At 32.0% G+C, this 72,089-nt stretch overlaps 2 protein-coding genes across 2 annotated transcripts; both read right to left on the bottom strand.

Moving 5' to 3' along the window:
• Positions 1–2,647: 2,647 nt before the first annotated feature.
• Positions 2,648–18,680, bottom strand: LOC132742735 (golgin subfamily A member 6-like protein 7). The gene is made up of 14 exons (XM_060731199.1): positions 17,687–18,680; positions 17,054–17,193; positions 14,667–14,731; positions 13,286–13,306; positions 11,506–11,526; positions 10,479–10,496; positions 9,960–9,983; positions 8,200–8,220; positions 6,917–6,934; positions 6,513–6,536; positions 5,213–5,233; positions 4,496–4,516; positions 3,689–3,709; positions 2,648–2,672 (listed from the first exon to the last, which is right to left on the bottom strand). Exons 1-14 carry the CDS (start codon positions 18,594–18,596, stop codon positions 2,648–2,650), a joined length of 1,350 nt encoding a protein of 449 aa, XP_060587182.1. The 5' UTR covers positions 18,597–18,680.
• A 27,674-nt stretch (positions 18,681–46,354) lies between these two features.
• On the bottom strand, positions 46,355–64,381 carry LOC132742736 (heat shock 70 kDa protein 12A-like). The gene is made up of 5 exons (XM_060731201.1): positions 64,165–64,381; positions 50,569–50,877; positions 49,799–50,017; positions 48,797–48,953; positions 46,355–48,489 (listed from the first exon to the last, which is right to left on the bottom strand). The coding sequence occupies exons 1-5, from the start codon at positions 64,201–64,203 to the stop codon at positions 47,402–47,404; spliced, it is 1,812 nt and encodes a 603-aa protein (XP_060587184.1). The 5' UTR covers positions 64,204–64,381; the 3' UTR covers positions 46,355–47,401.
• Between the last annotated feature and the right edge of the window lie 7,708 nt (positions 64,382–72,089).

The following is a 72,089-nucleotide window of genomic DNA, read 5'->3' as shown; positions in this document are numbered from 1 at the left end:
TAAAGAAATTTGGGGATTGAAAACATTCCCCAACCCTTTTCCCAAAAAGGCATAAAAACCAGCCTTAAAATGCCCTTGGACGAATTGTTTAATTTTGTTTGGGGTTTTTTTACCCTCCTTTTTTGGGTTTTTTTTCCAGTTGCTTGGAGTATTCTTTTTTTTTTAGTTTTTGTCCATGTCTTCTTCCCCAAATTTCCCCCTGTAACGATTTTTTTTTGTAAAAAACCCCTAATCAAAAAAATGTTAAAAAAACTAAAAGTATTAACGAAAGGGTTTTTTTTTTTTTGGGTTCCCTTTTTTTTAAATTTTTTAAGGGGAAACGAGGGTTAAAAATTTTTTTGGGGAAAAATATTTTTTTAAAAACGTTTTTTTGGATCATTTTTTGGTGTTTTTGGGTAAAAAGTTTTAAAATTTGCCCCCGTTTTTTTCTTCCTTGACTTTGGGCCATTTTATAAAAAAACTTTTTTTTAAAAGGGGAAGATAAAAGTTTAATTTTTTCCCCAATTTTTGCAAGTTCTGCTGCCCGAATTTTCTTATAAATTTTCCCTGGCTTTTTTTAAACCTTCTGTAAAAAAGTTTTCCCAGTTTTTTAACGGGGTTTCCCTTTAAACTCCCTTTCCTTTTTTCCAAAATTAAAGGGGGGTTTTGGGCTTTTTTTTAATTTTGGGGAGGGCATGTCTAATTTTAAAAAATTTTGCTTTCGGGGGAAAATTTTTTCTTTAGCAAAAAAGTTTTCCCAAAAAAACTTTCTTTTAGGACCCGGGGGGGGTACCCCATTTTTTTCCCCAAAAGACAAACAACCTTTTTTGCCCCATTTTACCCCATTAAATTTAATTTAGCTTTTTTTTGTCTATCTCTAAAATTTAAAATTTCCTATAAAAACCCCAGTTTTTGATTTTTTTTTTGGTTTGAAAAAATCTATTTTCGATTTGCCCCTCAAAAAGTTCCTCAAAAAATTTTTTGGTGTCTTTTTTTAAAATTTTCCAACACTCCAAAAGCTTGTTCCCTAAAGTTTTAAAAGTTAAAGTTAAACCCTTTCTCTTTTTTCCTTTCCCCAACCTTTCCCCAAAATTTGCAAAAAAACTTTTCCAAAAGTTTTTTGTTTTTAATATTTTGGGTCCTTTCCAAAAATTTGGGGTCAAAACTTTTTGCGGTTTCAAAAAAATTTAGCCCTTTGGGGAATCTTTTACTTTGTAATAAAAATTTTGTTGAAGTTTGATTGTTTTTCCCAAATTTCGGGTTGTTTTTTTGGGGATTTTTTCCAAAGGGGGTAGCAATTTAAAACAACCCTTTTCCGTCTTTGGGGGGGTTTCATTCTGTCTTTCAAAATCCCTCTTTTTTAATTTTTCCCCATTTTAAAACGGAAATAAAAGGCAAAGACGTTTAGGTTTTGGGGTAGTTTTTCTACTTGGTGAAAAAACCTTCAAAGTTTTTTTCTCTTTTTTTTAACCATAGCAGGGGGATGTAGCCATTTTTAAATTTTAACTTGTCGGGGTAAAATTTGGGTTTTAAAAGACAATAAAATCCTCTCTGGAGTTTAAAGCCTAGGGATTTTAAATTTCCAAAAGATTTTCCTTTTTTCATCGTAAATTTTTAAAAAAAGTTTTTCAGGGGACCTTTTATTTCCCTTTCTAAACCCCATTTTTCCCTTAAAAAAAGTCGGGGGGGTTAATTTAAGCCTTTTCAAAAAAGCTAGTTTGGGGCCCCCCCTTTTTTTTTTTTAAATTTTAGGGTAATTTGGGCCTATTTAAACTAATAGGGGTTCCCCCTTTTGGGGGCCCCCAATTTTTGGAAAACCGGGGCACGGGCTAGCGTTATATTTTAAAAAATTTTTTTTTAGGGCTATTTTTCCCAGTTAAATTGGGTTTTTAAAAAATGTTTTAAAAACCAATTTAAATTTTGTTCAAATTTTTGGGAATCAATTTTAATTAAAACAAAATTTTTTGAAACGAAAACTTTGTTTTAAAAGGGTAAAAAAGGGGGTCCTTAAAATTTGATTTTAGATTTGGGGTTTGGCCCCTTTTTTAGGCTTTTTTTAAAAATATATAAAAAATTTTCCCCTTGGAAATGGGGATTTTTTTAAAATATTTATTTAATAAAAAAATTACCCCCAACGTTACAATTTAAAAAACTTCGTAAAAAAAGGGGCATTTAGTTTTTAAAAATGTTACATTTAAATTTACTTATTTTTGGGGGAATACCGGCAATATACATTAAACACAGGTAATATTTTGTTTACAAACCATTTAGTTTACAATAACCTAAATATCATTATAGAATTTAGGCAGAAGAGAACAATCGTCACAGAATCATGAGCGTGCGCCGGGTCGCGTACCCCTTATTATTTTCATAGAATTGTGATTCGTTAACATATTGTATTGATTTTTTCACGAGATATTAAGGACATGTTACAGTAGTTTTCTCTTCAAAATTAATGTACACAAGTAAATAAAAAATATAAACAGTAGAACTGTAGTCCACGAACTTTTTGTACATCCCACGTAAAATAAAACCTGAAATTTGTTTTTTTCTAACAAACTTGTTATAAACCGTACATTTATATGATAAAACTTTTGATGATGGATGTCCTATTTGTTTATGAAATGGTTCTTATTTGTGATTGTCATTAAAGAGGAAAATAATATACTTACTCTTCTTCTTCCTCATTCAGTCTGAAAAAAATATAATCACAGATTGATTTATTAATCAAAATGAGAGGACAATTATATGCTGATATATACATACCGGTGACAATTTAAAATTTAAATTTAAATGTCGACATTTTGTTGAATCATGAGCGTGCGCCGGGTCGCGTACCCCTTGTTATTTGTAATTTTCATAGAATTGTGATAAGAATATTGATAATAAAGGCATAAAAGCATTTAGCAAAACACAATTTTCATATGTGTATCGAATATGTTATGCATTAAAGATCCTGTGGTTGTAACCACACTGAGTGAAACTTTATATATGTATATAATTATGCTTCTTAAACAATTTTCAAACATCGAAGAATATGTAAAGTATGTACTGCAAATATTTATTCATATTATATGTAATCATTAAAATATGTGCATTCATTTCTTTTTGAACAATTTGACTGAGACTTTATAGAAAATAAATTTCTAAATACTACCTTTTATTAAAATGAAATGTAAATTCGGTAATATCTTTACAAATAATGCCTTTTTGCAACTTACAATATTGATAATCATTTGAGCATTTTATAATTATTTATGATATAAAGCCATAAAAAATTGAGTTACAGGATCTTTAATTATTTTGAAATTATTTGAGTTAAAAACCTCCATTCAAACATATTCGTCAATGGTTAGCAAAATCATGAGATACTCATTGCTGAAAAATGCCACACACTGTTTTCCTGTTAGTTTCTTTACTGTAGATGTTAGCAATGATTGAAATCTTCATAAAGTAAACATCATTTCATTTAAGAAAAGAGTGCATAAATCTTGATAGAGTTACCTTTTCCCGAATAATAACTTAAATCAACCTTTATAAAACACCTTAGAACAATACTTAAGATACACAATAAATGCAATATAAATTAATTTACTCACAGATGCAATGAGACACGAAGTCATTATTTCTTTGATAATTGTAAGAGGAATGCTTAACTGTTCATTGTAACACGTGTTTGATATTTTAAATAATAAACTAATAAACTTACTCTTTGTTCAGTTGATCTATTCTGAAACAAAATATTAATTATAATCATTTCTTACTTGTTCAACAAAGCAATATAATAAGATATTAATGGTAATAAGTGTAAAGACAACTATTGATTCGGCAATGTAGGGTACTACTTTATATAGTACATGATAATTTTATTTTAGATATCACACGTTATCGAAAGTTTCATTTCATTAGCTTTTCGACAAAACATTGATAAAATATCTAAGAAATACGGACAGCTAAGAGAAAAACAATTAACTGTCTAACCAATAATCAAATGGGTATAAATATAGACGGTATACACAAATACTAAAGTTGGTACAGATGATATTTGTTATTATTGCGAGGGAAACACTTGTTTAATATACATATAGTATAGGATCAACTTATTCACTTAGTTTATAAATTCTGAAACCAAAACAAGGTTTAATTATTATCAAATGTAATGTATGTTAAACGCAACAGTCTATCCCAGTAATCTGCGATAGTTTGTTCATTTTGTTGTGTGAAAATCTTTCAATGTAGGCCGTATTACAAATAATATGACAAATATATGAATTTTCAGTTATATTTACAAAGAACAGCGTAATAAAGAAATGAATCCTATGTCAGGGCTTATATTGACTTTTATAATTTTAGAAAATCGAACCAGAATAATTTACAATTTTGCCGGTTTCGCCATTATATAGGATTCCGTTTGTGTCTTTTTTGAGAATATAAGATTTAATTGATACGTTGCTTATCGTTTCTGTTTTGGTTGCACATAATTATCGTTTGCAAATCCAGTATCTTATTTACTTACTTTTGTTGCTTGTTTCGTATTCTGAAAATAATCAAACAAATTATTCATAAGATAAGATTATAAGTTACGAGGATAAACTAAAAAAAGCGTTTTAGTGCACTTTCTTAAAGTAACATTATGTCAATTAATAAGTAGACAATGTCTGTTCAGGTCATTCATTTAACTTTAAATTTTGTCATGTTTGTTTCCAATTCTTTTAATATATGTTACTTGAATCATCAATAACCCCCATTATCTATATAAATAAGTACAATTGTACTGCTTCTCGTAGTGGTGAACATTTCCATGCAGTTTTATTAGAATCACTCCATATGTGTAGGAGATATGCTCTGGATAAAATCTCTATATTTTATCATCTTTATTGACATTGATCTTGCATATATTTACCTAAATTACATGTTTCAAAACCGTAGGGGGAAACTATAATATAATCTGTTATTCAAACGGACGTGTGATAAAGCATAAAAATAACAATAATAATAATAATAATAATAATAATAATAAAATTTAACTATCGTTATAATGAGATTATTTTTTTATTTTGAAAATATGCAGTTTATCAAAATTGTGTAATATATAACAAATATGGCCTAGACCTTCAATCAATCAATATCATAGTATTTTTGTAATGCCATACATCTGATAAGCAATTTAACACATTTCTATCGTAAAACACAACATTTATTTCAATCTGAAAGTTATTTCTACTATACTTACTCTTCTTTCACTTTATTTAGTCTGAAACAAAAATATATTATAATGATTATTTGACATATTGATAACATAACTATATCATTATTAAATTTGAGAACTATTAATAACAGTCCTGTTTTTTCTTTAGTTTATTTTTTACTATATTTATGTTAGAAATATGTATAAACTCTAATATAATGCTATGTAATATATATTGTATATCTGAATATATTGAATATCTTAACAATAACAAAGAGACTATGACAATATGAGGTAAACTAATAAAACAGGCCATAAATGTTTAATTCAAAAGTTGGCACTCACTTCGGTATTTATCGGGATGGGTTAAATAGCGACTCTATTACATATCTGTTAACGACACGCTGAATATCTACGCTCTTATCCATTTATTTTCAAAAAGAAGAAACCGAATGACCCAAAGGCGAGAACCTTTAATGTACGTTGCATACAAGCTCTTGACATTGTAGTTTTAAGCAGAAGATTTTTAAACAGATGTGTGCTATATAAATATATGGAAACTAGGTTACCAATTATTACCTGGGTCTATTTTCGGGACCAGTTACAAGACTTATACACTTTGTGTAAGAGGGTTCATATAGCAATGTTGCATGTAAAATATCTTAGCCCTTTCTCATTGTTATCTCGCACAAGAGAATTTCTATAACATTTCTAACTTAAGTCTACATACATTTAGTGACCCTGGGGCGGTCAATTTAAACCATCAGCTAATGATTTATGATACAATCATACAGGACCACAACTTTATGTTATATTCCAAATATTTAAACTCTGAATGCGGAACTTTTTAAGACATTTACAAGTTAAGTGTAATTATACAACAACCAGTGGAAACATTTAATGTATAAATTCATGTATCGGAGAGCATATTTTGATATATTTCCTAACTCTTAATTATCATTAAAAACACAATAATTCACTATCTTGCTCTTTTAAGGTGGAGACACTTCCATAAAGTGGATGGTATTTTGCGACTTGTCAGTCTTAATGTTGACGGAATGGCTCAAGCGTTCTCCGTGCTTTATTTCAGACACGAACAAGCACTTAAGTAGAACTACCGACAACGTGCAAGAAAGTGCCGGATGATGATAAATTTGATGAAGATTTGAACGTGCAGAATTTTTACTCATCTAACAAAAAACAAATTATATCATATATGAATATGAAAAATATTATTTTATTTTATTTACAAATTAAAAAATCATTATACACCCTCGATAATCTATAATATTTTTTGTGATGTGTATAATTGAATGTCATAATGATTATTATCTTATGTACTTACTCTTTTTGATCTTTTTTGCGGAGTCTAAAATAAATTAATCATGATAATTATAATACATTATATCATAAGCAAAATAACAATATAGAACTAAGTATTATTTTTTGATAGTAAAACGCCTCCAAACACGTTTATTTCAAAGCAATAGTATTTATTTATAAATAATTAATCATAAAAAACAAGCACGTGAACTTACAAGTTCATCAAAATAGTAAATGGTGATAGGTTTTAACTTAGCCATTCACCCACGGACAACCTAAGTGTTTATTGTGGCTAAAAAATAAAGTTAGTTTTGTCTCTTTACGAGCTAAAACAATAAATCAATTAGTATATCCTTTAAAGGCAGTGCAATTGCACCTTTTTGTAGCAAGCGTGTCTTTATAAGCAGTATCTGATATAATACTTACTCTTCTTTTGAACGTAGTCTGAAACAAAAACAATTATATTAAAAATCATTTATCATAAGAAAAGGAAAATAAAACTTTCGGTTTAATAATATTTTTTTCACAATTTCCAGTTAAGTTTATTAACAAGAACACCAAATAGGCATGATAATATATGCCGAATGCACGTTGTTTTAAGTAATCGAAATATAGTAATCAAAACGTACAGAGGAAACCGATTTATTACCTTTGTTCGAAACATGTTTTATTTCAATTATAAATATAAAAATCTATATTGATATATGCGAAAGAATTATGCTCTTGTCGCATGAATACTTAGGGATACATGCAACTATGCTACAGTTTTCGGTCATGCCCTTGACTGACAAGAACAATAATGTTGGTTTGTAAATGACAAAAATTCAAAGAAACATAAAAATAAAATTATACCTGAAATTCAAAAGCACAAGATGGTATGCCTCAAAATACAAATAATTTTATTTTCTTTATTACCAAAAACCTGCACATTTGTGAATGTAAGTCAATAAATAAAGGCAGTGAGAGCAAAGGTGTAAAAACCGGTGACCTTTACCAAAGTAAACCCAATTTAAAGGAAATCCTACAGTATCTACTTACCAACTATGAAAGACATGAGTCCGAAAATAAAGGCTTCATGAGAAAAAAAAATATATCTTGTCATGGGTCACCTTGTATTTCTCGACAGAGACCAATTTCCAATTTAAAGTTATAGGACTACCTAAAATATTTACTTTTAAAATACACAAAAAACATCTGTTAATAAATAAAGGCTGTATAAGCAAAAGTAAAACAAAAATATTAAAAGGCCGGTTACCTTCAACTAAGTATTCCCTAGCCCTACCCGAAGTTATTGACACAAGGTATTTTCTCCCAAATTCGAAAGACATGAGTCAGTAATTAAAGATTCAAACGATGTTTCAAATATTGGTATTATATGTTCTGTCCAGGTTATGATCAAATAAGAACAAAGGAGAAACGTTTATCTTACAGTTTAATAAACGGAACATGACTTTTTTACCTTTGTGAACATGACTTTAAGGTCAACTGAAACCTATTAAGAGACCGAATGTTCACCAATTGTTTTATGTTGAACGAACAATGGGTCGCCAATGAATTGTTTGGTATAGATGAGAACAAAATACATTTGTATTTGAATTTTGAAGAATTGTTGCTTTGCTCTTAATCATTGGACACACAACCGATTTAAATCTTGTTTAATCTTATTTTATAACTATATTTATTAATCGTTTACTAAATAATATACTTACATCTCTTGTATTCTACGTAGTCTGAAACAAATTAAATGTAAATATTAGTTTTCATCATATGAAAAAGCAAACAGTAGTACATGAAACTTCTTTTTGATAATTAAATGTAGTCGATAGACAGGATTTCATTTGTGTATGCGATATCAAATTCAAGTGTTGGGTTTAATGTCACATCAACACAATAGAGGACATATGTACGTGTTGAGGGAAACTTTGTGCATTATTTCAGGCTTGAACGTTCACCCGGGTAGAACCACCGACGTTCTTTAAGCTAGCTGGATAGCTTTCTCACATGCTCAACAGGCCAAAACTATTTTGTACATCTTCACTTTTAAAGAAAAGGGCCAATCCATAAATAAATTCTTTAAAGGATGTTGAGAAAAGAAGTTAATTTATTTTTTCCGGATTTTATTTATATATGCTAAAGACTGGATTCATGTAGGTAATTTTGTATAAAACAGAAACCGTCAAGTTGTTTGCTATGTACAGTTTAATCACTTAACCTTATGTAGAAAAAAGATGTTATCAAAGTAAAGTTAAAAGGTAAATGACAGGCGACGAACGACTGAAGACGAATATGGGGAGATCATTTTTCTTGCGCAATATGTGCTCTGTTATGCTCATGAGTCAAAAACTAAACTATCTTGCTACAATAACAACGTGCATGATCATGTCTGGTGATGAAAGAACACGTAAAGTTGTGAACGCGTGAATGCAAATTCATGAATTTTTGCTTTGACTTATCTCATTGCAAAACAAATTTATAAATAATTCATGTTCTATCAAAATATCAAATACATGCAAATAATTTTTTCTTAAGACATTTTTGAAAAATGTTAAAGTTCACTCCTTTAAATAAAGTTCAATAATTTTTAAACTTTCAAATTTAAATTCAAAATCAATTAAGACTTTGAAAATATCAGGTACCATATTTGATAATTAATTAATCATAATTAAGCCAAACAAATACTGAAAATTATTTTTTAATTAAAATGAAATACCCTTTTTTACCAAGAACGACCCGAGAAACACATATATAATGTTTAAAAAAAACAGAAAGAAAAAAAGTGCCTCTTCTAGGGCTTGAACCCATGCCCCTTAATTTCAATACAGTGGACAGTAGTTCTAGCCTATTTGAATACTCTTCAAAGTAAAGGTAATGCATTAGCTGGGACAAACCTTAAATAGTTTATCCAACCGTCAATACTTCACATGTTTTGCGGTGTACAGATTTTATAACACAATTATTTACTTGTGAGCCATTGAATATGATGTGATTTTCAACAGTAAATGTCATATTGGCCAGGTGATAATTACATGTATATGATCAGCTTAAGATAAAAATAAAACCCAAAATTCACCCTTTATTATAAACAAGTTATCAATGTAATTGTCATTGCGGTGTTACTTTTACCTATTCAAGAAATATGCAATAAAGATCTAAATGCAACATTTTCAAAAAGGCTATGTTGTATGGTCATTTGGTATGAGTATGAATCCATTTTAGATGCTTCGCCTATTCATAACTCATATTCACTCGGTGATTTACGCACGCACAGTTAATTGTCTTAGCTGTATGATTATTGAATATGAGGCTCATTCAATTTTTAGCTTTGGAAAATCCAGTTCAGCTACTGATTATGACACTACACCCTGTGAATATGATTTTATAAATTGTTCTGTTGACTAATTTTGAACCAACGAGAGTGTGGCTATTATCAAATGACAATGTATTTTAAAGCCGTATCAAATATACTTACTCTTCTTGTTCATGTTTGAGTTGGCTGAAGAAAAAAAAGGAATTTAATAATCAGTTTTTATCTTATGAAAACGAAAACAACAAATTAAGTATTATGTCTTTTTAGTGATGAGAAGTAGTCAATAAACACAATGAGCCGAAGTGTATCTCAGATCACAATACTTTTATAAATTATTTCACCTTCATATTGTACTGAACTTTTAGAAAATTCTATCAGTACAGAACGCAGCCTTTTTAAAGGGTTATAATTTAAATTAAACAAGCAAATATGCTAAGAATATTAACTGAAACGTCGCCACCATTTTCGGCATTTTTGAGCCATTTATTACGATTAAAAGAATAGAATGCATATTGCCAATATGTAAGAACGAAATTCTAGCTTTTGGGCAAAAATATTTATTATTCCTCCATAACATTAAACAATAAACCAATCAATAAATTAATCCAATAAACTGATTGAGCATTGGTTTTTGTGCTACGCTTATCATATTATCTCAAAATCAGTATTTAGTATACTTACGTCTCTTTTGTACGTAATCTGAAACAAGCAGATTATATTAAACATAATAATAATAATAATAATAATAATAATAATAATAATAATAATAATAATAATAATAAAAAAATAATAATAATAAATAAGAAATTTAACTATCGTTATAATGAGGTTCTTTTTATTTTGAAAATATTCATCAAAATGTTGTATATATTAAACAAATAAAGCATGAGAACTTGCTTCGGCAAAGAATGTTATAATCAATCAATCAATTAATCAATCAAACAATATTCGACATTTTAATGTCATACAGCTGATGTCTGAAACAAAAATATATAATAATTAGCATTACGCATTATTTGGTAAACAGAACCTTTCCATCAGTAAATTTGAGATCTATTATTAATAGTCCTGTTTTTTTTCTATTGTTTATTATTGCTATAGTCTTGTTAAAAATAGGCATTAACGTTAAAATGATGTCGTACATCTAAACCATAACCATGAGACTATGACGGTGCCAGATAGCTCATCAAAAATACTAATAGGAAATACCATATTTATTTTATTCAGAAGTGAGTATTCAGTTTGGTATTCATTTGGTTGGTTTCAATAGGGACAGCATCCATAAAACTCTATTACATATTAATTTGGTAATGATTCTTGCTTTAACTCATCCCTTTCAAAACAATATTTAAATGCGCTGTCCTTAATAAGTCTATGTAACTCTAAGGCGGGACCAGTTGATGAAAGATGCATGAAAATGAATAAAAAAAGTCAATGTAAAAAACTAAAGAAACTTTCAATGTGTTTTCCTGAAAATGTGTAATGTAAATTAAGGAATACCGGGATTTTGGCATTCCTAAGCCTTAATTTAAATTACATATTAGAATACCACAAGATAATAATTTATATCAAATAAGTACTTGACATTTTAGTTTTAAAGCAGAAGATTTTTTAACGTATGTGTGCTATATTTGCCTATTCGTTTAACCTATTTTTGCATTTTTTTCAAATTGTCTTTAAATTGTTTTTGTAATTTATGTATACTTACTCTCTTTCCATTTGACGTAGTCTGAAACATTCAATTAAATTTATCATAAATAATGACATATGACGTAGTTGTTAAGGAAAGGTTAATATTCACAGAAGAATGACGTAGGGAAGGACATTCCAACAATAAATCAATTTGTTATTTATAAGTCATCAATAACCCGATACATTTCTTTTAGTATTGCGAGAGATAACGTGTCCTAAACCTTGTCCTAACACGTTGAATTATTTATGTATTATTATATCAAATATATTCGTATAAGTTTGAAATATATCGAAGACAATAAACATTATTAAAGGCATAAGAAACTCAACAATGTACGGGATCTGTGTGAATTGTGATTCCTTTTTCGCTACATGGACTTAAGTGTTTCAATTTTGTACCTAAAAACTATAGCCGATTTTTGTTCTTCCTAACTGTATTACTTTTTGCATTCAAGATCTTAATGCTATCGAAACGTTTCATTTTTTCTTTCATAAAACTGTCAAAATATGCATTTTATATGACATCACTTTTACATCAAATATATTTCCTATTTAACAAAATATTTAGATGGACTTAATCGCTTTATTCCATCATAATCATGTTTGAGAATTATAAATAATTTTTTTTTCTCAATCATTTCATATATTCTAACATGTATGATACTGCCCGAGATAAGAGTTCGTAAAGATATATAAAAGTATATACAATTGTTCTTTAGATGTTAACTCATATAACAATAACAAATGCATATGTTATAAAAATATTGCTCTGTAAACTACATATCAAAAGGCGAATGTATAATCTTACTTATAGTTATCTATTTTAGTTGCACACATATAAATTAAAAAAAATAAATTTGGCATTCTTGCATATCAAAACTAAAACGAGAGGTTTTTCTAACAAACTTTTAAACAACGATTAATTGATAATGCTTTTGATTATGCTATATAGAGATATCTGTTGAAATCATATTTTCCAAAAAATGACTTCGTGTTTCATATTTTTTGTATGTGTATCAAAACCCTAGCCAAGTTGTTGTATGATTCGAATTAAAGATCTTAATGCTGTCAAAACGTGTCTTCCTTTTCATCAAAATTCTGTCAAAATGAAAGTTATTTTTCCAAACTATAGCCAAGGTTTCCATTAAACAAAAATGTTTTGATGTACTCATACAAACATAATATTTTGTTTTTCTAATAAAAATAAAAATTTGTTTACATAAACAAGAAAGCGTGCAACGTATATAATTGCACTTGATTTGTCACTCATTTTAGCAACAATATCATATGATAATGAGGCAAATATAATTTTGTCTAAATAATTTCAGAAATTCCAGCTTGCAGGACGATATTTGATCTAACAATACCAGGTGAATATTTTTTTTTTAAATGTAACTATGTAAAATGCATCTCAACAACGAACTGAAATTTTATTAATAATACATTAATTTATTACATTGACACATAAATCAAATTAATAAAGCCATCAATATATCATCATCCGTGAAAAAATATTCTTGCATTGCATTTTTCAAAGTGCCATAAAATTATGCTATTCTTCAATAATGTTTATTATATTCGATATATTTCAAACTTATACGAATATATTTAATATAAAAATACATAATATAAATTGAATATGCTTTTCAGAGACGGACTTAAATTTTACATATAATAAATTGTATTCAGTTTACACATATTAGTAGAACAAATAAAAGAACTAATCCGTAGAACATATTCTTGCATTGCGTTTTTCAAAGTGCCATAGAAGTATTTTGTAATATATGTATACATACGCTTCATCTTTTTCACGTCGTCTGAAAAATTAAAATTAATTATTATAATTAATGACACAATACATGTACTTTGTGATTTAGTAGATAATGTAAAAAAGTGTGGCAAATTATAAATGAATAATTTGTTTAGTTCTGAATAATCCGATACACTTCTTTATGTAATGCATGGATAAGGTGTGTCTAAATAACTCTAATCATATCATATATTATTATATCAAATATATTCGTATTAGCCTGGAACAAATCAAAGTTATTAATAATTATTAATGACATAAAAACTATGACACTCCTGAACTAAAATGATTGAACGAGACTATGGTCTAGTACTCCATCTCTCCAGTTTTCGTAAAATATATGGACAGCGCTTAAGTGTAAACCGGAACACCAACATTACTGTAAGACGCCCTCTTTTCATAATCCCCTGTACAGTGTAGTTAAAATATATAAAGATCATTTCCCTGTCTATCCGTCCGACCATCACAAAAATGTGTCCGGACTACTCCTAAACAACTACTGGTGCAATCTCAACAAAACTTTAAAGAGATGATCAGTACTACCAAATATATAAGTGCATATCGCAGGCATTATAAGGTCGAAAAAATGTTTGTAAGAGTTATGCACATTTAATGATCTTTATTTTTTTATTGTGTCTGCACTACTCACTTGTACCACTTATCAATGTCATTGAAACTTTGTAGGATTTTTAAGTTTTACATTTTTCAATTTAAAGGCTCAATGAAACCTATATTTAAAATTTTGTTTTGTTCCCGAAGAAGTTCCTTGTATCATAGTTTGGGGACATTTCTGTTGAAAAAGTGTCAGAGTTAAATCGTATACATATACATGCACAGTGCGGTAACTGGAGTGCAGGTATTAGTTACCCGCACTCCAGATCATGCCCGTTGATTGGCTCATTTTTGCTGGGGTTTACATATTGTGACGGCAGAGAAAGGGAAAGCGGCAGAAATATCATATTCAGATGCTCGATCATTGATTACTTTTTCCCGGACAACAGGGCACGTATTTTTATGTTTGACTATGATACAAAAGAGAAAAAACACCAAAACACTCGGCAATATGATTTATACTCGGGGGCTACGCTCCCTCGTACAAATCAGATAGCCTATTGATTCGGTGCTCTTTCTATTACGTAATCCTATTGTTTGCCGATTTATATATGTGTCAGAAGGGAAAGTCGCAAATCAAGGAAACATCATATGATAAAATGTTTGAATATATTACATTTTATCTTTATATTCAAGTAGAACCCATCCGGAAAACAGAATGATTTTATTTATAAATGAGAGCTGTTTCCATAAAAAAAACATTAAACGTAATTATTGTTTGTTTCAAACTACGAAAAATTAAAAGTTAACGATACCTTGCTTCATAGCCCTGTTTGAGGTTTTGAATCTCGGTGTTCAATACCGTTTTTTCTTTGTCTACCTGAAATACAAGTTTGCCTGTTCCAAATTTGGATATTCTTTTCTTTATTTTTGTCAAAGAATAGAAAGATTATCAATGCATGTACAAAGTATTGAAACTTATTGTGCACAAACTAAGTATTTGTAAACCATGAAATATGATAATATTAAAGTATATCACAGTACAAACGCTTACAAACCTTACATTGATGTAAGAGAGATAAAATTGAAGATGTTATTTCGATTCTTTACCTATCAATTAACAAAATGTGTTTTCAGTCATATATACATTATTCAGGGAGCAGGTAAAATAGATATCACAATACTTTTACGAGGGTTGTCCCAAAATGTCGTAGACTACATTATTTTCTCTTCAACCTGACGTCATAACTTATTAAAATTTACCAGATATCTTCCTTGGTCATTTGTTAATTTACCTACTGAAAGTCAATAGCCAATATATTAGGTAACGCTTTTTATTAGGGTTTTATATTTAACAGTACAACATACCCGGAGCACGATAAAATATTAGTCAGTGTTGAGAGCATGCTTCTTAAAATAATGCCTTTAACTTCCAGCATAATAATAATTATGGGAAATACATTCATGTGGAATTACCTCATTCATTTTTACGTCATATCACCAACAGACGTTTATGTAACGTTAATTTGAAAAAGTCTGTAGCAAAATACGTAACAGCAGTGCTATTTTGAAAACGCCCAAAATGGCGACGTCAGATGAAAATGCGGCGCAACGCAATGTCACTGAATACTATGTTAAGTTGAAGAAGCGTCCAGCGTTAATTGACAACATGGAGAACATTATATTTTATCAAGATAATGCACCTTGCGATAGATCTAAGGAGACACAGATTGAACTTGATGTGATAGGTTTTCAGAGACTTCCGTACGCCCTAAGACTTTGCAGTGTTTCTTTATTTGAAATCACAATTACGAGGTCACATGTTCGAAAACTTCAGCGAACTCCGCCAGGAAACTCAACTCTGCGAGGGTTGAGTACATTGAAGCAGGACTGTTTTGAAAACGTTTATGATAAAATTGGGTTACCCCACACTGTCAGTGCATCGCGAAACACGGTGAATACTTTGAAAATTTAAAAAAAAAATGTTATACCGTCATGACGTTTATGACGGCGTACGCCGGGTATGTATAGGTAGCATTCTTTAAATTTTGATAACTTGGTCAATTTTGAAGGTATTTTGATTTTATTTTGCATAGACACACATAAAAGGTGTATTGACTTTTCCCTAGCTGGAGGACTCAATTGTATTATAATTGATTGAGTAACAGGCTTTGTCTACGATATTTTGGGACAACCCTCGTAGAGTAACACTCCGGACAAATATATAGGACTGAAAGACAGAATTAAAGATTGACGGACGAAGACTATCACCATATTATCCATCGTCTGTTCGCAGGTGGGTTAAATATAACTGTTAAATGTTAAATAAGTTAAATGTTGATGCTGCACATCAAAGACGCCGCCAAAATATGTGAACAGTCAATCAGCATTGAAAATCGTTCTTTATTTCAGTTGAATATCCGAATCATAAATCAATTTTTTCTCCATTTTCTTGGTGTTCGCTCGTTGTTAAATAATAAAGTTGCATATTTTGTGAAAAAGTAGAACCTAATACATAAATCCACAAGAAAATGCCATGTCTGAAATAAATTCTGAAATGTTTGTCTGTTGCAACAAATATCGAAGCAAAATAAATTGGAGAATAAGTAAAATTGAAATACAACTTGGTATACTTAAAATAAATTTAAGACAATATGTGCCAAGAAAATGTCCATTTAAATATGGGTTCGAACTGCATAATGTCCGAATTATTTGGAGGACAAACTGTTATGCAGTGAATTCCCCTTACTGGCCGTAGCGTTACCGGCGTACTTTCTTAATGGATGAAGGAGAACCGCCTCTCTGATAGTTGGCGTTGTTTAGGCTTTGTAACTTGTTATTTGATGATTCAACAAGTGATATTGATCAAAGCTGTCCTGGTTTCCCTCCGCCCCGTCAACGGAGACTAAATGCTAGCATACGGATCATCATATTTAATTTGGCGAAACTTTAAGGCGGACCCGAATTTCAACAGGGGCGGAGCAAGTGAAGTGAGTGACACTGTCCAGCCGTTACCTCTCTCAACGGTCGACTATAGACTGGCTCATTGGCACGTTATTTAATATGTAGATAAAATTAGATAATGATGAAAAGAATATGATATTAAAACATGGCACTAACACTTCAGTTAAAAGTTTATTCTAATCCCGTAAACTTCTGTGACATGTTGTTCATCAGCGTCTAATAAATGAAATGCACATACCTGTGTTTTTAACTGGGTATTTTGTTTGCAAAGGTCATTTACTTGAGCCTGCATCCTACCAATGTCATTCTTGAGATCCTGATTTTCAAGGTTTAAACTGTTGATTACTTTTTCCATCCTTGTTTCCTTCGAGTCGATCTCTACAAATGATATCAGTTTCATTGTTTGTTTAATCTTTTAAAGTTTTTGTGATCCCTTAGTTGTTTACAAAATTAAAAAAGGCAAAAACAATACTCGAAGACATGACAAAATAGAACCGAAAATAAGAAAACTGTTATGTGTTTTAAGTTGCTTTGTATTTTGTATTTTCCTTTTGTCACCTCTTAAACACTAAGACACGACAAAGTAAGACGTGACTTCATTTGTGTATGTCCACGTGTTGCTTTTTCGTCTAAAATAAGAGATCATATCACTTGACGTAATTCAGCCACTTAATTTTGTTAGTTATTACAAAGTGAAAAAACACGGTGCAAAATGTTTTAAGATAAGTAAAATTTGTGATGAATATTATCAAAAATCTTTTAAACTAATTTTACCATGGCAATTTTAAAAAATATGTTTGAAAATTAAAAACCGTTTTTGAAATCACCACACACTTAAATGTGTTATTTTTTATAATGCATTTTAACTTACTTGTCTTATTCTTGACAGATTCACCGAATACCAGATATCCAACATCTGCAATCTCGTCTTTAATATCGTCAATCTCTATAGATCGATCGTATCTGACAGCCGTCTCTTGTCCATTTCTGGAAATTTTCTCCATGTCACTCTTCATATTTTTTAATAATGTTTGTGTGTCTTTCATAAAAATGAAAATTTCACAAGTTTGATTAATTTTCTCTAAATTACTCATCCTGGCTATCTTTTCCTGCAAATCCGTGTGTAGAATTGTCAATTCTTTCAGACAATCTGTGAATACTTGATTATCTGTGTTTTGTTTTTCTTTTAGATCCGATTTGATCTTTTCAAAGAGGCGCTCAAAAAAAGTTAAAAGCTGTTCTTTCTGTTGACCAAGGTCTGAAAGGGCTGTCTTGGTCATACCGTCGGAAACATGGAAATTCTTGGAAATCTTGTTCTGTAACTCCTTGACATTTTCATTCATCGCATCCAGTTTTCTTGCAAAGCCTTGAATTTCTACTGATGTCTTAGATTTTTTCACTTCGATCGGAATATGTCTTACACTTTCGCATAATTCATGATCGTTCGTAATGCAGTCGTGACATCCAACTAGATCACAGGACATGCAGATATATTCCACAACTTTATCGGTGTGTGTCCGACACTTTGTAATACAGACATCTTTCGACATTGCCGAGTCCGATACAGTATGCATTGGATCAAAAGGCATGCTGTTTTTATCTTGTAGAACATGGTGTTCAAATTGCCTAAAGCGCTTGTGATACTTATAACACAGACCACATAAATATTCAGAGCAGTCAGCACAAAATCCTTCTGCTAAGTTTGTTTGTCGATCCTTGCCGCAAGGTTCACAAAAGATTTCCCGCAATTCATCAGAACAAATAGACAAAGAAGCCTCCATTATGATTCAAGATCAAGACAGGTTGACTATCTTAATAATTGTGTTATAATTACAAAACTATTACATATAACTAATTAAATTGGCTTCTATCAGCGTCTATGATAACACTCAAGTTATCAAAAGCGATTGCTGACGCATTAAGTGGTCTAATATCATTGCTTTATCGCTTATGTAAACATGAATCCACAGTGAAGTGAAACATACTAATAACATAAGATTGTATGTTTCATGTACATACTAAGGTTAAAATTTAAGTGAGAATATATCTTGATATAGGTTAGACATTTTTATATCATATAAAATTATGTTTATAATTTCGGGTAACAAATAACTCATTCACATGATAAGAAATAAACATATAATTATTTCAGCATCCAGCCTAATAAGGGCAAATTCCTCGTATTTTGTGACAGTACTTCTTAAATGAAATGTTCCCTTATGAGCAGTTTAATTACGTTACCAGGAGATATGCGACAATCAAACCATATTTGTGAAATATTTATGAAATGTTAATATCGTTTTTTCTTATTGACAGGTTTTCCGTAATAATTTGATAAGCATTTAAGATCCTGTAACACAAATATTTTATGGTTTTATGTCATGACTATTTTGCTCAAATTTAAGATGTTTTTTATTGTAAGTGCAAAAAACATTATTTATAAAGATGTTACCGAATTTAACATTCCATGTAAATAAATGGAGGTAATAAAAAATATTTTCTATGGTCTAATTTCTGCGTTCTGTGAACGTTGCCTTTTCCTTGTTGATCTTTATTCTTGTTTTTCTAAGTCATTGTTTTCAATAAGAAATGAATGCATATATTTTAATGATTACATATTATGTACAAATATTTGCAGTGATCCCTCAGAAGCATTAATCAAAACACAATTACATGAACATTGCAGACTCTGTTTGATTGAGAATGTACATGATTGGTCATGAATAAAGTCAACATTCCTCATGACCCCTAGCACCGGCTTGAGCGGCAACAATGATCCCGAATGACCATAAAATAACAACAATGAATTGAAGTACGCGGTATCTTGTTACAGCTGCCAAACATCACTTTACACCTGCTGTTGTGAAGTAATAAAATCGGGAAACAATGTGATCCCTCGGAAGCATTAATCACCACAAAATAACATGAAAATTGCAGACTCGGTTTGATTGAATCTGTACATGAGGTATAATAAATAATTGAATCTGTACATGAGGTATAATAAATAAGTGCACCATCCATCACGCACCCTGGCACCGGATTGAGCGGTACATAATTCTCAACACTAAATCGTGCTGGCATCAATGATCCCGAAGGAGCAGAAAGATATAACAACACTGGAGTGAAGTACGGGGCAACGTTTTACCGCTGCCACTCAGCACTTGACACCTGCTGTTGAGAAGTATAGAAATCTTCAAACAAAGTGATCCATCGAAGCATAATTCACAACAAAATTAATTGAAAATTGCAAACCTAGCTGGATTGAATATGATAAACAAGATCAACAAGGAAAGGCGGCGTTCAATGAACGCAACCCCCATATGACCCAGCAACAAAAACCAATGGCAAGGAGCCCAGGGGGACCCCAAACAAAAACAGGACAGGGCAAAGACAGAGCACGGACAGATTAATCATTAAATGATAATTAATTTTGTAACTGATTAGGCCCACAAAGGGGAAGGGGACAGGAGACCGGGGGGGAGGGGGGGGGGGGTAATCAAAGAAATAAAAACTAGAGGCAATGGGGAAGATACTTACCGTAGACGAGAAAACAACAAGGGACACAAGCAAAAGTGTCACCAAAACAGTATGAAACAACATAAGACATACATCTGAGGAACACAGTGGGGCGCCGCTGTGCCGCTGTGTGTTGAGTCTGTTTTCAATTTGTCATTTATTTTGCGTTTCTTGATCTTTGGACCACCTTCTTATTTAATTTCGCTCATTGTTTTCTCGTTTAGGGCACACACATTCCTTTTACTTGGGGACCATACGCTGCTTTTCATGGAATGGCACTTGCGTGTCATAATGAACATGCTAAATCAAATAGATTTAAATAAAGAATCCCTAAAGAAAGCCAAACAAGACAAAATTGAAAATGTTGCAGGCTCGGTTTCATTGAGCCTGTTCATGGTTGGTAATGGAAAGTGCGAGTTACCATTGAACGTTCATTGAACGCCCCCTTTCCTTGTTGATCTTGTTAACCATATTTTACCATGAACAGGCTCAATCAAACCGAGCTTGCAAAATTTTCAATTTTGGCGTGTTGGACTTTCTTAAGGGATTCTGTTTTTCTCTATTTTACCGTTTACCTCCCTAGCACCGGCTTAAGCAGGATTCAACATTCTACATGAACTGGTAACATTTAGAATATTTAAACATCCGCAGATGCCGAATAGAAAATACTTAAATACTACAAGCACAACAATAATGTCGTGCTAAACGATTTAAGGATCGGAAATATAACATCCCTGACTGAATGTACGGGGCGAGGTTTTACAGCCTCCACACGGCACAAACAACGCTGATGTGGAGATAAAATATAGTGAAATAAAGACTTAAGAAAGCCCCCAAAAATATGATAAACAAGATCAACAAGGAAGTGCGGCGTTCAATGAACGCAAATAGACAAAATTGAAAATGTTGCAGGCTCGGTTTTGCAGGCTCGGGCCCTTGTATGTGATTTTTTTTGTCTTCCTTTAGGACATCGAGTACTTTTGTTATGCTCATTGGGTTTAATTTTATATGTTTCTACATGATCATTTTGGTGTTTTACTTATTTCACCTTTTGTAACCATGACAACTGTTAGAATTTCACGTGGCGAGGATTCATTTTATTTAAACTGTCTCGTTTATAGGAACATGGTGGGGCTAAGAGTGAGGTCTGGTGCACCATTAACCGGTTTAAATTCCCCAGCAGTACTTGTGCTGCTGACCGTTCCAAGGCGGTGCCCCTCCGTGTTCCTCAGATGTATGTCTATGGTGTTTCAAACTGTTTTGGTGATACTTTTTCTTGTGCCCCTTGTTGTTTCTCGTCTACGGTAAGTATCTTCTTTAATGCATTATCTACTAGCATGTGACTTCTGATGGCACGATGTACAGTTTTACTAGACAGTATGTGTGTAACAGCATTTAGTGCATATATTGTCTCGAGCACGTCCTGTAGGTCAGATCCGGTCATAATATATCCTATACAGCCCAGAAAACTCATTTCTGTATGGAACGCCCCTAAGCGCAAAACTATTTTCTTTAACGGTCCTTGTCAGAAGATGATATCAAGTGCTTTTTGATAAAGTTGCTGTTCAAATGTTAACACTGGTGTATTTTCTGTATTTTTGAGATTGTTCACAGACGAAATGAAATGTTAAATAGATACATGTAGCATCGCTTGGACGTAGATCTATCATAGACATAAAAGTTATTGTTGACTTCTTCGGATATAATGCACTAGGCTTTTCAAATGTCTGCAAAAACCTTGACTAGTTTTTGTCTTGTTTGCCTAAACGGCCAAACAAGCTTGCAAAGCATGTCCAATGGCTCACCATTTTTTTCATTTGAATATCAGGTAGTGCAAAAAACCGCAAGGTCTCTTCATGTGACTCAGATTGCACGAAATACTTTGTGTCAACTCTTTCAAGTGTTGATATATCATTCATTGACACGTATATTCTAGGGACACGTACAGTCATTGCAGAGCCTGGATAAGAAGTGGCTATGATTCCCATTCCATGTAACGTATTTTGTCCATCCTGAGTTCTTAAATATGAAAAACAAGATCAACAAGGAAAGGCGGCGTTCAATGAACGCCGCCTTTCCTTGTTGTGTTCCTTGTTGTTCCTTAAGTTGTGTTCTACATTGTCAGCAATAAAATGCAAAAAGGCGAACCTGTATCTTGGCATGGTATTTTTGTTGATAAAACAGCGGCAGCGTTTTCTTCATACGTCTGGACTTCATAGTAGGAGCAACAAATCCCAAGGCTATTTAATGTATCTTCCAAGAACCTTGATCCAAAATGGTGGTGCAATTAAACACCAAATCCAACTTGTAATTGAGCAGATAAATATTTTGGTCGACATGATTGTATTATACACAGTATGGTAAGTATTTAAGGTTTCTTTCTTGTGATGAAATGTCACTGAATAAAGGATAACTTTCTTTTGATCAACTAAGTTATTGATATCAGTTAAAATAATGTTAGCAGCAGCATTAATGATTTGTTGTTTCTTTTCATTATCAGATAATTCTCTTATTTATTTATAAAAGTTTTGAACAACAGAAGAACACTATTTTTAGTGTCACAATATCATTCCTTCCTCCAATGTTACTGACAATAACCGCTTCTCCAAAGTTATCCATTATTTTCTCCTTCATATGTTTGATTGAATAAGACGTCTCTCACATATATCTGTCATTTTGTTCACTAAGTCTGTGACAATTAAGCTTGCATTTTCACAACTTTCAATCATATCTATAACTTTGTTAAAAGCGTCTTACTGCTTATTAATAACTGGCCTTCCAGGGGATTTAATCTCCGTTGCTATCAGAGACTGTCCTACTAGATTAAATGCCATAGGGATACTTTTTTCAGTCAGGAAATTAACAATTTATGCCTGATGGTATATCGCGTCAGCTACTGGTAAATCTATTACGTGGCTCAATCTTAATTGCACTTCATTTGCCCATTCATAATTTCTCTCAAAACTCTGGAAACAAAGTGATCCCTCGGAAGCATTAATCACAACAAAATAACATAAGAATTGCAGACTCGGTTTGATTGAGTCTGTACATGAGGGATAATGAAAAAGTGCAACATCCCTCACGCCCCCTAGCACCGGCTTGAGCGGTACTCAATTCTCAACACTTTATAGTGTTGGCATCAATGATCCGAAGGACCAGAAAAATATAACAACACTGAAGTGAAAGTACGGGGCAACTTTTTACGGCTGCCACACGGCACTTGACACCTGCTGTTGTGAAGTACAAAACTCTGGAAACAAAGTGATCCCTCGGAAGCATTAATCACAACAAAATAACATAAGAATTGCAGACTCGGTTTGATTGAGTCTGTACATGAGGGATAATGAAAAAGTGCAACATCCCTCACGCCCCCTAGCACCGGCTTGAGCGGTACTCAATTCTCAACACTTTATAGTGTTGGCATCAATGATCCCGAAGGACCAGAAAATATAACAACACTGAAGTGAAGTACGGGGCAACTTTTTACGGCTGCCACACGGCACTTGACACCTGCTGTTGTGAAGTACAAAAACTCTGGAAACAAAGTGATCCCTCGGAAGCATTAATCACAACAAAATAACATAAGAATTGCAGACTCGGTTTGATTGAGTCTGTACATGAGGGATAATGAAAAAGTGCAACATCCCTCACGCCCCCTAGCACCGGCTTGAGCGGTACTCAATTCTCAACACTTTATAGTGTTGGCATCAATGATCCCGAAGGACCAGAAAATATAACAACACTGAAGTGAAGTACGGGGCAACTTTTTACGGCTGCCACACGGCACTTGACACCTGCTCAAGACAGTTTTCCAATATTTTATTTTGAAAATCTAAACTTCATGTGATCTTTTCCTTGATGAAAAAAATGTTGCAGGTGAAGCACACAATACACATCTGGTTTTTAAAATCAAATGTGTTGTTATATGATCTTTATTTTCTAAGTGGATCTACATTCAAAGCTTTAGTGATAACTTCTTTATTTCTGCGACGTGTGCTCGTAGTCTCTTCTACACTAGACATACGCCTTGTCTCCTGGCTTTACAACAACTACACTGAAGTGCTGTCATTAATATTTTGTATGCCACTGCACCCTAGTAGAACAACTGGTTAACCATCATTAACATACTCTTGACAAATGGAACATTTCTCTATCTACAACCGAACAGGAATTGATATAATAAGAATAATCTTTCAACTTATAATACATGTAGCAAAATTGCGTGTGCCTACAATTTATGTTTTGTTTTGCTTTAATCTGGTCAATCAAAAAATATAACCTGAAATATGTTTGTAAAAACCTTTGAACAGATAGTTTATATTATATATTTGTATCCACATGTTTAAAGGCGGATTTCATTATGTTTTAAATCGGTATTTATAACATACATATGTGCTTTGTACTATTATGAGCTACAATGTTAGTAAAAAATAGGCAAAATGTATCCTTACGTTTTTTACTTCTTGTCCCTCAAAGATTCAGAGATATAGAGGCTAAACTGCAAAACATGAAATTATAATAAAATCTTAATTTTATCATGAAATGTGTGTTTTAACATGTATAAATTAATCTAGTTAATAAAAATCTCACATCACATCAGACCTCGTAATTATATTCATTTCAGGAAATAAAAGCAGATGTTATGATGCAAAAAATATGATAAACAAGATCAACAAGGAAAGGCGGCGTTCAATGAACGCAAGACAAAAGTAAAGCAATATTAAACATACCTTCATTCACTTGGAAGACATCTCTAATTTTTCTATTTCAATCTGTATGCACACACCAGATGCAAATTATCACCTTTAATATAAAACAATTAAATAAAATTATTCCTTTTCAGAATTATTTTATCCTATGTTTATTCAAAAATTGATTGAAATAATAGCAAGACTGAAATAATGCGCTTCTGTAATCAGATTCTTTTCAGATGAGAACTTTATATTAAAGGGAGACACAGGCAAAATTTGCTTTTCTTCGTTTCAAACTTTCTATTTATTTTTCTGTAAATGTCCATAAAATAAATACAATAGGCAGTCACCGGAACAAAACTTTTCTCCTTATAAAGAATAAAATGGCAGATTCCTAACTTGACCCACGCGGGTCAGGTTAGAGCATTAAAATTTCACCATATGTGTCACCGTAAACTATGGAAACGTTAAAGAATATATTAAATGAATGATTTAGGTTTGTTTCAATCATACAATATCCACAATATGTGTTAATGTAACTTCCAAGGTTTGTTCAAGTCAAATGACTAGTTTTAAACATACTCGGTAATTTGTCGGTGTCTAAATTTTGTTCAATATATATAGATTTATTTACGCTTCAAACCCAAAATATATAGAATTTATACTAAAATGCATGCTGGGACTTTCACAAATGCCATTTTAACTTGATTTTGAGTACATAAGATAATTTTGATATTTTTGTCATTATTTTGCCTATGTATCCCTTTAACTGGTAACTAAACTAACATCATCAAATTAAACACTGAAGTTGAAAACTTGACTTGTGAAATAAAATTGCTATTAAGGTGTTTCATAAAAAAACGACTTGCTAATATGAAGAAAATTTTCATGGAACAAGTTACTTGAAAATAACTAAAGTACTTGACTTTGATCATTTTAGTATATATTTACATACAATGCAAATTTTCTTCCTGAAATAAACAAAACATTTAATAAACATTTGATAAAGTCAATATTTTACATTTTTGTAGATATTGCACGAGCTGATTTATGACCTATTTGCGTTTCCGTTGAAAAAAAAATTGAACATACCTATATTACGAATATTTTACGATATAAATAACGTATCTACACACCATTATTCTTTATAAGTACTATAAGTATTATATTTTATCTAAGATGCCGATTTACTTTGCATGTGAGATGCTTTTGACTGAATGCATTTCCTTTATATGCTTGATTTGATTCCGCGTAACAGATGAATATAAAGTCTAAATTAATTAGTTACGTTAATATTTATACTTCAAACTATAAAAGTTGTTAAAATAAATGACAAAACAACATAAATACCGTCAAAATAGATCCCATCCATGTAAAACACAAAATTCTTAAGGATTTTAAACGAAAGGTCGCCATGTTACTTGTTGTGTTACGTCACTAAAACCCGCGTGTAGACAAATAATTTTCGTATGGTGTACAGTAATGAACACAACCAAAATTTCAATTAAGTTTCAAATTAAATGTCGATGTAAAAGTTTTCTGCATATATTTTTTTTTTTGACTTTTTATGATAAACATAACAATATTCATTGCTTTCGCATGAAACATAAAGAATTTCTGTTGAAAGCATACGCTTCTTTTATCGGATTATTATATAAATCCATTAAAAACTAAATCTTATGGCAAGTTAAATAAAAAAAAAAGTTGTCAATGTTAGTCTATAAGAACTCGCTGACGGCATTTGAATTAAAAAATGACTAATTAATTTTTGAATTTCAAAGAACTACTACATTTGTAGTAATTCCTTTTCTTTCAATGAATATCATTTATGAAAAACAAGATCAACAAGGAAAGGCGGCGTTCAATGAACTATTTCAATGACATGATTGTGCTAAGTCATAGGTGTCCTGCTCGGATTCTTGCGAGTGGTCCTGTGTCGGTTGGTTTTGTTGGGAGATGCCTTCATTTAATGCCAACCGTCTTTTTTGATCATTGTTTACAAATTTTGAAGGACACAAAGAAGGCGTGAAAGGCATATTAAAAGGTCTTTTTTCTCTACAAATTACAATTAAACAGAAAAGTCATAGGACATTTGGATTTGAATCTTACTGCTATTTAGGTTATTCATTATTATACTGTTTTGTTAAATCTAAAACACGAACTAGCCGATTTAAAAACGGTAATTTGGTCTAGATATCACATAATTCAACAGTTTTCTACAAATTCGATGTTTTCAATATCTTTCCTAGAAGTCCAGATATGTATATATATCTAAACAAGCAAAAATATAACATTTTCTGATTTGTTGAAACTGCGAAGAATAATTATGCAAAAGGTACAGGGATAATAAACGAATTTTATTAGAAATACTTATATATGTGATGTATATGATTTAACTCCGACACTTTTGCACCTGAAAGGTCTTTTTACTATGATACAAAAAATATATTGTACTCTTAGAATTCAATAAGATATTGTTTTGTGATTAGTGACCGACCTAATGTTATATATTCAAAATATTTTCCTTTTATTCTGTGTAAGCCCTGTTGTATTCATTATTTTTGTAAATTCTGCGTATTTGTGTGTCTTACATGTTTTGAAAGAAATATATATAATTTAACATTATTTTGCATAAAGTATAACGCATTTTGTTAACAAGTGTTGACGCATTTAATCGCGCATTCACGCTTTTGATTATGACTATTTAATTCATATTATAACGCTTTTTGTAAATTACGGCAATTGTTAATGCATTTACAGGCGTTTATAAAAATGAGAATAAAGATCAACAAGGCAAGGCAATGTTCACAGAATAAAGCCCCCGACACAATGCGTAGACAGGTTTGTTTTAAAACGATTTGCTTGAATGTTAAGCATTCTCCTGCAGTCAGATTACGTTAATAATTTACATTTTAAATCGTTTTATTGCTGCATACGCATGGCATATTTTGGATGTACCAGAACAAATATATCCAACGAATCCGATGCTAAATTGTGTAACTATCGAAACGAATAAGGAGGATATATATCTCCTGTCAATGACTTTTCTTGCCCCCACCTATGGCTCTTTAGTACACACAAATATTAGAGGAAAGTCAGATGCTGCAGATGCTGAATATTGAATCTACCCTTATGTAAAGTTCATTCCAGTTTGCTTTGCCCTCTCAACTTGTCTAAATAACATTAAAATATATATATATATATATATATATAAATATATATATATATATATATATATATATATATATTATATAATATATATATAATATTATATATATATATATATGGTTTCATATAAGTTTTGCTTTGCCCTCTCAACTTGTCTAAATAACATTAAATATATATATATATATATATATATATATATATATATATATATATATATATACTATATATATATAAGTTAAGCTTTTATACCTTTTGGTTTGTGCTACTGATTTGTTGTGTGACTTAACTAAGTAGCTTAATCAATGCACATGCATGTACTTTAATAAACATAACATGTTAGTCGAAGAACAAAATATGTCAGTTATACTGACCGTGATTCTACTACTCAGATGCCCGTTTTTGCCTGGAACAATGTACGGAAGATTACCTGAGGTTTTTCTCAATCAGTAAAGCTGGAAATTTGCCATATGAAAAACTATGCAAGAACTGACAGGTGATCACATGCTAAAATTGATTGAATGTGTCAATAGAAATACATTCCAGCAGTTCTAATCTCTGAATAATATGTGTATAAAGAGAGATAATTAGAGAATAATTTAAAGTTGAGTTGTGTTATTTTTGTAGTTCACTCCCCTTCCCCTATGCATATTATAAGTTTATCTCTCAGTACTTTTAGAGTTATTATATGGAAAAGGAAAATACAAACCCACGTTAACATTGGACCACTAAGTTAATCCTTGACCTTGGTGGTAGGGATCAATGTGTTGCTATGTATATTGCATTCATACTGTAAGCATTTTTGACAAGATCTTTTAACATTTCTTCATGGATGAAAATTGTATGGACCAAACACGAAATATCAGATATTGATCTCAGATTTATAAGTCTGACCTTGACCTTTGAGGTAGGTGTCAAGATGTTGACACAGACGGACAGACAAACAAAAAGACAGACACACAAAGTCATATAGACAGACGGAACTCATTTCTAAATCACTCTTATTTGTCGAAAAGGCGGGGAACAATAATCACTGAGAAGTTGATTCCAGACACAAAATAGTTACTGAAAACTGAGACACTAGTACTATTTAATACTGCAGGGATATTTTCTTGCAAATGAGTTTCAATAAGTTTTTTTTTTGCTTTCCAATAATACATGTTATGGTGGATTGTATTTACTATTTATTGTTTCAAAGAGAAACTTTTGGCTTAAACTATACATGTTTGCTGAAGTGTGGTTTTATATAAACATGTATTTATGTTACATACTGTTTTTTTGTTGTTGTTGTTTCTTTTTGCAACCCATTTATATCTTTATTTAATTACAGTCAAAAGAAGAATATTTTAGTTCAGAAAATACAAGCAGCTACTTAAAATAGAAAGAAAACCAATCCCCTAAGAAAATATTTTACAGCGAAATTGAAACTTTATAGGAAAGCTATAGGAGGGTTCTCATGGAATTGAATGTTGACTTCTACTCAGGGATTAAAAAGAATATGCGGAGTTAAACGATATACTGTTAGTTCATGCTTATAAAGCAATCCCTTTAAATTTTAAAAGTACAAAAAACGGTGCCTCTAGAAAGATTTTTGACGTTACTTTTGGAAGAAAAAAATGGAAAAAAAAACCATTTTAGGGTTTTACATTGTAAATTTTACCCGGTTTGTTTCCACAGCCCCAAAAATTAAATTTCTGTTATGGGGATTTTACCCCGGGGCCCAAAAGGGCTGAGAAAATTCTCCCCTTTCCCAAATCCCCTTGATGTTTTAAAATTTAAAATATGATAAAACAAGCCCAAAAAGGGAAAGGGGCCGGCGTTCAAAGGAAACCCCCCAACACACCCGGGCAACAAAAACCCCAGCGGCAAGGACCAAAGGGGAAACCCCAAAAAAAAAAGGGGGACAGGGCAAAAGGGGAGAGCCGGACGGCTTATCCCCTATAATCCCTGCATTAAAAAAATTCTTAATAACCGACAAGGAAATCAAAAAAAAAAAAAAAAAGAAATAAAAAAAATCATTTGGTTTAATAAAGCCCACTTAACAAAAAGGGCACAGGGGGAAGGGAGATTCTAGGAAATTCGGGGGAAGGGGGGGGGGCAAACAAAGAGACAAAACTAAGCCCTGCTATGGTTTATAGATAAATAAACAAAACGTGTCTTTGAAAGATACTCGGCCGAAGTTCGCCTGCTTTTACTTCTATGGGTTATTTCAGAGTTTTTGAAAACATAAATAAAATGTAAGCAGTGCTTGCTTGATAATTACTGCTATACTTTTGAAAATGATATCATCAAACAAAACAACTTCCCTGCTTTATCGTATTTCTGTAACTGAGCATATAACTTTAAAAACTTTGATAAAATTTTAAAACTTCAACGACAATATAAACAACCCAACAGGCAACAAAAAATTAAAAATTATCGCCGTTTTCTCCATTTTCAAATTCTTACGACATAGGTGAGAACCAGCCTGGCTTCAATAATATTTAAAGCGCGGCGTATTTAATAACAGCAATGCTGAGAGTCAATATCGGATATTTTGAAAGATTTTGTAAGTGGAGTAAAACAGCGATAATTTTAAAGTTTATTTCGCATGTTCCCTTTTTTTATATTGTTTGTTAAGTTTAAACTGACCTCATTTTGGGAAAATATTTTTAAATGCTTTGATGGAAAAAAGGAAAATTATGTAAAAATTTCTAGAATTGGAATAAAATAAAATTGGGGTTTTGAGATAAGATTTTTTTAAACAAACGAAAAATTTTTGCTTTATTATAAAAATTAAAAGCGATAAAAAACCGATTTTTTCAGAACAAACATTATTTTAATTTTTTTTTAAAAATAAAATAAAATAAGAAAACATGTGCTGGCTTTAAAAACAAAAATTACGTTTTAATTTGGAATTTTAAAAAGCCTTTTAACCCCTTTAAAATAAAAAAAAAGGATGAAATGTTGTACTTAGTTCTCAAAAAAAACTTACAAAATTAGGGGCCTTAAATGTGACCCCCAAAATCTCTCCAATAAGTTTTTTAAAGTTTTAATTTAATTTTTCACTTTGGTTTAGGGGGGAACCAAGCCCAAACAAAGGTGATGTGATACGGGCGTTTTGGAGTTTGAAAAAAAACTCTCCTATTTTTCAAAAGTCGGGCCCAAAAAAAAAGAAAGCCGACAACCCCAAGTCAAAGCTTTCTTAACTAGCTAAAACGGGATTTCCAAAAAAAATATAAAAATTTTGTGGGAAAAATTTGGGCGAACCTTTTAAAAATTTCCTTCTTCAAAATTCTTTAAAAAAGTTTCTGTTGTTCTTTTTATGGGAAGGGGCCCTTTCGAAAAAATTAACCCCAGGTAGTTGACTTTGGAAAAATTTTGTTTATTCATGTTTTAAATTTGCAAATATATTTTTGCAAAACGGAAAGGAAAAATTTTTGCCCTTCATAAACCAGGACCCCCACCTTCCCAAAACTGGGGTCTAAAACTCTGGAGGGAAATTTAAAAGAAAAAAATTAAATTTCACTTTATTACTTTTTTCCTAAAAAAAATTTCGGAAAAACATGAAAAGTGCCCAAATTAATGTTGAATTTTTGCTCTGCTTTCCCCCTGTCCTGTTTTTTTTGGGGTCCGTGGGCTCCCTTGCCACGGGTTCTTTTTTGTGGGTTTAAAAATTTTAAAAGGTTGCGTTCATTAAAGGGCCCCCTTTTCCTTGTTAAAATTTCTTGTTTTATCATTTTTTACAGAAGACATAAAAAAATTTCAGGAAAAAATAGGAAAAAAAATTTGCTTTTTTAAATTCAAAAAATGTATATAAAATTTTTATATTTTAAGCAAACAGTTATGGGGACTCTAAGTGGGGTTAAGTCCAAAAAATTTGTCTAGATGTTTTTTAAAATTTTTTCATTTTCAAATTTTTAAAATTATATGAGAAATAGCTCCCTTCTTCGGCGAAAAAACGGGAATTATTTTTTCTGGCCATTTTTAAGGGAATTTTGAAATTATTTTCTCTAATTTTTTTTTTTACGTTTTTTTTGGGTTAGATGATAAAGTGGGGGGAAATTTTGGGCTTTACACGGGGCACTTTTTCCCGTACTTCGCGCACCAGACTAAAACCCATCTTTTCCCTTAGCTTTCGGGTGCTTCTTGGGCAAAAGGGATCAAACCCCCCAGCCAGACCAAATGTTTTTTTATCTCTTTTTTAATATAAAATTATTATTTAGCTCCCTTCGTTTTACAAACTATTTTAAATTTTCCCCCCCCCCCAGGAAAAGGTTAAAATAATAAACGAAAGGGGCCCAACAACCCAACTTTCTGTTTCAGTTTTAAAATATTTCCCCATTTAATTAAGTTTTTTGCAATTTCTTTAAATTTTCCCAAGATTTTGGCTGCCCCTTGAGTTTAAAAGGGAGCTACTTTTTTTGACTTTTGCCCAAATTTTTTTCAGGCCTGGCCAAAAGGGCCCCTTTTCCTCTTTTTTATTTTTGGGGTTTTAAGTTTTGGGTTTGGGGTCTGGCCTCTTTTTTTTTAACTTTAAAATTTTATTTTAACCCCAATTTTTTTTTTGGGGTTTCATGGTTTTTCCCCCCAAAAATTGCCCAAAATTAAATATATTTCCCCTTTAAATTTTTAAGGAAAATTGATAATTTTAGTTTTAAAAAAAATTAAATTAAAGACACCATTTAGACATTTTTATGACTTAACCTAAACCCAAAAGAGTGGGTTAACATTTTTTGCACATTCCCAAAAGTTTCTTCGAACTTTGGAAATAAACACTACCGTTTTTTAAATTCAAATTTTCTAAAATTTTTGGGAACAAAAAACATGGAATTTACCTTTTAAGGTTAAATTCGGGAACGTTTTGTCTACAATTTTGATGAAACAAAAATTTGCAAAAAAAAAGTTTGTTGATTCTTTTTTATAATATACATACAATTTTTTTAAATGAGGGGAGTCGTGCGGGTCCGAGGCCGCAAGTGGTTAAAAAGAAAAGTAGTTTAATAACCTTTTTACTGCAGAGCATATTGTTTGAAAAGTTTGAATTTATGCCAAAACATTTATTGCAATTTACATTGAACTTCATTATCCCCGGAAAAACATTATGAGTTCCCAATTTCCCATCTGAATCTACATATTTAGTTTTCTCACTTTCAACGAGAAGGAATGATTCTGCGGTGCTTTTTTTTTATTTTATTTAAATAAAATCTCTTAAAAAATTAGCATTGATTTTATGGGTTATATTCTATCATCACAACAGTTTAAAATTAATTTTTTTTTGATAAACCTCTGCCCTCTTTTTTTTAAATTTAAAGGCATGTTTGTTCGAAAAAGCAAATAATTTCTATAAACTGAAAGAAAACAATCAAGAACATACTTACGGGTATAACACGCGCCACTCTTTCCACACTTATACAGCAGCATAAGAATTAAATTATTCAATATTACCAAACTATGCAAGTGTTGGACAGATATTCGCTCTCAGCGATAAAAACCCCCTTTATATTACATGTAGTTAAAACCTTATTTATTATTAAAATACCTTGAACGTCTTATTAACCAGCCAAGCGGGTACCGTGGCATGAAAAATCCCAATTGACTTCGTAAAGACATTTTTATGATTAGGGAAAAGGGCCCAAAATGAATATCTATTATCGTCGGGTTTTAGACGTAAAATTTAAAAAGTGATTTCTGCACCAGGCCAAACAATCGGGACATTTTTTAATCTAAAATCCCCCCCCCCCCCCCCAAAAAAAAAGAATAGTTTTAAAGCTACAAACTCAACGTTGTGATCTTAGGCACTTAAATTCTGAATTGATTTAGAATCCAAATTATAAATGTACTACTGCACGCTCTTTATTTCTACTTGTAAACAAGATTAGGCAATCAATTAATATCCATTTTGGTATAGGGGAGCCGGATATGGGATTATTCCTGTGTAGTATCCGTTCTAAATATTTACTTTAAATTATTTGGATATTAATATTAAATTGTATCAATTCACGAAGCAACAGGACGTATTGTACCCGATAATTCTTTTCAACACAATCCCAGGGTCACAAAAATGGCTTACATGTGAAGCCCCTTGGGCGGTTTTTAAAAATTCAAGCTCTGAATAAACCCAAAATTATGTACTTGAATTAAAAAAAAAATCAAAAATTGACAAACAAAGTAGTTTTGTATCTAGTTAATAGCTATAATTTATTAATTAATGAAGAAAATATATTATAAGCAGGAATTGTAAATCTTAAATTCATCTTAAGCAAAATGAACAAGCAATTATCAAATTGCAAGCAATGCAAAAATCCCCTACCGGCAAAGACCCCATCAGAATTATGTCAGCAACATTCTGAACGGGCAAAGCCATTTCTAAATATTTCTAGTTCTTAGTTTGTCTGTATCCCAGAAACGTATTGACTTTCCCTGCCTAATACGGAAATTATGTTTCAAGTTCCATTTATCTCAGAAAGAATATGCGTAGCTTGTTTTAACTTTACTCTATTTGAGGTAAATTTGCTGGAAAAGTTTCAAGTCATTTTAAAAAGGATCTCAGGGAAGAGATTTTGGAACAGACAGACTGACCATTTTTAGTAACAAAGAAGAAAATTTAGAAAATTATATAACAATTATCATATAACTTCGAAGTTCAAAATAAAAACCAACTACATGGAAACGTAGGCGCTAGACTTATAAATCAAATAACACATGATGAAAGTGTTGAAAATGAACATATATTTTAAAATATTAGATAAAACTCAACTCAGAGAAATAAAAAGTTATAGAATAAAGTTTAAAGGGGAGATAATTCTGGAAATATAGACGCTTTATTTATAAACCTTGACATATAACTACGATGCGGAAATAAAAAAGAATTATTGTGTAGAAGAAGTTCAAGGGAGATAATTATGACAAGTCTGGTGCTAGAGTTGTGAACTTTGCCACATTTGATGTGGTTGATGATCCGAAATATATATTTGTAGTTTGGAGTAAAATTACATTAGAAATAAAGAGGTTATCGTAAAAAAAATGTATTGCGTAAAACGCGTTCGGTAACCCTGGGTAAGTAGAATAGCTATCAATATTCTCCTTATAGTCAATCTTTAAATGATGTGCACAATCTCAATACTGGCACCTATCCATATTTTTTTCATAAAAATATTTTTAGTATTTTTGAGTTATCGTAAATATTGTTATTTTGCCATATGTTTAGGTTATTTGTGGCCATGTAACCACCTTTTGTCAATAAGGAACATACGAAGACGTGAATAACATCCAGACTGTGTTCTACCTAGTATATTTTGAGTTCAATAAAACTATTTTCAATATTTTTTGTGTTATCACGAGATCCGGTTTTTGTTGACGGACAGAGGGTAAAACCTAAAACCCCGCCGGTTAAACCGGTATTGGACTAATAATCATATCAGTAAAATAATGATTTTAAAATCTAACAATTATTAAACGCACGTAAATTAACTAAGCCCCCCCCCCCCCCCCAAAAAAAAAAAAAAAAAAAACCAACAAAAAAACAACAACAAAAAACGTATATATAAACGTTCATATATATTTATGCACTTAACAATTTTCTGGTATTTCATAAACACATACTTTTTAAATCAATTCAAAACGTTTTGCTATTCAAATATTACGGTAAAGGTTTACTAAACAATATATATTGCATTTAAACATAAGGTCAATTATTTCGTTTATGCAATTTATAAATTTGATAAAATGTAAAAAAAATAATAAAAAACATGTAAGCTCTGTGTATCATTAAATCATTTAAATGAGTGTAAGATGTAAGATATAAAAATCTTATGTTCTAAAAAATACTTTGATTTTAACAACGAAAGAGTTGAAAATAATTTTTAAAAATCAATATTGTACAAAAAAAACAACAGCAACAAAAACTTGATAATTTTTAGATTTTCCAGAGTATATACATATACATAAGTTGGGGATCAAATTGTAGTAAGAAAGAAAATTAAGTATGTTTAATAAAATTCACAATGCTTATGTAAGTACAATCAAAGTTGCTTTAAATAATTAAGGGTTACAAAATAAATCGTAAATCACAAATAAAGCCAATTTAAAGTAAAGGTAAATAATGGTGAGTGAGAATATATATATAATAATGATAATAGAGCTTGAGGAATATGCATGAGTTGAGGCCATAATTCTTAAATGTAAAAGGCAATTGGGTCACACTGGCCAATGTCATTTTAGACCAACCAGAATGCCTTTTAAAAACTTAAGAAGTCCATCCGAAAATACATTGTTATATCTCGATTAATATGTTATAATAGTTTCCTATGTATGAAGTATGACCAAAACACACGCCATTCTTGACCCGTGGAGTAAACTTCGAACAAAATTGTTCAAAAGGTCTTCAAGGCTATGCTATTATGCAAGCTATCTGAATTATAGTTGCACACAAGGTGACTTAAATGTCCCCATATATAATTATATAGATATATATACACAAAGTGACTGCCCAGGGTTATGATTTATATTTACTTTTAAGCGGACCACCTGGACCACGTGGTGATGTTACATGCAATGCTCTGGGCAAGACGTTGTTTAAAATTGGACTTTTAATTTATTGCAATTTTGTTGTGATTTATGCTTCCGAAGGATCTCTTTGTTTGTATATTTCTACTTTTAGGTATTGTGACGTACATACTTAACAAATTGAGACACTATTTATATAACCTTTATAGAGCTAGACCTTAGATTATTTTTGTACCCCATTTGAACTTCTGTCGAAATTACGCAAATGGTATTAAGGATAATGGCGAACTAAAGACGGCACACGGAGAGCAAATTGCAACCACAAAGCCTACTTCTAAACATATTGAGCTTCATTAAAAAAAAACGTTATCACGGAACTATCTGACTCATGCATATATAATTAATCACCCATTCATTAATTTATCTGCCTTGGTATAGACATTTATGTCGTGCATTTCGCCAATTACAAAAAGACACAAAACATTTTTTACAACACGCATTTATAAATCTATAATTCTTCATATAGTTCCGTAAATATTAGTATAGTAATCCATGTTATATAAACAGCATAAACGTGACATTGTTATGGGAAAAACTTTAAATTATCACTCGCAATTTTCATTATCTTTCTGTCTGTACGTACATATTTGACTCAATTGGATAATACAAATTTTCCTTTTACTACATATAGATTTGGAAAGCACACCATATTGTGTTTACGAAATACTTTCTCAAATGTTACAGCAAAGTAAAATCATATTCATATGTGTTTTGTTCATAAATACTGTTTTCCTCTTCCAAAAGGCACCTCAATTGCCAAATTACAAATTCGTTAATCACCAGTTCACATTAGAATCAAGATATATTATCATCAATTAATAGAACATTTTTAAAAAGCTTTGACATAAATTTCTAGGAACTGTATGCAGATAGGCTGAATCGTAACTGTTTGTAAAAATAAGAGTTTTTTATCTATGATGTTTACCTTTAATTCTAAAATGGATTTTCTGGATATTCCAAAACTTTATTCATTATAACTTTGTAATTACAAGGGGGTCAATTCCTACCAAATATAACAAATGCAATGTTGCAACATGACAAAAAGGACTTTTATTTATTTGCAAACATGTATACTCGTAATGGGTTTGTTTTACTTTTTTGCAAATTATGTACATGTATAAAAACAAATGTTAACGCACCCTCGAAACAACGTACCGCGGCTCTACCGGCAGAGCAGTTATTCGACCGCTTACACATCTTCTCCTCAAAAAAGTGAACAGTTCTGAATTGTGACATGTACGCTCGCAAATGAAAATGTTTTACCTTGAAAATAAAGCAGACATTGCGTAAATCATGTAGCCAGAGATCATCGTCAAGCTTGATCGTCGATGTTGAATAAAGTTGAGGTTAAATGAATTAAAATATGTGGTTAGATTAATAAAATCATTTTAATACATGTAATATATGTAATAAGAATTAGAAGTTATATATCAATATATATGTAGCGTACATAACTATACTATAAATTGGTATAATACGTCATTATCTCGGTTCCGTCCTTCTCGCGAGAGAAACATATTAAAAATTGCTATAACAGACATTCTTATTCCATTAAGATTTCACGTAAAACACTATTGTAACTAGAGCTGCCACTGTCATGCCGTGAATACCTCCGCATACCACTTTGTCAGTATCAACAGTGGCCATTTGGAGCTCAAGGACAACCTCCCTGCCAAATCTGAGGTTACTAAGCCAGTGCATTGCTAAGTTATGTATTCTACATGCTGCAATTGTGAAAATGTCAAAATCAATACACTGCGGACAGGCATTCTTAAGCAATTAAGGGGAAAAGATTTGTTTAGCCAAGGTCGCTGTGACCTTGACCTTTGACCCAGTGATCGCAAAATCAATAGGGGTCACTTTATGGTCATGATCAACATCAATGCTAAATATGAAGACTGTGAGTCAAAGAAATCTTAAGTTAATTGGCGAACAATCTTTTTGAAGTCCAAGTCCATGTGACCTTGACCTTTTACCCCGTGACGTTAAAATCAATAGCGGTCACCTACTAATCATGACTAACCTTTATGCCAAATATGAAGACTGTGAGTCAAAGGAATCTTAAGTTATTGGGTCTTCTGCAGTAACAGTAATTTTTGTGCCTCTAAAGGCAATGTCACTTTCAGTGGGTGATTACACATGTCATTTGAGCCAGATAAATATAGGATGATCTTGAAAATTGCAGACTCGGTTTGATTGAGTCTGTACATGAGGGATAATGAATACGTGCAACATCCCTCACGCCCCCTAGCAAAGGCTACAGCTGCCACAAAGCACTTGACACCTGCTGTTGTGAAGTTTACCTTCTTTTGATTTCGAATTTGTGGAAAATACCATTCCTTGGCTGCGTGTCAAATTTTATTAAATCTCCTCGAGTAACGTGCTCGTGGAATATATCTTTACACTGAACTCCACTATCAGTGACCAAACGTTTCATTATGTGGTGTTTATCTGGAATGAATTTTGTACTACCTAAAACACCATATTTCACAACCCTCTCTGAAACAACAGGCGAACAACATCCGTACAAATCTGACCCTTGAAGCACTGCAGTTGACGCCTCTACTGGTACAATAACAGGAATGTGAAAAAAATTCAGACCTTACAAGTTGCTGCAAAAGGATACATTCAGAGAAGCCACCTACAATTAAATGCAGGAAATTGTTCCTCCTTGCATTTTCCCTATCACCTTTTTTATTTGCTGTGTTGTCATGTCTGTCGCAGGTCCGAAAAACATGACGAAAACATCTGATTGGAAGGAAATTTTGTCTCGTTTGATACTTATGTCTTTGCCAAAGTCCGTCCGATTCAAGGCCTTTTCAATACTCTTTGTCTTCTTCATTATTCGTAGAAATGAATTTCGTTTGTATAATTCATATATATCTTTAAAACTTAGCAGAAATCTTACATACACACATTTGGTTTTCTCTGACTGAAAAGATTTCTGTTCCACTTCAAATTATCCCATTAGAAACAACCAATCTTCAGTTTAAAATTGTTTAAATTGTTCATAATTTTCATCAGGAAGAGTAGTTTTCAAGAACATTTCGAACTCCTTGTTCACTGCATTTCCGCCAAAATATTTCAACTTGAAGCAACAACTTGTTTAACACATTTTGATGGAGCAATTTAGTGTACTGTTAAATCTATTGTTTTACCTAAAAAATAAGATATGCTTGAATAATACATGTGTACAAATCTTGTTACTTGTTTTGAAAAAATATGTGATATTAAGAAAACTCTTACATGAAAACACTAGTGAGGATTTGCAGTGTTTGAACTATGATGTATTAATGATAAACAAATAAATAGTTTAAATCGATACAAGAACAACAAAATACATTTCAAATTTGAAATGAAAATCTTTTTACGATAAATATTATTATAATTATGGTCATGTAATCGACAGGTAATGTACCTTATTTTTTTAAAAGCTCAAAATAACCGACAACCTACCACCAGCATCTAGCACGAGGTATTTGCTTCCAACCTCAAGGGAAGATAACGTAACAGCCGAATCTCTATCAACAACACACACATCAAGTTGCCGACAATACACTGACGCAGCCTTTTTGTAATAGAGAAACCATAATGAAAATTACATAGTTTAGACCTTTATTGAATTAGTTTTGGCATATATTTTATCTGTTTTCTTTTTAATTCGAATCAAGTTGTTTTATGGTCCACTTCCAAAGTTGAAGCATACTTTGAAAGGATAGATCCGTATACGTATGTATGCTCGTATGTAAGAAATTTCTTACCTAAACATTTCATTGTTCGATTAATAACTTAAGAAGGAATACGCCGTTATTTATGGGACCTGACCATAAGATAATCCCTTTTGATTTTGAGGTCAGGTTGTCAAAGATAAAGGTCACATTGACCTTGTAGGTAAAAACAGTTTCCAATCACCTATCTAAAACACCTGTAAATATCTTCGACGAGACTGATTCCTCTATAATTACTAGGTTTGGATTTTCTTCTTCTACAGAGATTTTTTTCTTAAAAAAGCCAGAGTTCAGAATTCCAATAAAATTATCAACTAAATGTGATTACAAAATATCGAACGAATTTATAAAATACTCATTGAACAAGCACTCATCACACTTTTGCAAGCAATCCATTAGTCCCCTACCGGTAAGAACCCCAGCAACATTATGAAGGGCCATTGGTCATTGAATTATGTCATTGAATGAATAAATGAATGGATGAATGAATGATATGAATAAACTGAAATATGTTGAGTTCTTAGTTTGTCTGTATCTAAGTAATATGTTAAGTTTCCCTAATTATGTTTATAGACCAGATAATCAAAAGATCCAATTGTCTCAGGATTAATATGTATAGCTGATGTTTCAACTTTTCTCTTTTTTAAGCAAATTTGTTGGAAAATTTCCGTTGAAATGTTTCAGAAAATAGTTTTTAGAAACGGACAGACAGACCAACCGACAGATACTCTGAGGATAATTCTTTAAACATCCATAATTGTTACCAGAATATAACATTTTAATAGCAAAATTCTTAAACTTGAAATAAAGATGCTAGACTTATAAACGTTTTCATACATGATGTGAGTGTAACAAAGAACAATTATCTTACGTTTAAAGAAAATACCATTTAAAGTCACAAATAAGATTTTATGCTCAATCTCCCAGTTTGGTTATTTTGGTACAAATATGTTCATGCCATGTTTAAATTGTTATTATGTAACATTTGTCATTTATGGCATTTAATAAATGCCCTATTTCATTCAACCTAAGTGTTGTGTTTTATCTCATACCAAACAAGTTCGTCTTGTCAGTTATATTTGCTTGACCTGGACAATACATAAAGAAGATAAGTGAAAACAAAAAATTAAAAAGAATTACCATATATAATAACAAAGAATAAAATTATAAAAAGAAAAAATCAAGTAAATTTCAAGTTGAAATGAAAATAATCATGGAAATGCATGTCTTATAAATCTAATCACATATGAAGTAGGTCTTGATAATAAATGTTTTTTTTTTATTTGAAGTAAATCCATGGAGAAATAAGAAAGTAAAAGAGTAAAAGAATGACAAAGATAAATTCAAAGTTAAAGGAGGAGATAATTTTGGAAATATGGACGCTAGATTTAAAACCCTTGTCATATTATTATGATAGAAAATGAAGAAGTTTGAGTAAAATATAATAATTTCTAGAAAAAAAAATCTAAGTTCAAGGAGGACATAATTCTGGAAAAAGTCAAGCTGGAGTATTGAACCTTCTACCAAATTACTTGAGTAAAAATAAGACACACACATACGCACGCACACAAGCACGCGCGCGCACGCACGCACGCACACACACATATATATAGATACATTATGAAATAAAGTAGTTATTAAAAAATCATCATTTTTCATGAACATTCTAAGTTCAAGGTGGGTAGTTCTGATTCCTTTTGTGCTAGATTTGTAAACTTTGTCACATATGATAAGGTTGATGATCAGTAACATATATTTTTAGTTTCATAATTTGTTTTCCCTAATTTTTGAGTAATGACAAAAAATGTTATATTTGCAATAATTTAAGCATATTTGTTGACATAGCAACCAAGAATTTCAACATAGGAAGAAACGACGAAGACGTGCATATTCTCCAGACTGCCATCCACTCCTATAATATATCAGGTTTCATAAAAATGTTTTCACTACTTTTTGGGTGTTCGCTGGATCCAGTTTATGTGTTAAATTAGCCATATTGTCAGTCAATTTGTTGCCATAGCAACCAAAGTTTTCAACATAAGAAAAATAAAAGACGTGCATAATCTCCAGACTATGTATCTACTCATATATAAAGTTTCATAAAAATAATTTCAGTACTTTTTGCATTATTGCAGGATCCAATGCAGACGGACGGACTGACAGACAGACGGATAGACGGACGGACGGACAGACGGACCGAAGGTAAATCTCAAGTCCCCTCCGATTAAACCGGTAGAGGACTAATAACTTCAAAGCCTTATTTTTCTTTAAATAACGAATAACACAATATGTTTCACCAACTGCTAAAGGTTCATCTAGTTCCTCGTACAGTACATCAATACTATAAGATACAAGTTAATTTTTGTAACATGCAAAATTACGTTTGGTATGCAAGGCATTTGGCAGATCATTACTAAGGGTAAAAAAAGAGCTCAAAAAATCTTCTATCGGAATATTATTCTTATGTATCGTCTTTTTAGGTTAACAGTGACGCAGGGGTTCAATAGTTCTTGACATATTTATCTCATAACTACATTTCTTTTTGATCATTTTTAGCAATCAGTTTTTAGTACACATTCTTTTTATACTATTATATTTTCATTATTTTTTATTCATCTTATATTTAGATACAGAACCTAAATATACCTCTTTTGAACGTTTCAATCTTCATCAAACTTCTCAGACTTTTTACATAGTTTACCATCGGCACATGGCGTATTATATATTCTTCTACGTTTACTAAATAATGGATCTGCCACACTTCTCACATTTACAAAGAATGCGATACATGAATTAAAATGTAATCTTACGTTAAAATTAACATTTTCGGTAATAGTATTTTAACATTATAAGACCTTTACGGAATTCGTTCTGTAACTCACTATTCCATCGTCAAGTAGTGCTTTCATAATAAATATCATTATCCTCGTGCAAATACGTGACATTTAATAGAACAAGAGCTGTCACAGGAGACAGCAAAGCTCGAATAATTAAATATTGGACGCAGTAAAGAAGACGAAATTATAAAAGAAAATCAATTATGATATAAATATAATTCTTCTTATGACACGAAGTTAAATTTGTTAACATGAATTCCAAGTTCAAGGGGGAATAATTCTGGAAATAATCACATTAGAGTTATGGACATTGTAACACAACATGTGTGTAATGATAAGAAATATTTATTTGATGTTTAAAGAAGAAACCTATTAATAAGAAGTTATCATATTTCTTCAAAACGTTCAAAGGGAGAAAAAAATCTGGAAATATTGCTTCAAGAGTTATGAACCTTGTCAAATAAGATCTGGTTGATGATAAGGAGTATATATTTGAAGTTTGAGTAAGATACCTTTAAAACTTAAGAAGTTGTAATGAAGAAATAACATTTTTCAAGTAAAAAATCCAAGTTAATGAGGAGATAATTTTTTGCAATATTAGTGCTAGAATTATGACCCTTGTCAGATATAAGGAACATATACTTGAAGTATGAAGTTGATCGTTAAGGAAATAAAGAAGTTACAGTAAAACATAATATTTTAAAGAACAATTATACGTCAAGGGGAGATAAATCTGCAAATATTGGTGCGAGAGTTATTTATCTTGTCGCATAAGATGTGGTTGATGATAAATAACATATTTGAAGTTTGAAGTTGATACCTTACGAAATGGAAAAGTTAAAGTAGAAAATAATTTACTGCACCAAAATTTTAGATAGTCACTGACACTAGATCCCGATGAACATTTATAAGTATTGTTTCCAATATCACGACCAAGCCAATCACTTGGAATTCGTACTCACATCTAATAATTTGATATCCGAATTATTATATAGATGGTCCTTGGACACATGTTCGAAAGGCATGTCCGGAGAATAATCATCATAATCTATAAAACTACCGGTACGATCACAAACAATATCATCCTTGCGGTCTCCATAACATGTACGTGCATTCCATTCACCAGTTAAAAATGTAATGCCATGTGATTCATAAACAGAAATATTGTTTTGCATAATTCAAATAAATCACCACTGATAAAGTTTAAAGCAGGGGAATCTTCCACCCAAATATATACATCAGCTAAATAAATGTCATCGGTAAAATGAAAAAAAAAAACATGTTTTCAAGTTTCAACCAAGGAAAGTGTCAAAATGATTCTGTACAACGGTAACCATTTTACTTATTTCATTTTTAATGTATACTAATACCCCACCACTAGATCGCTTCGCTCGCCGGTTCTGAAATTTACGATAGAAATTAAAAGTTGTATACCCATCTATATCAAAATTAGATATTTTATTAAACAAAAACATAGTATCATTATTACACAGTTTCTTCATAAAGTCATTGTCCTCCAATTTCGATCTACTTAGTCCATTTACATTCAATGATAGTAAAGACAGTCCAGCCTCACCGAGTCCCTTCTTCCGGTTCCTGTTCTGCGTCTGGCTATAGTAGGTTTCCATATCGCGTAATGATACTCTGTCAATCAAAAAGCGTGATTACAGCTTACCGTAAGATTTATTCATAAAAACGGTATACGGTCACTGCACGTCTGTTCTTGAAGATAAACTCATTAAGTTCCAAAAGAGAGCTGCAAGACTAATTCTAGACAAATATTATGATACTCCATCTGCTGAACTATTTTCTGAACTACGCTGGATTACCTTTTCACAGAGGGTTGTTTTTCAAAAAGCTTTTACGATGTTTAAAATAATGAATTATCAGGCGCCTTCTTATTTATTAAATAAAATTCGTTTCATCATCAGATGTTCATACTCATCATCTGATTTTTAACTTTACACCCCTAGACCAAATACTGAACAATTTCGTAAGTCTTTTATTTATTCTGGAACTTGTATTTGGAACGGACTTCCTGATTATATCAAGTCTGCTACATCTCTGATATTATCACACATCAATGTATACAAGTTGTTTATCACATGTATACTTTTACATGTATGTATTTAAATAGTTTGAATATGTTAAATTTATATTGTTCTTTGTTAAGGGCCTCTTGCAAAATTGATATGTTGTTCAAATGAGTTATTATTATTATTATAATTATTATTATACGGTCCTTTCTTTATTAACAAATTTAGTTCTTTGAGAGCTATATTTGTAAAAAACATTGGAATGAAGCTACCGTGAGCTAGGAATTCTATGCCGGCAGCCGGGTGTGAAAACGGTTTCGCGTCTTGTCGGATCGTTGTCTTGCAAAATCCACTGGAGTCAATACAAGTTCTAGATCGAAATTATTCATGACTATATTTCAAAGATTTCTCATCGAAAGGAAGAAGATCCATCCATTTCGAGATGTAACCAATATATATCCCCTGAAGATGTGTTTTTATCTATATTATTAAACAACACATGTTTTTTTTCATAATTTTCTCAAATAGCCTTTCCATTTTTTCGATAAGAAATACAAACGGTAAATGGTGTTCTATCAAAAATAAAATACGTATGAGGATAAAACATATTGTAAATTACAATTACCATATGCACATAGATCTGCATTAGCAAAGTCTAGATGTGGTAGCACCACTTCGACTACAAACTGGACGGCGTAATGAAAATATTACCTGAATCTAAAGGAGTATGTCTGTTTTGTAAAGACTCTGTTAAAAATAAAATACATGTGCTTTTGCAATGTCCCACTTACTCTGTTGATATGCATTTACTTTCAAAAAAGGCAGTTGTGTTAAATACAAATTCTGAATTGAAAAATTTTAATTTTGCGTACATTTCTTTACTATTTTACTGCATTGCATCTGTAGCACCAATATACACTATTACATTTACATAGTTTTACATTTCAAGTGACAGTAACAAAAAAAAAAACAAACAAACAAACAACAAACAAAACAAAAAACATCCTTTAATGAAAAAAAACGAGTTTACACAAAATGGTTTTCAAGTGACAAATGACACAAACTACACGATGTTGGTCTTTAAAAACGAAATTAAATGCAATATGTAGGTGGTTTATTTGTTGTAAATGTTATATTATGTGTCGATTTACTAAAAATATCATTTTAATGGCATACAATGGTTTGTCGTGCCTAAAATCCGATGCAAATGTATTGCAAATTCATATAAAAATGAATACCATATATGTGTTACACAATATTTCGTCTTTCATGTAGTAGCTACAATAAGCAAACATATGTGGCTAGACATTTTCAAATATCCTTACCTTAGGAAAACATAGGTTTGTTTGAAATTTATCCATACCACTGAATATTAACAAATAATTGCTGCAATAAGTCAAAGACTACGCCTTCACACTCAATAACAGAACTATATGATTTAGACCCTAACTTCCGATAAACATGCTTACGAATTAAGGTACTAGTAAACCTACGATTAATGATGATTGTCTCAATTTTCAATATTCTATCATAGTATGCGCCCAGAAATAATGTTATACAAATCTAAATGTTTGGGTTTTCCGTATTATATTTTTAGCTTCCTGTTGAAGTTCTGTTTTTTTTTTTAACTTCAAGTTCGGTGCCAAGAATGAGGTAACCTACTTTCAAATTGTACTACTATCCGTCACAAATAATCATGAATTTGGAATAATAACAAATCGTATTTAAATTGTGAAATAAAAAAGGCTAAGCTGATACCAATGTTTCTCAGATGTTTGACACCTGACTCAAGATGACTAGGTGAAATATCTTTATCATAGCAATTCTGTCAACAGTATTTGAATATATTTGAATACGTGGATTTTTCTAAGTTCGTAATAGTTATCATTTATTATCTACGTTTATGCACAAACACAACTGAACAGAGACTTCCAAATTACTTTCGAATACATTAAATGGAATGTGAAATATATAGTTAGTTTTCTGCTTATTAAGTCTTAACCTTAATCCACGGAAGTGTTGATGACAAAATATTATTCTGTCTCTTCACGTCAATCGTGTCAATCTTATTCAAGAAAACTGACAACTGTACTAACTTTTCTCCCTGATTTTGCTTCTTCGGCAGTTACAGTAATTTCTGTGCCTCCAAACGCAAATGTAACTTCTATTGGGTTATTACGTATATCATCTGTGCAAGATAAGTCTAGGATGATCTTACCAACAACATGACAGTCTTTGTCTGTAGTAAATCTCGGGTTTGAAAGTTCTGATGCATATATATCAATTTGTACCTTGTTCTGATTTCGATTCTGTATGAAATACCGTTTCTTGTGCTGCGTGTCAAATTTTACTAAATCTCCTCGAGTAACATGCTTTGAGAATATATCGTTACACTGAACTCCAAAATCAGTGACGAAACGCTTCTCTATAGGGTGTTTATCCGGTTTGAAATCTGAACTACCTGCAACACCGTATGTATATTTCACCACCCTCTCTAGAATAACAGGTGGATTATATCCATATAAAACCGCCCCTTGAAGCACTGCAGTTGACGCCTCTACTGGTACAATAACAGGAATGTTAGCAAATTCAGACTTTACAACTTGCTGCAAAAGGATACATTCAGAGAAGCCACCTACCATTAAGATGCAGGATATTGATCCTACAAGCATGTTTCCTAATACCTTTTTCATTTGTTGTATTGTCATTTCTACAGCAGGTCCGAAGAACTTGACGAAAACATCTGATGGGAAGGACATTTTGTCTCGTTTGATTATAATGTCTTTGCCAAAGCCCGTCCGGTTCAAGGCCTTTTCAATTTTTTTTGTCTTTTTGACTTTTCGTAGAATTGTTTTTCGGTTGTCTGCTTCATATATATCTTTCAAACTTTGCGGAAATCTCATATTCACACAATCGGTATTTTCTGGATTAAAAGATTTCTTTTTCACTTCAAATTCGCCCATTAAAAACAACCAATCTTCAGTTTCAAATTTTTTAAATTGTTCATACTTTTCATCAGAAAGAGCAGTTTTTAAGAACTTTTCGAACTCATTGTTCACTTCATTTCCACCAAAAATATTTCCACTTGAAACAACAACTTGTTTTACACGATTTGAAGGAGCAATTTCGTGTATTGTTAAATCTATTGTTCCACCTGAAGAGTAAGTTGTGCTTTGAATAATACATGTGTACAAATCTTATTATTAGTTTTGAAAGAATCAGATTCTTTTTGTTCACACTCCAAAAATATGTGATATTAAATTATTTTTACATCAAAAAACACTAGTGAGGATTTTTGCAGTGTTTGAACTATGATGTAATAATGAAAAACAAATACATGTAAATAATTTAAACCGGTATGAGAACAACTAAAATACATTTCACCCTTTTTAAATATATATTATGATATCAATTGTAATCGGCCTGTAATGTACCTTTATTTAAAATAACCGAATACCTACCACCAGCGTCTAACACGAGGTATTTACTTCCAACCTCCAGGGAAGATAACATAACACCCGTGTCTCTATTAACAGCACACACATCAAGTTGCCGACAATAAACTGACGCAGCTTCTGGCTCAAGAGCAATAACTATACTGTTCGATGGTAATCCTGCCTACAACAGATATGTGTATGTTGTTATTTGTAATCAAGAAACCATAATGTAGGTGACATAGTTTGGATCTTCACTTGATTAGTTTTGGTATATATTTTATCTTTTTATTTAATCCGTTTCAAGTTGTTTTCCAAAGAGGAAGCATACTTTGAAAGCATCGATCTGTACGTATATATGTACGTATGTAAGTAATTTCTTACCTAAATATTTCATTGTCTGATGAATAGCTTGATAAGAAATACGCTGTTATTTATGGCACATGACCATGAGAATAACTAAATGGATTTTGATGTCAGGTGGTCACATTGACCTAGTAGGTAAAACAGTTTCCGATCAATAACTTGACAACGCATTGATTGTTGGCCCTCAAACTTCGTACATGCATTGGTCATGGCAAGTAGATAACTTCTATTGATCAAGGGTCAAAGGTGAAGTTCATTAATTTTTTGATCACAAGGTCAAAAGACGGTCACAAATACCTGATCACTTGACTAATTGACTGCCGATAGGGGACATACATGTTATACAAACATTTCTTGTTTACCTTTAAGTCAGAAGTGGACATATCAAAGTCAACGTTTTGATTAATGAAAACTTGTGAAGGAAAGTCATAACTATAGACGATCCCTTTTGGTTTTAAGATCAGTAGGTGATGATGATACAGTATTGTTTATAATGAAAAGAAGTCAAATATTTGAGGCATTTAATAATACATATATTTATAATAAAGCTTTTATATATTTCATATTTATATAACTTTAATCGAAATATGTATAGGTATGTGAATATGCCATTCCGACAGCAAATGTGGTAATGGACACCTATCTATTTGAAAAGGACCTTACTTGCAAAGCAGATTCTCTCATCAAATATTTTGCTTGGTCTGTCCAGATGGCAGGGACAGTAATAACCCATCTTATATCTCCCAGTCGAATATCCTGAAATCTTTTCTCTAAATCAGAAAACATGTCCTTTGCTAAAAACCAAATGCTTGCTGAAAATACTTTTATTGCTGGAAGCACCTTTCCCAATTGGTCAACAAGCTTCATTCCTGTGTTCAACGGCTGTGAAATGGACAATGCATTCATCATGATAAGATAAAAGAAAACCTTTGTAAAGTTCATTCAGTCTTTGTATAATTCCATTTAGTGTGCACTCATGATGGATCGTTTATTTTAATAGTAAAGTATTTTTTGTAAAAATGTTAGACGAAAAATTAATAGATTAAAAATTGAACGGTAGAGTACAAGGTAATAATGTAACATACATATATGATGATCAGATAAAAGGAACTCTTTGTAAATATATCTCACTCTCTCTCTCTCTCTCTCTCTCTCTCTCTCTCTCTCTCTCTCTCTCTCTCTCTCTCTCTCTCTCCCTCTCTCTCTCTCTCTCTCCCTTTCTTTCTCTGTCTCTCTGTCTGCCTGTCTGTCTCTCTCTGTCTGTCTGTCTGTCTGTCTGTCTGTCTCTTTCTCTCTGTCTCTGTCTCTGTCTCTGTCTCTCCCTCTCTGTCTCTCTCTCTCTCTCTCTCTCTCTCTCTCTCGTACATATCACATATTATATATTCGTCGAGATACACCACCACTAGGAGGAAAAAATTTGAAAATAATATTACCTCATTATACTTTACATACAGACGAGTTTTGAAGTGTTTAAAGAAGAAATAATTCTCGTGTTGGTTTTTGGATAATAATTCATCATATCTTCTTTCTGCCTCATAGCCGAACGAGTCCAGTGTTTCACCGTCTGGTTTTATCAAGGCGCATGTTGGTGTTTTTCCAGTGGAATATGAAGTGTATGTTGAATACCAAGACTTTACATGAATGTTTGTTTTTGCCTGTTCTAAATCCGAAATAGAGGAAAATGCCCAACCAGAAAACGAAGATCCAACGTCTATGGCCGCCACAAAAAGCTTATTGTCCGCCTGAAATCAACGTTATAAAGTTCTTAGTCACTTGCATTCATTTCAAATTTGTTTCTTGATTGCTGAGATAGTTTTGTCATTGAGATGAGGTCACAAGAGTTCAGGCTAACACAAGGATTTGAGCTTTATAATTAGACAGAGCGTGGCAACTTTGGGAAATCACCTAGTTATATCTAAATTAGAAATGGATAATCGTAAGGCAGGGGAACTATTTATTTATCTGCAAAAGTTTAGAATTTTATCATGATGAACGTAGGAATGTCTTACTAAGAGATGAGACATTATACAGAGAAATTTACTTTCAGCAAAGTCGAATAGAATTCGGAAGCACCTTTGCGCTGTACCGATGTTTTCCATTCTTTATTTTATATAAAACCTGCTTTTGGCATACTCGCTTATAGAGTATCATCGGTTTCAAGAAACTACGTTTTAAGGTCCAAACCGACCTTTCATCACAGTTATTAAATTTTCGTGGTGACATGATTTCACACCTGGACACGTTTGATTGGCAGAAAGACATGCAACTATACGTATTGGATATCGAGTAGGAATCTTTCTGATTAGGAAAGACCTGGTCACGAATTTCATATGACATCCTCCTGCGAGTGTGATAGGCAGGAATTGTTGGATGTGATAAGATGAGAGAGAGAGAGAGAGAGACAGAGAGAGAGTAAACTTTGATATAACTTTGACAGACAGACAGACAGAGAGACAGACAGACAGACAGAGAGACAGAGAGACAGAGAGAGAGTAAACTTTGATTTATTCAAACATATGAGAGAGAGGGAGAGCGAGAGAGACAGACAGACAGAGAGAGACAGACAGACAGAGAGACAGAGAGACAGAGAGAGAGAGAGAGTAAACTTTGATTTATTCAAACATATGCTTTGCCAAAGTCAAGGAGATAAGATGTTTGTTTGCCTGCTGTGATGAATCTCTTAGTTCAATAAGCTGTGTGTCACATGAACTGTTCTCTCTTAAGCCATGCTGAAGATCGAAAAGAATATTGTAATTACTAAAGTGTGAAGATAGATGGGAAGCAAAAACATGACCTAGCGTTTTGTAAAGGATACAAATTGGTTGAATAGACCGGTAATAAGCTTGGTTTGTATTATCACTTTTTTGTAAATAGGGCAAGCAAAGGCATTGGTCCAATCAGAGGGAATAGCACCAGATGATAGAGATTTTTGGAACAGTATTTTGATAATATCTACGACTTCTTTCAGCAGTTCTTTGAGGAATACTGGCCGAATAAGGTCTGGTCATGCAGCTTTGTCTATCTGAAGGTTGGCTAAAGAGGCTTCAGCATCCCTTTTTTACTTATAGGTACCGTGTTTTGTGGGGTAAAGGCAATATAGTTTTTGCAGGCAAGTTTGTTGAAGTAACAACTGTGCACTGTAAAAAAGCCTGAACTACCTTTTCAGTTTATTGGTATTGTCAATGATGTTTGATAAAAGAAAGCATATGGTTTGATGTTCGATGGTTTATACATTTTGTGAATCTTCCTTAAAATGTTTTTAATGTGAATATAGCTTTTTAGTAAGAAATTTAGTTTGAGTGTATGCTGGATCATTGTCATCAAGTTCTTGTTTTTGTTCTAAGTATTAATCATAAGATGTTTTAATTTGGGTTTTGATGTGCACTTTCAGTTTTTTTTTAAATTTTCCTTAGTTCACAATTTGTAAGTTTTTTTGTATAGATGGCTTTTTTTGTCATGAGTTTTTATTTGATTTTGTTACTAGGGGAGGGATATTTAAGATCCTATTTTTTCATTTCGAACAAATAAGGTTTTTTTGAGATTTCAGATGTGTCTATAGTTCACACCTTGTAAATAAGTTCTTGAGTAAGTATTTGCATATGATTTTTGAGTTAAGATCAGTTTGCTTTTTATAGACTAGACAGTTTCTTGGTTATTTAAGATAATAGGTCTTGCATGTAGAGTTGTTGGGATGATGTTATGATCTGATAATTATAAGATTATTTCTGTTTTGTTGAGTGTGTCCCTCGGGATTAGGTAGATATCTAAAATATTAACATGTCTTGTATTTACAATTACCATTTGAATAAGGGTGTAATTTCCAATAACCTCTAGGAATTTATTTTGTATGTGGAGTTTGGACTAAGGACAAATTAGTAAGAATAAACATGTTCCCATGTAAGTTTAAGAAAGTGTGTTAAAGTCTCCTGGGATTATGTTTGTGCCTTTAAGATTTCTTGCGGGCAGGCGTACACAATTTCTTCTGTGCGCAATTCCTTCTACATATCTCAAGGGATTTTCACCAAACTTTCACAGAAGCTTTGTTATCAATTGCCCTGTGCATTTTGGCAGGGTTTTGTGATCGGAAAACGTTTGACCTAATTATAGTCTTTCGTTTTTTCCATAAAATTTTATTATTTACAAATCATATCCATTTAATCACAACTTGAACATTTAATCAAACTTTATATAATTATTGAACAGAAACGATCTGGTTTGTTAAACGCCTGTTAGCTCATCTGCCCACTTTTGGGTCCTGTAGAGTCAATGTCAATGGCACTGATGTTCAAAATGGAAAATCTGCTTCCAGTCAATAACAAGAGTAAGGAATGAAATATTTCACATAAACTTGATGTATAGCAAGCTTATGTAAATATTTTTCATATATCTCTTTCGGGTCCCTTAGAACCAAGATCAAGGTAACGGTTAGTAGAAATAATAAATATGTTCAAGTCATAAACTAGAGTTTGGAATACGATATTGATATTGATATCAAGTCAAGGTTTTTGTTCCTCAAAATAGGTAATAAATTGCTGATCAATGACTAGAGTTTGGAATGAGATGTTTTAATGGCACTTGCTTAAAATTGAGCTTATGTGCTGACCTCGCATAAGACAGCTTTTGGGCCCTAAAATGTTAAATATGATAAACATGATCAACAAGGAAATGTGGCGTTTCATTATTTATGTTTACATTGCACAAAGTTACGTTGTTCGTTGCTTGTATTTGTTTTTCAACTACAACAAATCTTTCTAAAATTGTGATAATTAAAAACCTAGTTTTATTGCATTGCCATGTTTCTTATTCAAATTTGAGTATACATTTTATTTCGTTTTTATGTGTTTTATAGTAAGAGGCAATGAAAGATGGGTTGTTACCTTTAATTTCTAATTTAACCAATATAATTTCACAGTCAGTGCTTAGTTTTAGTTGTTCACATGTATTAAGATTATAATTTTTAAGTATTGATACACCATGTCTCCTTTTCCTGTTTGTCTATCCTTTCGGTAAGACTGTGTGTCCGATGTATGTTGGGACGATTTCACTTTTTATGTGCTCATTTTTTAGCCATGACTCTGTTATGGTGACAACATCAGGTTTTGAGAAAGGATCATAATTTGAAAATCATGTTTTTGTTCACAATGGATTGGCAATTAACGCAGATAATTTTATCTTTTGAACCATAATTTTTAGTTTGTGGTTTAGAAGTACCGGTATGGTGTGTGGGGACACACTTCCATCTTTTGAGAAGCTGTTTGGAGAGGTAAGGGGTTGTATACTTGAACTGGCGTTGGATTGTGTTAAATTATTACACAAAGTGCATGCCCGTGCAAAGGATACTGTAGTTTCAGCAATCTGTTGATACCATGTGTTTCTATGTCTTGACATACTATGACGAGACAGACAGAAGTAAGATGGCTAGGTGGTTTACATTGTTATCAGTATAATTTTCATGTGAATGTATTTTTTTTATTGTTCATGAATATTCAAGCATTGAGATGACTTTATTAAAGCAGTTATTTATTGAAATTCTTTATAACATCCAAAGCATTCAGCAAAATGGCTACCAGTTAAACCATGATGCAATAGTAAACAAAAACCGTTGTTCTGCAGAATATAATTTTCATGCGTTTCATCGAATAGGGGGAAATATTTGTCTTTGCGTAACGTATTTTTGTAGGCATTTTTATTGGTGGTAAAAGCAAGGTTTTTTGTACTGGCGTGTAAAATAATATTGTGTATTGGTCACTCTACTTGACGATTTCACAGCGTTAACAACTCGTGTTTTATCAAGTTGCACTTAAGCTATTAACTACACTTGGCAGCAGAGAAATGTCTAGATCTATGCACAGCGAAAATCAGTTTTTGTCTCAAATGGAGAGGCTTATCGACTCGAAGTTGGGAGCTTTTGAGCAGCGTATCAATACAGTTCAAAGGGAGATTTTTCAGTCTTAAATTTCTACCATCAAAGCTATGGACGATATATAAACATTGAGGAAGAAGGGTCACGAGCAACAGGTCAAGGTGAATACCCTTGTGCTTAACAAAATGCGACAGGCGGAAGAGCTCGTCACGGGCGATTCATTCAGCGCAGCAGACACAGAAGGCGCCAAACAGAAAATATCAGAAGGTATAGACATTATTATGCATCGTAAAAAAATGTTTAAATAAGCTGATTCTTCCGAGCATGAGTGGAAAGTCGTGGAGGAACACGAAGCGCATCCTCTCGCCGAGAATTCAGATGACGAGAAGAAAATTTATCGTGCTCAAATGCAGGCTAACCGTAAAGTTCGGCAAGAACGTCGCAAAAGAGCCAAACGTTATACACAGTATTCAACAGACATTACTACTAGAGGGTCGTATGCGGCTATTACACAGACTTCGCAGATACAGAACCCGTCAACGTGGAGCAGAAAACATGCTTCAAATGATTGATATACATGTAGCATGAATTAAGATTATTTACATACATGTAACTTGATTACAAATAGATTAAAAAGAATAAAACATTCATTTATATTGCACATTCATCACACTGTCAGTCATCAGTTATACGTTACTCATGTTTATCTCATTTCAGAGTTTAAAATAGTGATTCAAACTTTCTGAAATAAAGTGTTTTAAGATTTTTCTTAAATATATCCATATTCTGAGATTGTTTCAACTCAAATGGCAGCGGATTCCACAATTTTGGACCAATAGTTCCGAAACTTCTGTCACTAAATGTTTTTCTTTTATTGAATGGAATAACGTAGCAGTTCTCAGAGGTTTTAGCTGAGCGTAGTCGGGTATTTGGTTAAGAGTTCAGAAATGTATTTTGGAGCATGACCGATTGAACAATTGTATACAAAAGTCAAAATTTTGAATTCGATTCTAGATTTGATGGGCAACCAGTGAAGGTTGAACAATGCTTGCCTTGAACTGTCAAATTTCTTTTGTTGCAGAACTAACTTAGCGCACATGTTTTGAAAACGTTGAATTTGTTTTCAATTCAAAATCGGATACACCATAAAGAATGACATTGCAACTATCCAAGTGGGACATTACGAGTGCTATAACTAGTATTTCAGCTGCTTCTTTCGTGAGGTATTTTCGGATACGTTTTATTCTAAGATAGTTTAACATTGCAGTACGGCACTTTCGTTTGACATGTTCCTTGAAATTAAGTGTTTGGTCGAGAAATGCGCCTAAATATCTAATGGACTTCTCGAAGTTGATCTTATCTCCGTTAATACAAATGGATTTTAGGTGACACTTTTCGAGTTGTTGAGCACTTCCAAATGTTATGAATTCTGTTTTCGATGAGTTCATCTTGAGTTTATTAGCGTCCATCCAGTTGTTGATATCAATCGCACCATTTTCTAATTAAGCGATTGCAGAAATTTCACTATTTTCTTCCGTCGGTTTAAAACGTTTGGTTGCAGTATGGTCATCAGCGAATCCATACACCCATAATCCAGATGAAACCACGTCAAACAAGGTTCCAGCATACGTTAGCTAGAGCCAAGGCCCTAAACAACTACCCTGGGGGACACTGCATTCTAGTTGTCGTGGAGCCGAGATCGCCGAGTTGACACACACGCGACAGCCCCCCGGACAAAGGTATGAATCAAGCCAGCTGAGCACTGAACCGCTCACGCCGAACTGCTTCTCTAGCACGTCGACGAGTATATCATGATCCACATGATCATGTCGAATACGGCACTGAGATCAATCGCGATTAACGCTGTAACTTCTTGTTTTTCATGGCTGCCAACAGATCATTAACTAATCGCAGTAGAGCAGATTCACATGAGTGGTATTTTCTGTAGGCGGATTGGTGTGTAGGTAGTAAGTCATACTGATTAGCATGTTTATTTAGTATTTTCAGTTTTGATAAAAACGATAGATTACTCACAGGTCTTTAATTTGAAAATACAAGTTCAAGTCCAATTTTCTTCAAAAGTGGTCTCACCAAAGCCTCTTTCCGTTTATTTGGAAATATTCCTTGCTGTAGTGATAAGTTTACCAGTTTTGTTATAATTGGAAGTATTTTAAGGAATAATTTTAATATTGCTGTCGGTAATATGTCCAATTCACAAGATTTTGTCTGTAGTTCATTTATCAGCTCTTTAGCATTATCATTTGAAAATTCAAGAAGAAGGCAAGAAGAGATGGAACGTTTCTAGTATTTGGCTCGAATTTATCAAATGGTTTCAGGTCATCAAGTATTTTCTCTATTTTATTCAATAAAAATGAGGCAAAGTGTTCGGAGAGCCGCTATCACTGTAGCCAGGTGGCATTGGGTTTTCTGATTTAGTTCCTGTTAACTCAGATACTAACTGGTACAGTTTCTTGCAATCACCCTTTTTAATTAGTTACTTTTTCACTTATTACTTTTGTTTTCTCTTTTTCGAGTTCATCATTGTACTGGTTCCGAGACTTTTTTGAATGATTCATATTGTTGTGGTTGACGATATTTTTTCCATATTTTTTCAGCTTTCCGAGTCGATGTTTTAAGGGTGAGTATTTCGGGAGTGAACCATGGTTAAGGAGCTCTAATTACTTTTGTTATCTCTTTTTCAGGTGCATGCGTGTCCAGAACGTTCTTTATTTTAGCTTCAAACTCATTCACGTATAGATTAATATCACTCTGATCTATTGTAAATTCACTGAACTCTTTTCTAACAGATGACTCGTCCATATTTTTAAAGTTTCTAAATTTGACTGACTTACTGATTATATTTTCTTTTTGAACATTTGTAACACATGTTATTGCTCGATGATCAGACACATAATCACTAGGTTCACATGCCACAATTTCAACCCCATTGACTGCCTCCGTAATAACAACATCAAGAGTATTGCAAAAAACTTTTGTGCCAAAGTTAACATGCTGCACCAAACCAATAGCGAATAAAGAGTCTCTAAAATCTGATATCACACTATTTTCTTCATTCAGATGTAAGTTAAAAACACCCAGTGTTAGAAAATTGGAATATTGAGGCAAAAAACCATTCCATGAATTCGAAAAAGTCAGAAATTAATTGTCAATCTGTTGACATGGATGGTGCTCTATAAATGCCAATTACATGCATTGTAATGTTACTGAATACCAGTTGCCAAATACCAAATTCGAAACAATTTGTCACTCCAGATTTCAATTTCCTCATATTCACAACGGTGCGACAGGTCAAAGCAATCCCACCGCCGATTCGATTCTTTCGATTGGCTACACTAATTTTATAACCGTTTCGATTAAGGCCACTAGTTTCATATTCATGCTGATTTTTGTCCGAATACCAAATATGGAAGAACTGTTAGAGGTCCCATGCAAACACTAAAAATATTATGGACAGAAACAGAAGTACCAGAGACATGCAATGCGTATGAGTACGTCCTAGATTTGAGAAATAGGTTAGAACAAACATGCAAGATTGCTAGAGAGAATCTCAGCAACTCACAAGAAGAGTATAAACATCATTATGATAAGAAAACACGACCATGAAGTCCTTAGAAAGGAGACACTGTTTTACTGCTCCTGCCTTCAACACACAATAAACTGATGTTACAATGGAAAGATCCAATTGTTGTAAGTGAAGCAGTTAACAAGTTTGACTACAAAGTTGAAGTAGGTGATAGAATTGGGCTGTAAAAAATTAACCTTCTGAAGAAATATGAAGAACGAGATTATAGAATTTGTGCGAGTGTAGCTGTAATAGAAGCCAAAACTAATAATGATACTGGGGTAGTTGATGATGAAAATCTTTTAGAACTAGTAGACGCACATGGTGAAGAGACGTACAGAGATGTTTATGTTAATGATCAATTAACACTTGAACAAAAATCAGAAGTAAATGCGTTGCTTCAAGAATTTGAGGATTTTTACTGGAACTAGAGATTTTGAATCTCACAAGATTGAGTTGACTGACAAAACACCAATTTGTGTTAGACAATATATAATACCATATGCAAAAAGGACAGCGGTAGAGAATGAAATTAAGAAAATGCTTGAATGTAGTATCATTGAACCAGCAAATTCTGATTATAATTCTCCAATCGTTTTGGTGAAGAAAAGGGATAATACAAACCGTTTTTGTATTGACTTTAGAAGACTCAACTCTGTTACAAAGTTTAATACAGAACCAAAGGGCAATGTTGAGGATGTGATGGCAAAGCTCAAAGAAGATAAGTTCTTCACAAAAATTGATTTGACCAAAGGTTTTTGGCAAATACCAATTGAAGCAAAATCAAGACATCTAACAGCATTTTCTACAACAGAAGGTAGTTACTAATTCAGAAAGATGCCATTTGGAATGGTCAAATCTGGTGCAACATTTAATGGAATGATGCGGAAGTTGCTTTCCGGAGTCAATGATACTGATAAAAATGTTGACGATGTGTTTGGACATACGGTTACATGGGAGAGACATATGAAGATGTTGAGACAATTGTTTGAAAGAACACGAGAAGCAAATATCACAGTTAAACCTTCTAAATGTATGATTGGATTTGAAAGTATACAATTTACTAGTCATGTTGTTTACAAAAGACAAATGCAAATGGAAGATGACAAATAATCAAAATTAGAGACGCTATGCGACCAGAGTCAAAGAAGCAACTGAGATCATTTCTTGGTCTCGCTGGATACTACCGAAAATTCATTGCTTCATTTGCGGAAATTGCTACATCATTGACAGATTTTACGGAGAAATGACAACCAAAAAAAATCATGTGGAAGCTAGAACATGAAAAAAAAGCCTTTACTTGAAGCAAGTATTGACACGATCACCTATACTACGACTTCCAGACTTTTCAAAGTCATTTGTTTTGCAATGTGATGCTTCAGACACAGGTGTTGTGACTGTACTTGTTCAACAGTTTGATGATGGTCTGCTTCCAATAGCTTACACGTGTAAGAAATTGCTGAATAGAGAAAGAAACTACTCGATTATCGAAAGGGAATGTCTTGCAATGGTATTTAGAATAAAGAAATTCAACAAATATTTGTACGGGAAAAATTTGAGATGCATACAGACCATGCTCCTTTAACATATATTCAGAAATGTAAAGTTGAAAGTGGCCGCATAGATGGGAATTATTCATTCAGAACTATAAGTTTCGAATAGTAGCTGTAAAAGAAAAGGACAACGTATGTGCAGATTACCTAAGTAGACTGGATACCTGAAAAGGGACATTGTAGATTATTCATATTGTTTGACAACAGTGGAGTGTTTTCTTGAGTAGGGACTGTCAGAATAATCATACAGTTTCACTGTGATATTTTCTTTACAAGAGTTAATGTTTTCATACAGCGAGACATTGAAGCGTATCAAATTTCAATGTAAACCTGTTGATATGCGTATATTAAACTCTCTATGCATTTAAAGGTCAAATGCGTTAAAAACAGAAAATATGCGGGTTTATAGAGAGATTTTACATCAGATAGGAGAGACACGCTGATAGTGTGTGGCGGTTATTTTTTTGTTGAGAAGAGAATTTGTTGTTTTGAAGAGAGTTTTGTTAATTTGCTGAAGTTGGTTGAATGTTATTTTGGTGATCTTAATTGATCAGGGTTTATTGGTTGTAATTTCTTGTTTTGGTTTTTGAGTTATATCTGTTTGGTTATAAATATTTGGTTGAAATTTGTTGAATGCTTGTCTGGTCAAGATTATATTAGTTGATGCTTTGTTTTGAGGATATATGTAAATATTGGGTGCTTTAGTTTAATTTGTTTTCTGATGCTGATTAGATTTTGTAAAGTTAATATTGTTGGATGAATGTTTGTGGTTTATAGTGTATCTTAGAGTTGTAAAAATATTCATTTTTGTGTTCTTCATTTTGTGGTGATTTTATTGTTTTGTTTAGTCATAATTGGTTTAGAGCTTCGGCTCGCCAGATGTCTAGTATTGTTTCATATAAAAGACGTATACGTGAAACGATATTTCCTATAAGTGGCTGATAAATGATGTGTGTTTGTTTTGGGTGTAAATAATGATCAGAGTTCTTTGTTTTGGGTGTAAATAATAATCAGAGTTTGTTGTTTAAATGTATATATTGATTTAAGATAGAAAAAGATAAAATACTTAAAAAATAGTGCTAACTAAACAATTACATGCTAGTTTTCCAACTGAGAATATTTCAATTTTATGTCAGGCGGGGCTGCCCAGCCCCCATATCTTGGAAATTGGTTCTAGTATTTATTACTAAATCTTTCCATAGATAAAATTACATGAAGGCAGTTATTTCTCCTGACATTTACAATTGTTGATTACTCAAATCAAGCTAAAAGTATTTGTACAAATGAGAAAAAAATTAGACAGATGACTGTAGCCTGTCGGTTGCTTAAAGGTCATGTGTTAGACAGATAACTAGCATGTGGTAGACTGAACTATCTAAACTATTAGAAACCCTGAAGATTTATTTTGGGTTTCTATACTGCTTCTTGGTTACATTTGAATGACCCTCCTTTTGACTTTCAAACGTACACATTTCTGACTTCAGGAGCTATGTACATATGGGCCCGCAGTCAACACATAAATGCTACATTGGTTTTTCTTTGTTGCCAAGTGGGTTTTCATTTTTTATATTAATTTGTATGACACTTCCGGAGATCCTAAAAAGTTGATATCATATTATGTTTGACTTGCCAATGTGCCTTATTGGCGTTCGTATATTTGACTATAAATTTATGATAATGAGAATAAATAACAATTATATCTATATCTTAACTCTCTTCCCCCTGCACTTGCCCGACTAGCTACCCAAGAGCAGTTAAGTGCAGCCATAGCTTGCATTAATTATGTGTCACCCTAGTTTTCCCAGCCCCCTGTTCTTATGTTCTTAACATTTTAAATATTCTTTTTTTATCCTCTTTTATACAACTCTATTTTACATTCAAACGATTCTTACGCGCAGACATGTGTATGTTCCTACAAAGGGTTTGATATTGGAATAAAGATATATATGTGAGATAAGTTCACCAAGCATCTCGCACGGTGGAAACGTTTACACTTAATTTGCACTTAAAGACACGTGCATAGTTTCCGAATATTTTGGATCCTCACTGACGGGAAACACGATTTGTCAAGTCCAATAATAGATGCCTTAGATTATGATACCAGATTGGAGAATAAAAATGATTCAAAAACAAAGATATGTATCAATATCTATAACAATAGAAAATACAAAAATGATTCGTTGACAATGCAGTTGAGGACTTCTTACAATTTCTTTTAAGAAATAATCTTAAATGCGTTATATTTATGTGAGGTGTCTGAACTTACCTCAATCATAAATGATATAATATAAATACAAAACTATATAAAAGGAACACAGCAGCCATCATAAAACCACCGGAATGGCACCCAGTAAAACAAGAAACAGAAATTTGACAGACACGCTTAAGTGACGGAGTAAACAGAGAGAAAAAAACGGACTTTATAAGTTACTAACATAGACAGCATAAGGTATACGAGTACATACAACAACTGTTATCGATTACATTTTAAGGTTTTTGATAAATTCTACACCTTATTGGTCGCATACTTTTAAGTGAATACGTGAGATCAAATCGGTTAAATATATCTTGTAATTTAAATCATTTGATATAGATGCTTAAACTTCATTGTAAATATCTAATGCAATGTCATTAGTTATTTACTTATGAATACAATTACATGTTAATGTAAATATTATGAAAAGTAAATTACTTGAAAAAAAATCTTCTATTTAGCATGCTTAAACGTCCTTGTGCAAATATCAGTTTTATACCGGTCGTTGTGAAAATGGTATATTGTAACAAGACTCCAAATCGTTTACATTTTACTTTACATATTTACAGTTTTTATGTAAATAAGACTGAATTAAACCGTACTTCTACGCTTGTCTATGTGTTGTGAATAACACGCTGCAAATGGTACGTTAAAAAAGATCGCACAGCCATTTGTCGTGATGATTTGCTTGTAGTTATTCCTTTTTTTGCAAATCTGAACTAAAATGTTTTGTCACAAAATATGTCTTCCAAAACGAGATTAGGTACTGATCATTCCTGTGAAGGTTTGTTAAAATCCCAGCCGCAGTTTGACCAAAAATTTACTATTTATAGCGCTGGTGGCCATTTGCTGCAGTGAAGCGGAACGTGCCAGTAATATGCACAACTAGAGATAATACTGATCACTCATGTTGAGTTTTATTAAAATTCCACCAGCAGTTGACCTTGGAAAGTCATAAAGTGATGTCGAAATCCTGCCTGCAGTTTATCCTTTGAAAGTCGGACAATTTTCTTTTATCTATAGCTCTAGGTGCCATTAAATGCAACGAAGCGGAATATGCCAGAATTATTCACAACCAAGGATAGTACTGATTACTTATTGAAAGTATTATTGAAATCCTACCAGAGGTTTGACCTGTAAAAGCCGGAAAGTATTTTTCTTTTTATATGGCCATTGTGTGCAGCGAAGCGGAACGTGCCAAGAACATGCACACAAGATATGGTACTTATCACTCCTGTGAGGTTTCATTGAAATTTAATTAGCAGTTTGACCTACGAAAACCGGACAAGCTTAATGCGGACGGACGGCCAATCAACCAACCAGACGGACGGATAGACGGCGAAGGCAAATTAATATGTCTCCCAAAAATGTTTGGGAGACTTTATACCATAACGTGATGAAAGTCTGGTACTTTTGGTGTGATAAGATGATGCTATACATGTAATGATATCAATTTTGTTTTTCTTAAAATATGTATTTATGTTGATAATCATGTTTACTTTAAATCCAGTCTTGTTGTCCGTACATATCATTTCCTACAAGAACAGCTGATAAGCAGTATATGAATAATAAGAAAACATTGGTTTAAATTGGTCGCCCGTGAATAAATGTCTCTACATTATCAATAAATATATCTTTTTTCACTTACAATTTGTAATAATTTTTGAAGAACATGAGATCAATAATGCTCGCATATTTTTAGTTAAATCTTAACATAACAGTTAATAAGTGTACAACAGAAAGTAAAATGTTTAAATGAAATTAAATAATAAAAACCTGATCTGAAGCCGAGTCATTGCATGTTGATGTTGCCATGTTCAAAACACTTTGTTTCCGCACAATGGTTATTCCGCAGCAGTCACATAAACTACCCGCGTTTTATCATTTAACATAATTAAGGTATTTTATCAATTAATAGTTTATATCTTTTCAATATTATTTGTTAAAATCGATTTGTTAAAATCGATAATGCTAGCCATTCTCGAGGTCGAATCAATATCTTTATGAATACGAAAAATGGCGAGATATGCCGATTAGTTGAGAACTTATATATTAAAAAAAAAAACAGATAATGTAATACAGATAGTCATCTGATTTGGTAAAGTTTGAAATTAGAATAGGTTCAAGAACGAATCGAACCGAGACAAAGTATTTTCAAATACCGGTATCAATCATTCTTACTAACTGCGCAGTTAACAAATATAAGAAATTAAATGTTTTAAAACTGTATTTTCCATTTAGAGAGTAGTTAATGTTAAAGTTTAAAGACATAGTGTAAAGACAGATTTATTTTTCTCTTATGTCGAGAGTTAATCTATTGTTCTCTGATTTAATATAGCTAGAAACATCAACTTAAACATTGGAATAACGCTTGCTTGAAATTTAGTAGTAATTAGTCGTGTTCATTTACCTAGTCCAAATAACTGCTATCAAATCTATATTCCATATCATTTTTGTACTTAAATAACAAATTTATGTTGAAAGTGTGAAATTATTATGTAATTATTATAATTATACATTTTGGAGAACAACACTAATTCTATTGAACTTGTACACAGCTTCATACCTGTACAAGATTCGGAGGGCTCAGATTTTAAATGCGTCCTCGTTGAACTTTAGTGCACGAAAAAAGTGCATTGCCCACTTTTGCAATTGTAAACGTGAGAGAGTCATTCATATCCAACTTGAAAATATTACACAGAAATGTTATTATTTAACGCTTAGGTAATTCATACCTTTACATTAAAAAAGAAGTATCTTTAAATAAGTAGGCCATGATGGCCGTTTTATCGCCCAACTGTTTATGGTTGCTCTGAATTAATATTTTTGGCAATGAATGAATGAAAGGCAAATATAATACAACACTTTATTTATCTACTAGTTGTGTATGAAAACAAAAACCGATAATGTTTCTTTAAAAAGGAATTTTTCATGCTTCTTAACTCAAATAAAAACATGAATTCTGTAAAAATTAAAGATATCGAAACACTTCTTTCAGAGATTTTTTTTACATTTTCTGATATATCAAGTTAAATTCTATAGTGAATTCAAAAATAAAAATATGCTGATGTGTTAGTAATTTTGTAAATGGGCAGATTCCATGGTTACCGCATATGCCAACTGTCAAATAACCACGCTTTCTTAAGAAATATCAGTGTTATACCAAAATCAAAAACACGTTGAAAAATAAATGTCTTTTTCTTTTTATGTTGTATAAAGTAAATGCTACTGTACATGTTTTTAAAAAAGTTTTATAAGGCCATTTTACTTCTGTGAATATGATTCTTAAACACTTAAACACTCTGTATACGATGCCTTTTAACAGCGAAGAACCGAACTGCACACACAAAATAAACAATGTCTTTCAAAGTTGTAGACAATTAAATTCTTGTGCTTAAATGTTGTTACTGCGTAATGTTCTTTGTCGCTTATTTCTCAATTCAAATGTCATTATCTAAAAAGAAAAAAGTTGAACGATACATCTTATTAGGGTGACTTTATATACTTGAGTTTCTTGATTTTCTGATGAACCTGTCATCAATAACGATTTGCATCATTTTAAGTTTGTTATACAAGTTACAGTCCGGATACATGGGAGAATTAAATTTTAGCCTTGACTGGGACCTCGGGTCATATTTATCTAACTAAGACTATATTATCAAAACTGTGTACTTATAAATTATTTAAAACTATGTAGGATTTGAAAATATATTTATTATGTGTACAATGATTCTCATCGCATACCTCTCACTAGACTTAGATGTTCATCACATAGGCTAGCAAAAGAAGAAGGTAGATTTAGGAATATATCAAGGGTAAATAGAAAATATACTTTTTGCAATATGGCTGTTGTTGAAGATGAATACCACTTTGTTCTTGTATGCCAACACTACCGTGAAATAAGGAATAAATGTCTTCCAAAATAGTATTGTTATTGGCCAACACTACAAATGTTTCGTATGTTACTAAGTACACAACAGTCAAATATAACTTGCTAAATACATGTATATATTCTTAGAAACATAACTACGTTCTCCAGAGATTAGTTAAAAATGAAAATTTAAAATGTAATATTATCTTAACTATATGATGTCATAAAACTATACTATTTAATACCTGTATAGAGTAGGCCTGACCTGCTTATATAAACATAATGACCGCCTCCGATTGTATTATTTACTTTGTATGCACTAGTGATCAGATTGGTCAGGTTGTACTGGTAAGGAATATAATTATAGTTCTTTTATAAATGTTTGTAATTTGTTGTTGTTTTTTAACTTGTGTTTCAACTTTGTATAGATCATTTGTTTGATATGATTAATTTTATTATATACGTTCTATTTCAATATTATTGCTGTCACTGGTTATATGTATATATACGTGTGAATATTTTCTTTAGTTGTTTATATAGTTCATTGTAATGGTATAATCACGCTCTGCTCACTGTTTTAAATGTCACCGCCTTGCATGTGATATGTGGGTAAAGAACATTTAAATATGTTCATATGCTCAATAAAATATTGAATATTGAACTGAATTGTTACTTTATGAAATGAAATTATCTAATGTTTTAAACCGTTATTAAGTGACCTGATTGTCACACCTTTCTGGAAATGTAAGACACAGATGAGCATGGAAATGAATACGAAATTATGTAAATGGAAATTTTTAGAAATCGTTAAACTTTTCTCATCAAAACGACAAAACCGGTGTTAAATAGCCGATAAACACCGGTCAGATCGATAATATTTCGATTCTAACAAGATAAAATAAGAAAGGTCACAAACTTTTTTTTTATCAAGCGAAAATTGCTTCCTGTGCCGATTTTCGTATAACGCTGTTCGAATTCGCACCCTACTGTTGCTTAAATATTAAAATCGTTTTACAAAAGAAATAATAAGAAAAAAAGTTAATGTATAAAGTTTCAACAATAAAAACTTACGTCTTCGACTGGCTTGTATAATGTTTACATCAGAGCCCAATTTATCATTCTTGTATGTTTAGAATAACGTCATTCTAGCGAGTTTATGAATGAGTTGGTTACTAAGGATGACGTCATTACGCTGCTTACGGATTGGCGCCGTTTTGTCAATATATAAATATATTTTTAATCTAAATATTTAGTAGCTGATATCGATCAAATATTTGGCGTTAGTGTATGTGAGATATTATTTTATATTGTATGAAAAGGAAAATTATAAGACCTGAAAATGTAAATAAAAATGTTTTTTTATCGTTGCTCTAAAAGGCTTTTTAAACTATATAATCGAGGTAGAAAAAATAACAGCCGGATATAATAGTAGTCCCTAACCAGTGTTTATTGACAGTTTAACACCCTTTTTTCTTCATCGTCCTTAAGTATATATTTAAGAAATAATATTGGTCTTAGACAAAATTTCGAGGAGTGTTAGAATTATGTCTATAAATGACTTCTGTAAATGAATAATGAAGAGCACTAAATCTAAGCGGAGAAAAAACTATGACTTCGCATTGAATTGCATTTATTTGACAAAATATTTACTCAATATAACATATAGAACATCACATCATATCTAATCAAAACAGCGTCATAATATATAGAAACTATACAACTCCTGCGTGATACCCATTTTGGACTATTGTGCTTCTGTTTGGAGTTATAGAAACTTTCAATCGGCAGATAACACACAAAACCGGGCCATTCGCTATTTCTTGGGAGTTCATAGATTTACTCCAAAACTTGCGCTTTCAGGTGAAACAGGTTGGATACCGTGTAATTACAGACGTTGGTTGTGCATGATCCGTTATTGGAATAGACTTGTGAAGTTACCTAATAATAGGATTACGAAACAGGCATTCAACTGTGACTATGAGAAAAGTGATACAATAAATAATTGGTGCAGTGAAGTGAAGAATATAATGACGAAATTAGACCTCAGTGATCATTTTGAAAATAAATTGGCCATCAATATGGACTGTGCCAATTCAAAAATGATTCAATATTACGCAGACATATGGACTACTGATTGTGAAAACGAACCAAAACTGAGAACTTACACATTATTTAAGACATCCTTCACATGTGAAAATTATTTATTATTAAATTTAAAAAGAAATGAACGCTCATTATACGCGCAGTTTAGATGTGGTATCCTACCATTAAGAATAGAAACCGGTAGATATAGCGGAGAATTGCCTAATCAAAGACTTTGTAATTTGTGCCAAACAAATCAAATTGAGGACGAAGCTCATTTCCTTGTTGTGTGTCCCATTTACAATGATATAAGAACTGTTGTTTTTGGAAATGTTATTTCAAACAATTTATTTAATACAATGGCAGACAATGAAAAACTAGTTTACCTCGTAAACAACCATCAAAATAAAGTTATTAAATTCATTGTACAAGCATATCTGTTAAGGAGAGATTTATTGTATAATAGATCATGATTAATTAAAATTGAACTGTCCGTAAATGCATAACATGTATTGATATGAATTTACTATTATGTTAATAACATGTTAAAAACTATAACACATGCTCAGAATATGATATTTTGTGAAGGTGACTTATAGGTCCTATGGGCCGGGTGTTCATCTTTGTGTATTTATGTGTATGTATATACGTATAACACATGTCACTATAATAAAGAATTTACTTACTTACTTACTTACTTACTTACTTACTTACTTATTTATATAACCATTGAAATTTCTAGAGTTATCATTTCGTCGGATTTTTGACTTTTTTAAATAATAACATATGTTTGTAAGTACTTTATGGCTTTAAGATTGTAGCAATTCATACTAAGCAGAATCTTTATATATTGGCTACGTAGATGTTCATAAGCACTGCATTTTAAAACAAAATGATATTCGTCTTCGGGCTCTTTAGCATCACAGAATTGACATGTCCTTTCGTGACGTTTACACGGCTTTGACCATACTTTCCAAACTCAATTCTAAGTCTGTGAGAGGACACTAGAACGCGTGTAAGAGCACTTCTAAATGATAACAAATAATCTTGTCTTAATATAATTCAATTTTCATATGAATATAAATGTTTGAGCACACCATTTCCAGATACAACTGCACGCCATTCTTGTAAGTAAAGTAAATCCCATAGACCGACACGTTTTTTGTACCTAATTTAACGTCCAAAATCTATTTACAATTTTTGAGGTGTTTTTGATCATATGTTTGCTCGGTTCAATATCTACCACAACTTTCAAGATAGAATCATAAATGAGTTTACGAGAGTATAAACCATTTAAACAATGTCTTGAATCACAATAGTTACCTAGTTTTAAGCCCACTTGACTCACATATACAAGATAGCCTTTATAACAAGATATTATTTCATTTAGGAAAGACACAGATATACATACACGTCAGAGATCACAGGTTTTTATATTGGTATACATGGTCTAGATAGGCATCAAGAAACCATTGCTTTTATAACAGGGTACGGTTTCGTTCGAGAATGGAATGTAAAAGGCCACGGCCTTTATAACAGTATAGTATCATTTTTGATAAGTCAATAATGATCATGACCTTATAACAGGATAAGTCTTCTGTACATAGGTTAAAAACCATGTAATTTATAACATGATAAGGTCTCATTTAAATGAACACATGACCATGTCCTTTAAAACAAGATATGGTCTCATTTAACATAAGTTTAAAATAACAAAAATAAAAAAGGGCCAAGAACGAATCGAATCAAGACACAGTTACAAAATATTTAGAAACGAAAGCGGATATACAGTAGAAGTTTATATCTGAAACTAGTAGTATGGATAGTATAATCTAAATGTTATAAATAGAAAACGCAATAAGAGATCTATTCGGCGAATAGAGTGTAACATAAACTATGGAAAATGTTTGCTATCTCGGCTATACATTTGAACAACATGACTTATTGTGATGTCGTCATTTAAGTTTGTGTCGCCGTTAAACAGGTTGTGAAGAGTAACAATAAGCTGAAATAGTTTCGCAAACGACAGTTATTCGATACCTGTGTAGAAAAATTCTGCACAATTTTTCATGATTCTATTCAAGAAGGCAATGAAGAGGCATCACGTAGATCAACTGGTAGTTCGATCCATTCTCTGAAAGCTTTAGAAAACATATTTTAGTAGGGGAATGCCTTGTACATGTAAATTTCGTAAATTATTACGGGAGGTTTCACTTACAGAAGGAGGGAAAGAGTTGATAGGTAGCCAGGAGAAAGTTCATTTTTTATCTTTTTCATCTTTTTATCATGCAGAGCACTAGATTTGTGTGTCTGTCATACAAAATGACTTTCAATAAGACTATTGAAATATATTTGAAATACAATGTACAATGTCTTTAATAAATACGCAAAGAAATTCTAAATTACTAGTTTGTGATTTTTTTCTGTCACATAGGTTCAGACAGTATACAATGTATTTGTTTAGACCGCATACAATTTAAAGGTATAATTATTTATTGGCTACAATTGTAAATAATTCATTGTAAATAATGGTTAGTTTGATTATCAATATGAATGTTCCAAAGATTATCTCTTCAAACTTAAAGAACAGCCTGTCATTAAGCAGATCCTAGCAATTGAGGCACATTAAGCAAGAAGCGAGAAATGGTCAATTAAAGGGCAGGGAAACATTTTATACATATTTAAATAATTTGGTGAAAAAACAAAAGCAACAAAACTATATTGTGGATTGCAGTTCCTTGTAATGCCTTGTAGGATTGACTTGTAACATCTTAAAACATCATACTATGATATTTCATGTAAGTGATCATTTTAAGCAGAGGAAAAAGACTGTCATAGTAATGTAATGTCATTGACAGACATATTTGAAGTTATTTTAGACTGTACTATATATGAACAAGTCTTGCGGCGTCCTGTGCACGTTGCCTTTGCCTTGTTGATCTTTATTCTTGTTATTTTTTGGACTTATTCAGTCTGTAGATTTGAAATACAAACTAAACAGTTTCAAGCCTTTTCCTAGACATGTTGGGGACTATTACCTAGCACAATTTGGGAAATGTTGCATCTTGATTGGGAAATGTATTCAGTACCAGCAGAGTATTGTGAATTGTACAAAGTTGTTAATCCAACAAAAAGTACATCATATTAAGCATAAAAATACATAAAAAATTGACAATGAAATAATTTTATACATCATTGTCTTATACCATATTGGATTGGAATTGAATGAAGCAAAATTGTCAGCTTTAATAACGGGAATTTCGGCTCGAATATGATTTCTTTCTAAAGCTTGGAAAAAATAAGCATATTTGCCAAAACATACCTATCTTGGGGAAACAAACCTTATTCGGCTGTAAAAAACAGGGGGACAATCACTGGGTGGTGAGGGTTAAATAAAAAATGACAAGGATGTTCATTTGTCATTTGTAGGTAAAAAGAATCAACTAGAAATCAATAAGAGTTTAGTCAGAAATAATAGGACAGTGCTTTTAGCTTGTCCTCTAATGTCTCAATTATAAAAGACCTTCAGTATTGCAGGGGCTAAACTAAACAGCTAAACAGCTGATATTGAGCGTTAAATCACTTTGTTTTTCAATCTTTAACAGAATCCCGTTATTCATGGAATTATTTAATGTATACACTTATAGAATAAAAATAAAATTAAAATTATTCTGAAATATTTAAGAATGGGCCCCACTTGATACAGACGTTACGGCCATGACAAGCCCAAAACATTGTAGGTGTTTAT

This window comes from Ruditapes philippinarum, unplaced genomic scaffold (assembly GCF_026571515.1).
Source record: "Ruditapes philippinarum isolate M1 unplaced genomic scaffold, ASM2657151v2 ctg2597_1_1_1_1, whole genome shotgun sequence".
Taxonomy (NCBI): Eukaryota; Metazoa; Mollusca; class Bivalvia; order Venerida; family Veneridae; genus Ruditapes; species Ruditapes philippinarum.
This window is presented reverse-complemented; position numbering and strand designations above follow the sequence as displayed.

Coding starts and splice junctions, on each gene's coding strand:
- LOC132742735 (XM_060731199.1), bottom strand. CDS start 18,596: ATGGAGGCTTCTTTGTCTATTTGTTCTGATGAATTGCGGGAAATCTTT. Junction 5,234..6,512: donor CGCAAAAAAGATCAAAAAGA/GTAAGTACATAA, acceptor TTTTTGTTTCAG/ACTAAATAAAGTGAAAGAAG. Junction 3,710..4,495: donor ATACGAAACAAGCAACAAAA/GTAAGTAAATAA, acceptor ATTTTGTTTCAG/AATAGATCAACTGAACAAAG.
- LOC132742736 (XM_060731201.1), bottom strand. CDS start 64,203: ATGGCAACATCAACATGCAATGACTCGGCTTCAGATCAG. Junction 50,018..50,568: donor TGTATGTAAAGTATAATGAG/GTAATATTATTT, acceptor TCCATTTCACAG/CCGTTGAACACAGGAATGAA. Junction 48,490..48,796: donor CCTCGTGTTAGACGCTGGTG/GTAGGTATTCGG, acceptor CTTACTCTTCAG/GTGGAACAATAGATTTAACA.